This window comes from Salvelinus sp. IW2-2015, linkage group LG4q.2 (genome assembly GCF_002910315.2).
Source record: "Salvelinus sp. IW2-2015 linkage group LG4q.2, ASM291031v2, whole genome shotgun sequence".
Lineage (NCBI taxonomy): Eukaryota > Metazoa > Chordata > Actinopteri > Salmoniformes > Salmonidae > Salvelinus > Salvelinus sp. IW2-2015.
Window position 1 is genome coordinate 5,932,998 of NC_036843.1, and position 72,089 is coordinate 6,005,086.

The 72,089-nt window shown below is 41.9% G+C and overlaps 1 protein-coding gene across 3 annotated transcripts; it reads right to left on the reverse strand.

Moving 5' to 3' along the window:
• Positions 1 to 7,107: 7,107 nt before the first annotated feature.
• LOC111963168 (centrosomal protein kizuna) lies at positions 7,108 to 42,232 on the reverse strand. Of its 3 annotated transcripts, XM_023986433.2 has the most exons (16): positions 42,070 to 42,232; positions 41,262 to 41,324; positions 39,629 to 39,791; positions 38,043 to 38,120; positions 35,643 to 36,252; positions 35,112 to 35,439; positions 31,744 to 31,863; positions 30,918 to 31,082; positions 29,483 to 29,633; positions 25,339 to 25,501; positions 24,760 to 24,822; positions 23,378 to 23,458; positions 23,039 to 23,108; positions 22,469 to 22,508; positions 8,003 to 8,049; positions 7,576 to 7,639 (listed from the first exon to the last, which is right to left on the reverse strand). In XM_023986433.2, the coding sequence occupies exons 1-15, from the start codon at positions 42,132 to 42,134 to the stop codon at positions 8,005 to 8,007; spliced, it is 2,205 nt and encodes a 734-aa protein (XP_023842201.1). In that variant the 5' UTR covers positions 42,135 to 42,232; the 3' UTR covers positions 7,576 to 7,639; positions 8,003 to 8,004. The 3 variants fall into 3 exon arrangements, with proteins under 3 accessions (XP_023842200.1, XP_023842202.1, XP_023842201.1); XM_023986432.2 differs by lacking the exon at positions 22,469 to 22,508 and having other exon boundaries at positions 7,108 to 7,639; XM_023986434.2 differs by lacking the exons at positions 22,469 to 22,508; positions 38,043 to 38,120 and having other exon boundaries at positions 7,108 to 7,639.
• Positions 42,233 to 72,089: the final 29,857 nt, after the last annotated feature.

Below are 72,089 nucleotides of genomic sequence, written 5' to 3' on the forward strand. Positions count from 1 at the left end.
GCTGGCTATGGCTATCCAACACTGGAACTCTTCCAAGTCAAGGTATGATTTAGATTTTATAAATGTATTGCCAGCGGGGCCCACCGGTGTAACTGCTAAACTGCTTTCTGACTGTAGCGGTTTACTAATGCGTTAGTTCTAGTATGTTGACTATGAGAAACAGTGACATAGGCCTACACTCTGAATAATAAAAAATTATGAATCCCGTATTGGGCTTTCACAGTCAGGCAAACCCAAGCTGTACTGTGCAAGTAGGCTAATAGTAGGCCTACCATTGAAACAGATTCACTTTTTAAAAAATGCACAGGTTTTCAGATTGATGCAAATAATCATGATATCATTCTGACAGGTAGGCTTAGGCTACTTTGTAGCTACTATMGTTAACATTTAATTTGGGAAAGCCTTCCCATCGACTAGAAGATGGTTAGGCATATCATTAACATGTCTATATTTTTTAATATTCCTTAATTGTTTGAAACCTAGATGKTTTACYTCATAGTATGATACATGCCTTACCTTACTTGAAAGTAGCCTATAGCCAAAATCCCACCATAGAAATSTGGAGGCAATTGTTTTTTATAAAGACTCACTCATAKGCTTTCTCTTGTTCTATTGGTTTTCTTTCAACTTTCTTTCATTGTCTAGCAGCCAAATCATATTAGCAAACCATGATAGTTGCATATTTAAACCCCCCTCTTTCTAAATTTATAATGGATATTTCCAGTTCTGTCCATGAAACCGCTCACATGTGCGGCGCACATTTTAGAACAGTTTTGYKGTCAGACAAGGCTCCGCTGATAGCCAGGTGTAGCAGTGGTAAGGTGTTGGGACTGCTGTTGGGACTCTGCWGTTGGGACAGCTTTATGTAGGCCCTAACAGTTTGTGGGCACCGTTTGTCACTGTTATAGTCCAATTAATGTATTGTTTAGTGTTGTGTCGTGTAGTGTAGTGAGTTTGCCCCACGATTGACATGCTAAAATCACCACTGCACACATGGTATACACCATCCAACAAAATGCTTACTTGCAGGTTCCTTCACGACAATGCAACAACATCAAGAAATAAAAAAATAAAAGAATACGATCATAAAGTAAATGGCTCAGTAGAATAAAATAAACATTTTAGCATAAGTATACAAGAAGGCAGAATTTATTTAAGTGATAATGCCCGAGAAGCAGGTGTTTGGAGGATATATTGGCATGGGTGTTAAGCCCGAGATGAAGTCAAGAAAATGTGCTCTCTAGTGAGGACACTGTTGTTCAGAGGAGATAGCCAACAACACAGCTAACACAATCACCTTTTTAACCTCTTTCAGCTAGGGGGCAGAATTTTTATGTTTGGAAAAATAACGTTCCCAAGGTAAACAGACTATTTCTCAGGTCCAGATGCTAGAATATGCATATAATTGACAGATTAGGATAGAAAATACTCTAAAGTTTCCAAAACTGTCAAAATATTGTCTGTGAGTATAACAGAACTGATTTTGCAGACAAAAACCTGAGGAAATCCAACCCGGAAGTGCCTTTTAAAGGGGTATCAACCAGATTCCTTTTCCAATGGCTTCCTCAGGCTGTGACCAGGCTTTAGACATAGTTTCAAGCTTTTATTTTGAAAAATGAGCGAGATTTTTCAAAACRMGTCAGGTGTCCTTTGATTAGTTCCTGCGCGCAAGAGATGTAGCTCGACATTTTCTTTCTCTGTAATATTGAATAGGTTACCGTCCGGTTGAAATATTATCGATTATGTATGTTAAAAACAACCTGAGGATTGATTATAAAAAACGTTTGACATGTTTCTGCGAACATTACGGATACTTTTTGGAATTTTCGTCTGCCTTTCAGGACCGGAACGAGCCTGTGGTTTTCTGAACATAACGCGCAAACCAAATGGCGGTTTTTGGTTATAAAACTAATCTTTATCGAACAAAAAKAACATTTATTGTGTAACTGGGAGTCTCGTGAGTGCAAACATCCGAAGATTATCAAAGGTAAGCGATTCATTTTATTGCTTTTCTGACTTTCGTGACCAAGCTAATTTGWGGCTAGCTGTTCTTACTGTTTTGTCTAGTGATTGATAAACTCACAAACGCTTGGATTGCTATCGCGGTAAAGCATATTTTCACAATCTGACACGATAGGTGGATTAACAACAAGCTAAGCTGTGTTTTGGTATATTTCACTTGTGTTTTCATGATTATAAATATTTTTTGTATTTAAAAAAAAAATTGGCGCTCTGCAATTCAGCGGTTGTTTACGAAAATGATCCCGCTAAAGGGATTCGTGCGGCAAGAAGTTTTAACCTGTTTCTCCTCTCTGGGGAGGTTCCCATTGCTTGGAAGGCAGCCACGGTTCGTCCTTTATTTAAAGGGGGAGATCAAGCTGATCCTAACTGTTATAGGCCTATTTCTATTTTGCCCTGTTTATCAAAAGTGTTGGAAAAACTTGTCAATAATCAACTGACTGGCTTTCTTGATGTCTATAGTATTCTCTCGGGTATGCAATCTGGTTTCCGCTCAGGTTATGGATGTGTCACTGCAACCTTAAAGGTCCTAAATGATGTCACCATTGCCCTTGTATCTAAGCAATGTTGTGCTGGTATTTTTATTGACTTGGCCAAAGCTTTTGATACGGTAGACCAGTGGTTCCCAAACRTTTTATAGTTCAGTACCCCTTCAAACATTCAACCTCCAGCTGCGTACCCCCTCTAGCACCAGTGTCAGCGCACTCTCAAATGTTGTTTTTTGCCATCATTGTAAGCCTGCCACACACACACTATACGATACATTTATTAAACATAAGAATGAGTGTGAGTTTTTGTCACAACCTGGCTCGTGGGAAGTGACAAAGAGCTCTTATAGGACCAAGGCACAAATAATAATATAATAATAATAATTTTGCTCTTTATTTAGCCATCTTACATATGAAACCTTATTTGTTCATCAAAAATTGTGAATAACTCACTACAGGTTAATGAGAAGAGTGTGCTTGAAAGGATGCACATAACTCTGCAATGTTGGGTTGTATTGGAGAGTCTCCGTCTTAAATAATTTTCCACACACAGTCTGTGCCTGTATTTAGTTTTCATGCTAGTGAGGGCCGAGAATCCACTCTCACATCGGTACGTGGTTGCAAAGGGCATCAGTGTCTTAACAGCGCGATTTTCCAAGGCAARAAACTCTGAGCGCAGCCCTATCCAGAAATCTGGCAGTGGCTTCTGATTAAATTCAATTTTCACAGAACTGCTTGTTGCAATTTCGATGAGGCTCGTGTTCAGATATCGGTAACTGKACTGTAGGCAGGGCATGAAAGGGATAATGAATCCAGTTGTTTGTGTCATCCATTTCGGGAAAGTACCTGCGTAATTGCGCACCCAGCTCACTCAGGTGCTTTGCTATATCACACATGACATTTTCCGTAGGCTTGAGGTCATTTGCACACAAAAAATCATATGATGGAAAGACCTGTGTGTTGTCCTTGTTAATGCAGACAGAAAAGATCTCCAACTTCTTAATCCTAGCCTCATTTTGTTCCGCACATTGAATATAGTTGCGGAGAGTCCCTGTAATCCTAGATTCAGATCATTCAGGCGAGAAAAAACCCAGATAGGCCAGTCGTGTGTCAGACAAGTGAAAATTATGGTCAGTAAAGAAATCTTTAAGCTCGTCTCTCAATTCAAAAAAATGTGTCAATACTTTGCCCCTTGATAACCATGTAAATGCGTTACATGGTCGCTGCCCATATCATTGCATAATGCAGAAAATACACGAGATTCCAGGGGCCTAGTTTTAACAAAGTTAACCATTTTCACTGTAGTGTCCAAAACGTCTTTGAAGTTGTCAGGCATTCCCTTGGCAGCAAAAGCCTCTCGGTGGATGCTGCAGTGTACCCAAGTGCCGTCGGCAGCGACTGCTTGCACACGCGTTACTACTCCACTATGTCTCCCTGTCATGGCTTTTGCGCCATCAGTACAGATACACATCTTGACCATCAAAGTCCATTTGATATCACAAAGCTGTCCGGTACTTTACAATCATCCTCTCATATTGTCCTGGTTTCCAGTGGTTCGCAGAAGAGGATGTCTTCCTTAATTGACCCCCCATAAACGTAACGGACATATTTACATTTACATTTAAGTCATTTAGCAGACGCTCTTATCCAGAGCGACTTACAAATTGGACATATACCAGGAGCTGTACCAGGTCCCCCACGTCTGTTGACTCATCCAGCTGTAACGCATATATTTCACTGGCTTGTATGCAAAGCAATAATTGTTTCAAAACATCTCCTGCCATTGATGTGTCGTGAAACAGTGTTGTTTGATGAAGGCATTGTCTGTATAGTTTTTTTGGCCTTTTCCCCGAGCATTACCCCAGCCACATCCGCGGCAGCAGATTTAAGTCCTCCACAACTGTATTGGGCTTGCCTGTCCTAGCCACTCGGTAGCTCACCATATAAGACGCTTCTAGCCCCTTCTTACTAATGGTATCTGTTGCTTTTATACATGTCTTACTACTCGAAAGTCATCTTTATTATTGCTCCAAAAACCCAGTTGGCGTATTTTTTTTAAATTGTCAAGTTTAGTTTCTAAATGTCTGCGCAAGAGTGAAGGTTTCCTGCGTGAGAGTAACGGTGTGATTGGTTGGTGATTGGATGTTAATTATTTGACTAGACTACCTGTATTTGACACTGTGTTGTTATTTTGCTCAACACCAGATGGTTTAATTTTCTATTTTTGGCAGTGAAATGAGGCTACTCAAGCGAGACAAAAAAACTCACCCAATGTATAGCCCCGTTGGAAAATATAAATGAGCTGTTTGAAAATGTGAAGAAAAATTGTAATTTAAAAATAAATAAAAATAAATATGTGAATCACATTTTTATTTTGCGTACCCCTGACGGCATTGCGTGTTTGGGAATACCAGCAGTAGACCATTCCATTCTTGTGGGCCAGCTAAGGAGTATTTGTGTCTCTGAGGGGTCTTTGGCCTGGTTTGTTAACTACTGTACCTCTCTCAAAGAGTGCAGTGTATAAAGTCAGAACATCTGCTGTCTCAGTCACTGCCTGTCACCAAGAGAGTACCACAAGGCTCGATCCTAGGCCCCACGCTCTTCTCAATTTACATCAATAACATAGCTCAAGCAGTAGGAAGCTCTCTCATCCATTTATATGCAGATGATAGTCTTATACTCAGCTGGCCCCTCCCTGAATTGTGTGTTAAATGCTCTACAACAAAGCTTTCTTAGTGTCCAACAAGCTTTCCCTACCCTTAACCTTGTTCTAAACACCTCAAAAACAAAGGTAATGTGGTTTGGTAAGAAGAATGCCCCTCTCCCCACAGGTGTGATTACTACCTCAGAGGGTTAAGCTTGAGATAGTCACCTCATACAAGTACTTGGTAGTATGGCTAGATTGCGCATTGTCCAGCTCTCAGCACATATCAAAGTAGGCCTTTTGCCTTTTGATAGGCCGTCATTGTAAATAAGAATTTGTTCTTAACTGACTTGCCTAGTTAAATAAAGGTTAATTAAATAAATAAATAATTATTTGCAGCCTGCTACCACCGTGTTAAAAGCTAAGAGCTAAACGTGGAATACAGGCACTGCCTCTCACCGCAGTGTCAATCAGGAAAAGTTATCTTCCAAGCTATTTATTGTGTTGTTATACACCGAGTATACAAAACATTAAGAACACCTGCTCTTTCCATGACAGACTGACCAGGTGAAAGCYATGATCCCTTATTGATGTCACTTGTTAAATCCACTTCAATCAGTGTAGATGAAGAGGAGACAGGTTAAAGACAGATTTTTAAACCTTGAGGCATGAGATTGTGTATGTGGGCCATTCAGAGGGTGAATGGGCAAGACAAAAGATTGAAGTGCCTTTGAACAGGGTATGGTAGTAGGTGCCAGGCGCACCGGTTTGTAACAAGAACTGCAACACTGCTGGGTTTTTCACGCTCAACAGTTTCCYGTGTGTATTAAGAATGGTCCACAACCCAAAGGACATCCAGCCAACTTGACACAACTGTGGGAAGCATTGGAGTCAACCAGGACCAGCATCCCTGTGGAACGCTTGACACCTTGTAGTCCATCCCCCGACGATTTGAGGCTGTTCTGAGGGCAAAAGGGTGTGTGTGTGTGKGGGGKGYRMMWYWWWAKRRRRRKGTTCCTAATGTTTGGTATACKCCGTGTATTTTGTACAATATACCTCCTCTCACAGAGTTATCTGCCGCACCAAGTATCTGTTGACCTGCTCCTTAACACGGATATTATGTTAGGGAGCCTTTTAGCAAACTCCAAATTATTCCGACACATTCCCTTTCTGCGTGAGGTGCRGGGCTGGCTGAAGCCATTACTGGTAATGAGTGTGGAGTCCTACTTTAGAAGGTTCAGGCATATAAAGTCACCTAAAAGCTGACTAATGGAATCCTACTGATGTACTGAACGTCAGGGGCTTTTACAATATTACAACATAACATGGCTTTGCAAATGTTCAATATTCTATAGACATGATACAGATGAACTTTCATGTACGATTCAGAAAGGCGACCTCTCACAAGATAGGAGTAACAGGTTATTTACAGAACTGGAAAACAGGCKGAGGGCCAGTGGAGATGCTGCATGGTTCAGGTGATTTGATTTCCAAGGCATTTTAACTAATGTWATGAATAGTCATTGTCATTGACATGCACTGCTACTTGAAGGGTGAAAAGGAAATGGGTGGATGGGAGGAGGGAGGTTGATGGGTTTAACAAACTGCATGTTTTTTTCCCACAAAATTAACTATTATGTCTTTGAGTACTGTATGTCTACTYGACACATAATTTGATCACAAAGCATTATACAAAAATAGAACATGAAAACATAATTGTACTTCTTCTGAGCAATAAAAAGTTTGTGAGTTTGAAATGTCATAGCAAATGAAAAGGCACATGGGAAATGAAAAAGGAAAACGAATACAGGTCTGATATAATCTTTGTATAAGTTCAACTTCACTAAACAGTTTCAAAAACATACATTGTGATCATTGTGGATCTGTTAACACGACGGTACATCTTGTCCTGGGCGATAGGCCACTTCAACAGGTCCGCAGGTCGTTTGGTAACATCCAGAGTGGCCATTGTTCTTTGTCATTTCACAGGTGACTAACGTCACTACACTCAAGCATGCTAGATGCACACCACTCGGAGATGCTTGCAGCATTCAAAATGCATGATTTCCAGCCTAGTGCAAACAAATCGCTTCAAAAGACCCGTTTAATCTATTTCAAGCTGTTATTATGAGTTGTAAGAGTCATTCAGATAAAGAGACTGAAGCAGGGTTAACATCGGTGTGTTTGAAAACTCTTCACATACTTTAACCACAGTAAGAGGTATCAGGTTTATCATTATACATTTTTTATGATACAGTATGCATACAATTTACAACGTAGATAGAATTWAGTCGGGTAACGAATGGAAGAAAAATAAACAGTATGCAGATGTTCTCTAAAGCGCTTTCTCTCAGCAGCGTCTGTTAAGAATCCCTTTTCTCAGGTAGTCAGYCCTAAAAATCCTCAGAGTTGTCATTGTTCGTATTGTATTGAGGACGCAGAGCTGCTTCTATCTCGGAGTTGCTGTCGTCTGATTCTCCCCAAAAAGCTACAAAATAAATAACAGACCCAACATTTGACGCCTGAAACTGAATCATGAAATTCATAAAAGCAGAGATGGGGTGTAATTCAAATGCAAATAAGAACCGATAGTCATTGTGAAATGCATACTAATTACACATGTAACATGGCTATTACAGAGAGYAAGATCTTGAATAATTGTCCATGTGCCCTTTTCACACCCATTTGTGATCCATACATAGATGGATGATTCTGACATTAGCATAACTTAACATCTCACGTGGTTCACAATATTGCTAACTTATTGCTAACAACTAGCTAGCCTGCTTGGAGATATGACAAAGATAGACAGCATTATTTAGGATGGCTTTGTAATGCATTCTAAACTCACCTTTAGACTGTACAGCAGAGTAGGTTTTCATTTTTGTCGTTTCTCTCCTGAAAAGACAAAGAAAACAGTCAATAGCCCTGTGTTTTGTTGATAGAGCATMATTTCAAGAAGCAATAGCTAAATGTGACGGTGGTCTTTCACATTGAGAGCACTTAAGATTTCACATGTGTATGGCAGTTGTGTCCAATAAGGAAAACCTCACCAGTTGTGTCAAAAGACACACAAACCTTTTATAATCTCATACAAGAAACATTGGTTCAGAATTCACACAAGTCAAGCACATAACAGRTAAATAGCCTTCAAGGATAAAAAAATTATATCGTTGCCACAGTCAGTGAAATCCTAGAAAAAACAGCAATAAAGCTCAGTACATGTCTCATCAATCAAACGCACAACTCACATCAACAAATACCTCGTTTCTTGTACCAGTGCCCTTACCAAAATGTGTATCTAACACACACGTTACAAGGATGCCTATCCAAACGTCGAGGAGCCAAATTTCCAAGCCTAAGCCCGTTTTAAAGGAAAGGAAAACCAAAGGGAACTTCCTTGACTCCTGTTCTAATCGTGCTGAAGGACTTCCACAAGCCCCCTCTTTATTCAGAAGTGGTCGAAAGACAGGGTTGCTGGGTTCCCATAGCATCAGTGATATCGCTATGTAAATGTAGGACCCCTGAAAAGGCTTTGATGTGCCACGATGCATATGCAGTAGGCCGTTCCACTTTTAAAGGCCTCTTCAATTTACATCATCACAGGGCCTATTCACAACCACACAATACATCCCAATCATCTTTCGGGTTATCGTATATCCATATGGCCAGTTGTTTATATTTTTATGTCTACGGTGAAAGTCTTTTGAGATGGAACAAAAATAGGGCAGAGGTGGTCACACACACACCACACACACCACACACACACACACACACAACACACACACACACACCACACACAACACACACACACACCCACACACAGGTTGTGTTGATTCATCTGCATCCTGTGTCCCTCAATTGAAACGCAATGACCCCTTTGATTGCCATCCTCACAATTACCCCCTTCTCCCCAAGCACAGCCTTGGCAGAGCCAAATGTGACTGCTGTACATCGAGTATATGAACTCAATTATGTTGGCTCTGATCCTATTTAAAGCCACTCCATCTTACAAACTATATGTTTCTGCTTTTGCCACACCACCCAAACAGGTATATATATWTTTTTTTAATCCTCCCAACTCCCCATTTCTAACAGCGAGAAGATTGCTTTCCAATACAATGCATTCAATTATGTAGCCGGCATAACCATTACGGTGCAACCATCACATTCACATATCAATAAGCTTCCTGGCAGATATTTGGATGATGTCTACCTCAAGGCAAGAGAAAAAGAGAATAACTCTGAAAACCTTTGGCACTCCGAGCAGGCAAATCAAAATAGAGCCAGTCAAAAAACCAAGGTCAAGAAAGTAGATGTGTGGGATGAGGCAAGGACGCAATAACAAATGATTAGCCYGTCTGCATCTTAAAAGGGCACCTTATATACAGTATGTCCTTCTGAAAMCCAGAGCAAGGCTTTTGTTGGGGGCCTTAAGCCTTTTAGATTACACCTTTTTTGTTCAAAAAGGTACAGATTCAGATATGATTCAATTAGATATTCTTTATGCAAGAAAATGGCTATATTTAACATTCATTTATACAGACTAGACAAATATACAGTGCCTTCAGAAAGTATTCACACCCCTTGACTTTTTCCACATTTTCTTGTATTACAGCCTGAATTTAAAATGGATTCAATTGAGATTTTGTGTCACTGGCCCACACACCATAATGTCAAAGTGTAATTGTGTTTTTGGACATTTTTACAAATGAATTCAAAATGAAAAGCTGAAATGTCCTGAGTCAATATGTATTCCTCCCCTTTGTTATGGCAAGACTAAATAAGTTCAGGAGTACAAATTTGCTGAACAAGTCACATAATAAGTTGCATGGACTCACTCTGTGTGCAATTTATAGTGTTTAACATGATTTGTGACTCACTACCTTATCTCTGTACCCCACGCACACGATTACAGTTGAAGTCGGAAGTTTACATACACCTTAAACAGAGTTTAAACTTATTTGGCTTTCACAATTCCTGAAATGTAATCCTAGTAAAGATTCCCTGTCTTAGGTCAKTTAGGATCACCACTTTATTTTAAGAATGTGAAATGTCAGAATAATGGTAGAGAATTATTTATTTCAGCTTTTATTTCTTTCATCACATTCCTAGTGGGTCAGAAGTTTACATACACTCAATGAGTATTTGGTAGCATTGCCTTTAAATTGTTTAACGTGGGTCAAATGTTTTGAGTAGCCTTCCACAAGCTTCCCACAATAAGTTGGTTGCATTTTGGCCCATTCCTCCTGACAGAGCTGGTGTAACTGAGTCAGGTTAGTAAGCCTCCTTGCTCRCACACGCTTTTTCAGTTCTGCCCACAAATTGTCTATGGGATTGAGGTCAGGGCTTTGTGATGGCCACTCCAATACCTTGACTTTGTTGTCCTTAAGCCATTTTGCCACAACTTCGGAAGTATGCTTGGGGTCATTGTCCATTTGGAAGACCCATTTGCGACCAATCTTTAACTTCCTGACTGATGTCTTGAAATGTTGCTTCAATATATCCACATAATTTTCCTACCTCATGATGCAATCTATTTTGTGAAGTGCACCAGTCCCTCCACAGCAAAGCACCCCCACAACATGATGCTGCCACCCCCGTGCTTCACGGTTGGGATGGTGTTCTTCGACTTGCAAGCCTCCCCCTTTTACCTCCAAACATAACGATGGTCATTATGGCCAAACAATTTATTTTTGTTTCATCAGACCAGAGGACATTTCTCCAAAAAGTACGATCTTTGTCCCAATGTGCATTTGCTAACCGTAGTCAGGCTTTTTTATGGCGGTTTTGGAGCAGTGGCTTCTTCCTTGCTGAGCGGCCTTTCAGGTTATATCGATATAGGACTTGTTTTACTGTGGATATAGATACTTTTGTACCTGTTTCCTCCAGCATCTTCACAGGATCCTTTGCTGTTGTTCTGGGATTGATTTGCACTTTTCGCACCAAAGTACGTTCATCTCTAGGAGACAGAACGCGTCTCCTTCCTGAGTGGTATGATGGCTACGTGGTCCCATGGTGTTTATACTTGCATACTATTGTTTGTACAGATGAACGTGGTACCTTCAGGCGTTTGGAAATTGCTCCCAAGGATGAACCAGACTTGTTGGAGTCTTACAAATTATTTTTCTGAGGTCTTGGCTGATTTCTTTTGATTTTCCCATGATGTCAAGCAAAGAGGCAATAAAAAGCAAATTAATCACTTAAAAATCATACAATGTGATTTTCTGGATTTTTGTTTTAGATTCCGTCTCTCACAGTTGAAGTGTACCTATGATAAAAATTACAGACCTCTACATGCTTTGTAAGTAGGAAAACCTGCAAAATCGGCAGTGTATCAAATACTTGTTCTCCCCACTGTAGTTACTCCACAATACTAACCTAATGGACATAATGAAAAAGAAGCATTTACTGAATAAAAATATTCCAAAACGTGCATCCTGTTTGCAACAAGGCACTAAAGTAATACTGCAAGAAATGTGGCAAAGCAATTAACTTGGGGAAAATCCAATACAACACATTACCGAGTACCACTCTCTATATTTTCAAGCTTAGTGGTGGCTGCATCATGTTATGGGTAAGCTTATAATCGTTAAGGACTGGGGAGTTTTTCAGGATGAAAAAATAAGCGGAATGGAGCTAAGCACAGGCAAAATCCTAGAGGAAAACCTGGTTCAGTCTGCTTTCCACCAGACACTGGGAGATCAATTCACCTTTTAGCAGGAYAATAAGTAATACTTTCTGAAGGCACTGTAAGTCAACTTTAACGAATTGTACTTACCTACAAAATACAAAAATACCTCAGCTATAAAATTTGACTCACAGCCCTGATCCAATTTGTCAAAGTTACAGAGGAAGCTGTTTGCAACCTTGCAGTGGACATATKAACACATTTTAGACTTCATTCCATGTTCAAAATCACTTTGTAAGATTGTCTTCTTAGCAGCCATTATACCCAGCATAAAAATCTGTATTTTTTATGTCATGTTCAAGTCTCCTTTAAGTAGGAGCAATTCTTACGAGAATGTCAACATCCACAAGTTTAGATTAAGTGTCAGACACTCCTGTAACATTCTTTGCTTTTCATTGAGAGATTGTTTGATTTAGGGAATACCAGACAGATAAATCTGTAATAACACAAAACGCACACACACACATCAATAGTTACATGGTCAAGTCATAATGTTGGGAAGTGCAACCTTATAGTCCTGACTACAGTTTTTCCATAAGAGCATTCATGAAGTCTTAGTGCAAGGTGAGCTTCAAATKAAATGTTTTTAAAAACGGTCTGTACTTTTCAGAAAATTAGCAATTGAAGTGAATGTGGAAYAGCAAAGAGTGTCTCGTCGTGATGTGTGTTTTGTCCTATATTTTTATTTTAATACCAGCCCTCGTCCCTGCAGGAGGCCTTTTGCCTTTTGGTAGGCCGTCATTGTAAATAAGAATTTGTTCTTAACTGACTTGCCTAGTTAAATAAAAAAATAAAAGACAAGGAAGTCTGGTCTGCTACTTCCCATTTAGCCGGCTGCTACACTAACATAGCTTGTCAAACACAGTCCCTCTTATTTTGGATAGGGACGTATTTTACAAAATTATACATCAGCTGTTACGGCATTGCATCCTAGGCTATTACATATGAAAACACAGACATAATCAATATGTATGTATATATATATTCACATTCCTTTTTTAAATCTCAAGCCATTTACAGCAACATGTTACTTCTTCTCCCCGCCACTGTAATGACGGTAATAAATACATGTTTCCGGGGAATAAATTGGACTATTCTTTTATAACTTCCGCAGGCAGCATGGGAATGATCCGTCAGCTGCTCCACTTCAGACAGGGACCGGACTGATTTTCAAGACTGGGCCATTACCATAGAGAGCCCAGTACGCCAATGACCCCTTCAATCTAATATTACATTTCCATAAACATTTATGCCAGTTCATATTGTGCTGAGTTTCCCTTAATTGAGGCAATGATCTGAATATGTAAGACAGACCGGGCTGGCCACTGTTTTGCACTCTGGTAGACAGAGGTGAACGTAATTTGAAAAATGCTGCAAATTATAGCTACCATTGAAATGCCTCCTTTTTGTAGTCTCCTTCCTGGTTTTTGTGATTGTTACATATTACTGTTTACCTTATGTTATATCTACATTACAATAAGTTTTGTGAGCAGGAGGACTGGCATCTTTCATTCACAACTTCATGCTTTTTTCCCTAAAATKTGATTATTGTCTATCATTAGGTTATAGGCCTTGCAGAATTAAGAAATGTTATGATACATTTTGTACAAATGATACAAAGAAAGGAAATATCAATATAACCAATCATGTCATAGCCCTTATAAAACAATTCCACAATTACAAATTCATATTATCCTACTGCATTTCAAAAAGCAGACTTTATTTTCCCCCAATTAGACATACTTATTGCTAGCGTCTAAGTAAAGGAGACCTAGGCCTATGACTACCTCCTTCGCTTCTCATATGCTATCCTTTCAAACCGCACTATATAATGATTGTGAATGTTTTTGTAATGAGTTCATTGGAATGAAGGTAATTTGATGATGTGCTTCCATAATGGAAAAGCTATAGAGGGTGGTGGATTCTGTCTGGAAAAATCATGCTTACCTGGCATTTCATATACTGTCAGCACMGCCTGGTAGAGAATGCTGCCTCTATTTACCCTGTCTTTTTTAAGCTCCTAACACCCACACAGAAATGCTAATAGCACAGGCACTCTAGCACAGCGTTTGTCTAAAGGTAAAGGGAAAAAAGAGGGAGACCCATCACCCCATCACTCCCATCAACTCCTACTCCCTTCCCAGCTATGACCCACAGTTAAATTGTTTAGATGTTGAAAAAAGCAGAGGATTATAGTAGGATGGAGCACTCAGGGGATTCACCRATTCCACTCTGTGCTCTCTAATGTGTGAGTGCTCTCTGCTGGCCATAAAGGAAAACTGCAGCGCTGGAAATAGTGCCACAGATTCACACTCGGGTACATTCATTGATAGTAGGTGGCTCCTTCATTGGAATCACAGCTGCTTGACAGAACAGAACATAATGACTGACAGGAATAAAATGGAATATTTTTATTCAATTAAATTCTAGACCAGTGAAATTAGTCACAAGTTTACAATAAATGATATACTGAACAAAAATATAAAATACAACGTGCAAAAATGTCAAAGATTATACAAAAAAATAAAAAATAAATTAAAAAAATAGGTCAATTTGAATAAAATTCATTTCAAATTGTATTAGTCACATGCGCCGAATACAACAGGTGTAGACCTTACTTACGAGCCCCTAACCAACAATGCAGTTAAAAAAAGAAATAAAAAACTAATAAGAGATAAAAGTAACATGTAATTAATGAGCAGCAGTAAAACAACAATAGCGAGACTATATACAGGGGGGTACCAGTACAGAGTCAATGTGCGGGGGTACCAGTTAGTCGAGGTAATATGTACATGAAGGTAGAGTTATTAAAGTGACTATGCATAGATGATAACAACAGAGAGTAGCAGCAGTGTAAGGGGGGGGGATGCAAATAGTCTGGGTAGCCATTTGATTAGATGTTCGGGAGTTTCATGGCTTGGGGTAGAAGCTGTTTAGAAGCCTCTTGGACCTAGACTTGGCGCTCCAATACCGCTTGCCGTGCAGTAGCAGAGAGAACAGTCTATGACTTGGTTGGTTGGAGTCTTTGACMATTTTTAGGGCCTTCCTCTGGCACCGCCTGTATAGAGGTCCTGGATGACAGGAAGCTTTGCCCCTTGATGTACTGGGCCGTACGCAATACCCTCTGTAGTGCCTTGCGGTCGGAGGCCGAGCAGAGTTGCCATACCAGGCAGTGATGCAACCAGTCAGGATGCTCTCGGTGGTGCAGGTGTAGAACCTTTTGAAGATCTGAGGACCCATGCCAAATCTTTTCAGTCTCCTGAGGGGGAMTAGGTTTTGTCGTGGCCTCTTCACGACTGTCTTGGTGTGCATGGACCGTGGTAGTTTGTTGGTGATGTGGACACCAAGGAACTTGAAGCTCTCAACCTGCTCCACTACAGCCCTGTCGATGAGAATGTGGGCGTGCTCGGTCTTCTTTTTCCTGTAGTCCACAATCATGTCCTTTGTCTTGATCACATTGAGGGAGAGGTTGTTGTCCTGGCACCACACGGTCAGGTCTCTGACCTCCTCCCTATAGGCTGTCTCGTCGTTGTCGGTGATCAGGCCTACCACTGTTGTGTCATCGGCAAACTTCATGGTGTTGGAGTCGTGCCTGGCCGTGCATTCATAAGTGAACAGGGAGTACAGGAGGGGACTGAGCACGCACCCCTGAGGGGCCCCTGTGTTGAGGATCAGCGTGGCGGATGTGTTGTTACCTACCCTTACCACCCGGGGGTGGCCCGTCAGGAAGTCCAGGATCCAGTTGCAGAGGTAGGTGTTTAGTCCCAGGGTCCTTAGCTTATTGATGAGCTTTGAGGGCACTATGGTATTGAACGCTGAGCTGTAGTCAATGTATAGCATTCTCACATAGGTGTTCCTTTTGTCCATGTGGGAAAGGGCAGTGTGAAGTGCAATGGAGATCGCATCATCTGTGGATCTGTTGGGGCGGTATGCAAATTGGAGTGGGTCTAGGGTTTCTGGGATGCTGGTGTTGATGTAAGCCATGACCAGCCTTTCAAAGCACTTCATCGCTACAGACGTGAGTGCTACGGGTYGGTAGTCGTTTAGGCAGGTTACSWTAGTGTYMTTGGGCACAGGGACTATGGTGGTCTGCTTAAAACATGTTGGTATTAGACCCGGACAGGGAGAGGTTGAAAATGTTGGTTGGTCAGCGCATGCTCCAGTACACGTTATGGTAATCCGTCTGGCCCTGCGGCCTTGTGAATGTTGACCTGTTTAAAAAGGTCTTACTCACATCGTCAGTGGAGAGCATGATCACACAGTCWTCCGGAACAGCTGGTGCTTGCATGCATGTTTTAGTGTTATTTGCCTCGAAGCAAGCATAGAAGTAGTTTAGCTCGTCTGGTAGACTCGTGTCATTGAGCAGCTCTCGGCTGTGCTTCCCTTTGTAGTTTGTAATGGTTTGTAGGCCCTGCCACACCTGACGTGCGTCAAAACCGGTGTAGTACGATTCAATCTTAGTCCTGTATTGACATTTTGCCTGTTTGATGGTTTGTCGAAGGGCATAGCAAGATTTCTTATAAGCTTCCGGGTTAGAGTCCCGCTCCTTGAAAGCGGCAGCTCTAGCCTTTAGCTCAGTGCGGATGTTGCTTGTAATTCATGGGTTCTGGTTGGGGAATGTACGCACGGTCACTGTTTGGATGAAGTCATCGATRCACTTATTGATGGAAACCAATGACTGATGTGGTGTACTCCTCAATGCCATCGGAGGRATCCAGGAACATATTCCAGTCTGTGCTAGCAAAACAGTCCTGTAGCTTAGCATCTGCTTCAACTGACCACTTTTTATTGATCTAGTCACTGGTGCTTCCTGCTTTAATTTTTGCTTGTAAGCAGGAATCAGGAGAATAGAATTATGGTCAGATTTGCCAAATGGAGGGCGAGGGAGAGCTTTGTATGCGTCTCTATGTGTGGAGTAAAGGTGGTCCAGAGTTCTTTTCCCTCTGGTTGCACATTTAACATRCTGATAGAAATGTGGTAAGACCRATTTAAGTTTCCCTGCATTAAAGTCCACAGCCACTAGGAGAAAAACCTTGAGACTTCCTTAGATATAGTGCACCAGCTGTTATTTACAAAAATACATAGTCCGCCACCCCTTATCTTATCAGACGCCGCCGTTCTATCCTGCCGATACAGCGTATAWCCAGCCAGCTGTATGTTGATAATGTTGTCGGTCAGCCACGACTCCGTGAAGCATAAGATATTACAGTTTTGAATGTCCCGTTGGTAGGTCAATCTTCCGCGTAGGTCATCGATTTTATTTTCCAAAGATTGCACATTGGGGGTTTATTCGATTGCCTTCGAATTCCCTCCGGACCTTTTTTCTCCGCCTTCTCTTCACACAAATGACGGGGATCTGGGCCTGTTCCCGGGAAAGCAGTACGTCATTCACCTCGGGCTCGTCGGACTAGTTAAAGTAACAAAAGGATTCTGCCAGTTCGTGGTGAGTTAATCACAGTCCTGATGTCCAGAAGTTATTTTCGGTCATAAGAGATGGTAGCAGCAACATTATGTACAAAATATGTTAGAAAATAAAAAAGTTACAAACAACGCAAACAAACAAACAAAAAAAACACGTAAAAATGTCAGCCTTCTTCTCCGGCGCCATTTGGCCCTAATCTATGGATTTCACATGACTGGGCAAGGGCACAGCCATGGGTGAGCCTGGGAGGGCATAGGCCCACCCACTGTGGAGCCAAGCCCAGGCAATCAAAATKAGTTTTTCCACACTAAATGGCTTTATTACAGGCAGCACTCCCCTCAGATGATCCCACAGCTGAAGAAATTCAATGTGGAGGTCCTGGGCTGGCATGGTTACAYGTGGTCTGCGGTTGTGAGGCCAGTTGGACATTAAGCAAAATTCTCTAAAACAACGCTTATGGTAGAGAAATGAACATCCAATTCTCTGGCAACAGCTCTGGTGGACATTCCTGCAGTCAGCACCCCAATTGCACACGCTTTCAAAACTTGAGACATCTGTGGCATTGTGTTGTGTGACAAAACTGATTGGCCTTTTATTGTCCCCAGCACATGTTGCACCTGTGTAATGATTAATCAGCTTCTTGATATGCCACACCTGTCAGGTGGATGGAATATCTTGGCAAATGAGAAATGCACAATAACAGGGATGTAAACAAATTTGTGCAAAACATTTGAGAGAAATACATTTTTTGTGCATATGGAACATTTCTGGGATATTTTATTTCAGCGCATGAAACATGGGACAAATACTTTACATGTAGCATTATATGTTTGTTCAGTGTACAAATTGTTTTAACTACCTAAGTTAGACAACTTACTTATTGGAATGTGACACATTTTCTTATTCCATTTTCTACTTACTTTTGTCATGAATAGAAATGAAAACACTTTACATTGTGTGATTAAAAGCCCAGTGCAGTCAAAAAGTAGATTTTCCTGTGTTGTATATACATTGAGTATACAAAATATTATGCCCTTTCCATGACATAGCTTAGACCGGGATTCACCTTGTTAGTCTATGATCCCTTATTGATGTCAGCTGTTAAATCCACTTCAAATCAGCGTAGATGAAGGGGAGCAGACAGGTTAAAGAAGGATTTTTAAGCCTTGAAACAATTAAGACATGGATTGTGCATGTGYGCCATTCAGAGTGCAATCAGAAAGTATTCAGACCCCTTAACTTTTTCCACATTTTGTTACGTTACAGCCTTATTCTAAAAATCGGTTAGTCCCCCCCCCCCCCTCTCATCAATCTACACACAATACCCCATAATGACAAAGCAAAAACAGGTTTTTAGAAATGTTTGCAAATTTATTTAAAAAACTGAAATATCACATTTATATAAATATTCAGACCCTTTACGCAGTACTTTGTTGAAGCACCTTTGGGAGCGATTGAAGCCTCGAGTCTTCTTGAGTATGACACTACAAGCTTGGCACACCTGTATTGTGAAATTTCTCCCATTCTTYTCTGCAGATCCTCTCAAGCTCTATCAGGTTGGATGGGGAGCGTCACTACACAGCTATTTTCAAGTCTCTCCAGAGATCAGGTTCAAGTCCGGGCTCTGGCTGGGCCACTCAAGGACATTCAGAGACTTGACCCGAAGCCACGCCTGCGTTTTTCTTGGCTGTGTGCTTAGGGTCATTGTCCTGTTGGAAGGTGAACCTACGCACGAGGTCCTGAGCGCTGTGGAGCAGGTTTTCATCAAGGATCTCTCTGTACTTTGCTCGGGTTCATCTTTCCCTCTATCCTGACTAGTCTCCCAGTTCCTGCCAGTGACAAATATCTCCACACCATGATGCTGCCATCACCATGATTCACCGTAGGGATGGTGCCACGTTTCCTCTAGATATGACGCTTCGCATTCAGGCCAAAGAGTTCAATCTTGGTKTCATCASACCAGCGAATCTTGCTTCTCATGGTCTGAGWATCTTTAGGTGCCTTTAGGCWAACTCCAAGTGGGCTGTCATGTGCCTTTTACTGAGAAGTGGCTTCCATCTGGCCACTCTATCATAAAGGCCTGATTGGTGGAGTGCTGCAGAGATGGTTGTCCTTTTGGAAGGTTYGCTCATCTCCACAGAGGAACTCTGGAGCTTTGTCAGAGCAACCAGTGGGTATTTGGTCACCTCCCTGACCAAGGCCCTTCTCCCCCGATTGCTCAGTTTGGCCGGGCTGCCAGCTCTAGGAAGAGTCTTGGTGGTTCCAAACATCTTCCATTTAAGAATGGATGGAGGCCACTGTGTTCTTGGRGACCTTCAATGCTTCAGAAATGTTTTGGTACTCTTCCCCAGATCTGTGCCGCGACACAATCCKGTCTCGGAGCTCTACGAACAATTCTGAGGACAAAAGGGTGGGGTCGGGGGGGCTGTTTGAAAAGACCACCTGAAATTCAGCCTGTTTTTGTGGGAGGGAGTTTTGGCCTTGCATGGTGACATCCCCATGCGGTAAATTAGTCAATAAACAAATATGAGAGTGCTAAACCGCTCTGCCAATAACAGCAAATTTTCAGTTTTCCACTCCCCACTCAAACCACTCCCAGACAGCCCTAGTCTAATTCTTGCTTGAGAAATTGCTATTTGCTAAGAAGTTAATTTTAGTTCTTTTTTTAACCATTTTAATTGAAGACAATCACAGTATGGTACTTAATTGCTACCCGTAAAAACGTCTGCTTTAACCTATTAGACAGATGTATACACTATATGAATACTGTTAGATATGGTGTGATTGACTGTGGGAGGAGGAGAGGACCTCCTCTGACAGTATCACCTCAATGCTGTCTGTTTCTCTTGCCCAGTCCCAAATCAACTCACAGTGGGCTATATGGAGTTACACCCATATTGCTTACACAATTACAATGCTTTCAGATCTACAAATGAAGGGCCATCAAGTGTCTAGGGGTAGGAGCAAGCATTTGTTTTTAGACTGGGCATGTGTCTGCCTTTGCCATGAATTCACAACGGGGAAAAAATTGTCACCATATTATTTCTCTGCCGAAAGTCTCTGAACACATTTCTGTCAGCTGTGTTCTAAATCAGGCTCTGTTAGTTTGTCTGCATGTTCGTTGGTCTCTCTACCTGTTCGTTGGTCTCTCTACCTGGCACCTTCTGGTGCCTGATCTCGGTTTTTCCTCCCTCTCGCTCTCCCTTCCTCTCCCTCCCTCCCAGTGTTCTGTGAGAGATGCCACACACATCGCTTCCTCCTGCCTTTCCTCCAGAGGGCTAACTTCTGATTATGACACTTTGTCTGTCTGAGTGATTGGGGGGGGGGGCGAATGCCTGAGCACATCCTGTTGTCCAAGGGAACGCTCCACACTAATTGTCAAGGTTTTTGTCAAGCAGGAAGAAGGCATTACAAACACATCACTCACTGATTACTGGAGAGGGAGAGATCACCTATGTTTTCTTTTTCAGTGTGAGAATCTTTTCTTAGATCAAGGCCAGGACAACAACAAAAAAAGGGAAAAAAAGCGAAGAAAATATAAAAACAAGAAAGGAAATGGAACATCTGAAATGCCTACAGTAAAACAAAGAAAAACAGCACAATGAATCTTGCACAACAGGAAGCAGTGGCATGCACCCCCAGACAAAGCGGAACAAGTAGTCTTTACATGGAGTGCAGCTGCTTATTAAGTCTCACTCCTTGCATTATTCCTTTCATCCCCACTCAACCACAAAGTGATTTTGCTTTACCACTCACAATGGCAGCAAAAGATTTCTAATGGATGAATCCTTAATAAACTGTTGTTGCAGCTCAGTCTGCTTGGCCGTGACTTATAATACAATAAACAGCACATTCTATACTCTCTGAAAAACACTGTGTGGAGGAGAGAAAAATACTGAATATGAAAGACCTTGATTCTCTCCAATGCCATAATAGTGAAATGAGCACATATAAATGTGTTAAGAGTATTTCTTTGCATCTTGTATCGACTGCGTGTATTTAATCTGTAAAGCTTATTAAAGGCAGAGTCATTGCTATGCAAAGAGGCACCCAGCGCTTTTCCGCTTTTCAGCTGAGTGTAGTGTTTGGCCAATAGGACTGCCCCCCCCGCCTCTCATTCTGCATTCATAACATGCAACATTTGCACAATGCATCTCTCAAAGGCTCCTGAATAGAGGACTGTAATACTCATGTAAACAACTGCAAACCAATTACTTAATGAATTGGGCCCACACATAATGAGGAGCCACACAAAGGCCTATAAATGCATTTTTTTGCACCAAAGCCTCTGCTTTAAACTACAATCCCTCAGCTGTAGTCTAGGCTTAACTGGAAAATCATAATTATTGTCTAAGACAACAGAGAGGAAGCCATTTTTTGAGTCCAGCCACAGAGTCGTTTGATGTCACTCATCAGCTCACTGACAAAATGAAGCAAATCATTTAAAAAAAGGATGAAGTAGAGGGGAAGAGAGGAAAATACATAAGGACAGGGTGAGAGAGAGGAATAGAGAAAGGGGAAGAGAAAGGGGGAAAGAGATGGGGAGAGAGACATTGAGATAGAGAAAGACATGGCAGAGCATGCTGCAGTGTTATGCTTCTGTTCAAGTGCAGGGTTTCCAGACCACTTGTAGAAGCAATAAAGCGCAAGAAGTGACTGTGGTAAGTGGAATGCTTAAAACGGAAGCATCCGGGGGTGGGGAATCACAGAGGAGCAGGAAAGAGGTGCGATGGTGACCGCTCTTAGCTGTCGCTCTACAACAGATCACTCCTCCCCTGACCAGATTAGGTGTCAAGCATGCAAAACTAGTCATTAGTCTCATTTCAATAATTTATGCACAGGACCAACACGGCCACAGTGGCCAATCAGAGTGGTGTGATTCTCTCCATTTCCTCGACATTTACATGCGTTTTATCGCCTTCCCATGCTCCTTAATGACAGTGGAGACAGAGCGATCAGAGGGTCTGGAGTCTGAAATTGGCTCATGTTTATTAAAGAGGTATAGTCATTGGGCTGGCACTGGCAGACAGTAGCGCCTCAATAGAACTGGGCCATTATGCCCTTCCCTCTGCTAATAGGTAGACTGAGAGACCCGCTGGCCTGGCCAGGGAGACACACACTTTGGGCCCTTGTGTCAGCGTGGTGCCCAGTAATCACATGAAATCAGAGAAGATTATTCCTCATAACGTTTACCCAGCCATTACCTTCCCAAATGGGCTCCCGGTGAAGAGYCGCTCTGAGGACCTACAATTGCAGATTTTGATGAAGTCGTGTTGATATTCAAATGTGTGAAAAACATGCAGCTATTCAGACGTTCTTTTCCTACCACTCAACACTTTGATTTGAGCAGCCTAAATGCAATTCAGGACGTGGGGAAGCTCTGGAAATGAAGGGATGTGTCATCTTAAAACTCCTCCTTGTAAGTCTTCTTTTCAAAAACAGTTGTTTCTGATTTTCTATTTGTTGAAACACAGTTTGTACACATAGTACAAACCATTTGGGGTCGGATTGGATTTTCCAAACTAGTTTAGTTGGCAACGGTCTGGTTTTATAGCTAGCCTCCTAAAACAAAAACCCAATAAATAGTGAGAGCAGGCTTTAGGCTTGATAACAGTCTGGCCTTTTGTTATCATGCACAAGTTAATGGGTGGCGCCCCCTTGATCTAATGGAAATTAACAGGGAATTATGAGCGCTACATGCAGATGTACATCATTCACTTTGGTGTCTGGTGGCCTATTTCCATAAAGGGAGTGAAGAAGAACAATGTCCTTACCAAGGGTAAGGGTCTTGATGAGAGGAGCGCTCAACCCTCACAGTATTCTCTTCATGGCCATCATTTATTCCTTAAAGAGCAAACAAGACAGATCAAACATTTTGACGTGCATCTAATTACACGATAATCTATGTTGTGTATTGACATGTAGGTAAATAGACGGAGAGGAAAAGCACAGAAGACTGACAAAATAAAACCTGTACACATGGTGGTATTCTTTATACAACACTTGTGCCAATTCTTTATAGAACAGTGAGACATATGGTCAGTGTTGACTGATGATTAGGCCACGGTGGCTCACTGGAGGGATGGGGTGGTGCAGGCGCTGTTTCCCCTTACCTGACAGATCCTCCTCGTCTCCAGAGCTCTGCTGCCTTGCCTGCGTGGCAGACTGTTTAAGCAGCTGATATGCTTTTGTCTCTGTTCCAAAAACACAAAATGTCGGAGTTAAATATTGACTCAAGGCCCAGGTTTCCAACTTTCAGATGCTGTGTGTTTGATGAGACAACACGCTCCGATGGCTGGCTCTTTGGGCCTTCTGATGAACAGTGTGTCAAAACACAGCGCAGGGCCGACTAAGCTGTGTATTTAAGCAGTGTGCATACACACGCCAAGGGGAGTAACAGTTTCCACGACACCATAACCACCCTCCACCTTATCTTTGCATCAGGTTGGCAGGCACCCCAACTCGGAAGAGAGAGATTTTCTTTCAATAAAACACTAACTACTTCCATATACAGTGGATTAGGTCTGATATTTGAGAACTACACAGGCTTTACAATCTATAGAGCAGCTAGCTGTATGTCATAAATGGCCAATTGTCTCAAGTTGATGACACTAACACACTACGGTAAATCGAAACATAAAAGCGTTATATATGGTCGTTTTAATCCAAGTTCAGGCCAGGGGTCGAGTTTACGCATCCAAGCGTGCTATCCATAGGCAAGAATCCTTTGAACTCTGTGGGCAACAAATGTATGTTTGGCCTTCCAGAAATGATGAAACAATAGAACATTTGTATGCCAAATATATCTAAGTATCTGTCCATTGTAGTTGTCTGTCAAATCGTTTGCTCGGACTAACAAGTGCATGTCACTTTGAGCATGTACAGCCACACTATATTAACTCATTACCTTTGGTTGCCCAGCAGTGCCTCCAGCCATGAAACTGGACTGGAAATGTTTMTTTTCAAAACAATATTTTGCTTTTAATTAGTTGAGAGTTGAAACTGGACTAGTTCTGTGGTCCTGCGTYCTTGGGGGTGTTCCATACATGAAACACCCAGTAGGAAATCCCATAGCCTAGTGTAATAAGAAATCATTTTAAATTTCTGAGATTCTGGCTGTGGACTAGTACACAGGCCGCTTTCAGATCCCGTCTTTTCAAGTCTGCTGCTGCACAGCATTGTTTATAAGATAATGAGAACCAATGACAGATCTTTGGCTACACCCCGGTGTCCTGACAATTAAACAGCTGCATTATGCGGGGCGCAAATTATCAATTTGGCCTCGCCTCTGCTCTGGCCGGCTGAAAACACGCACTGTTTCTCCAATATAATTAGAGGAACTGCACAGCTCTTCAGGTGGGACTTTGACCCCAGATTCACCTTGATCATCCTACCACAGCCATCCATTTAAAAAGAGCCCATTATCGGCTGCTGTGGGAGGAAAACAAACGGCACACAAGAACTCTGAATGCAGGGCTCGGTACTGCCTTTTTACCTTTAATAGGAATACTTTCCACGGGGCTCTCRTCTTGGCTGTCCTCTTCACCACTTTGTAGTCCTGTAAGAAAGGGAGGCCCACACAGAGCTCAGAGACAGGGGGAGGCTAGGCTGGGACTCTGGGTTTCCCTTTGTCTGAATAGAAGGCCCTATGAAGACTGAGGCTGCCAGGGATTCAGAAAGAGGCCTATGGTGAAAGTGTTGTGATTCTTTGTCATATGGGGGAAGTTTCCTTTCAGTGCAGCGATTGCTCATACTTAACAGAAATGGCACCATTCTACAAACGCTCACATCCCAACCTCTCTGTCTCACTGGGCAATTACTGACTTTTCTCAGTTTGAAATGTTGTGTAAMCTTAAGTTGCAGTATGTGCAAATTACTTCTGATTGAAAGAATTATAGTCTAAAAACATTCGCATCATTGGACAGGATCATAATCACAACTTCCCTTGTTAGTTTTAATCTTGAGGCTGGTTATACAGTTCATTATCATAACCGGAGAGTGATGCATCACTACAAAGGAGTAGCACATTAGCTACCAACTGGCCAGACAGAAATGGTGAGAGAGGGATAATGACCTTGCATCCCTGAGGCGCGGTGCTCCTGAGAAGGTCTGGCTGGTTGGACCTCCGCAACGCTGTCGTTGAGGAACGAGRGAAGGCCACAGGATGAAGACTCACTCTCCACCGAAGGGCACTCCTCACTGGACCGGGACAGAAGTGTCCTCAGCAGCACTTTGGCCTGCAACCATGGCAAATTAAAACCACATTCTAACTGCTCCCACATTGTGAAAATAACTAGAAATTCTCTCTGGTTTAAGCAAAAGAGATTATCCTCTCCCTCTCTTTCTACTCTCACACACACACACACACTCCTCTCATCCATGAGATTAGACAAGTGCCTAAAGAACGCAATCATCCTCGCGTTAACGTGAAATGCGTTAAGTTATCTCCACTTGGCGGAGAGGATTGAGACAAACTGCTCTCTTCCTTCCTCTCAATTTATCTCCCGGGAGAAGAGGACACACACAATTAAGAAGAGCTGCTCCATGTGAGGAGGAGGAGGAGGAGGGAGATGGACACGGTGATTCCATTCACCGTATCAAACCAGCCATCATCATCATCATCTGAGCGATAGGCCCTCTCTTGTCTTCAAAGCCTGCCTCTCGGCTCAGACGGCTGTTCACAACTTTTAATGAGCGTTAATATGAAGGGGAAGATCAGGAGGATTTAGAAACAGACAAACCTGTACAATATTAGTTGTGATCGGCAGGTCATCGGGAGACTGATAGCGTGTACAGTCTTTCAAATCCTGAGAGGAGAACAAACACCCAATCTGATCTTTTCTTCCTACTCAACACTCACAATCCAAAATGTCCTGATCCCTCCTCGTGATATTTCTCTTTTTAAATATATTCAAAATGCACCACGTAGTGGAGAGCGCTCTTACAAACCACTGCAATTGAAATATCAATGAATGCAACGGTTGGCCCTTCAATATTCAAAGGGTCTCTGAGTGTGCATGCGAGATGCATGCTCCCGTTGGTCACAGAGTGGTGAAGGCTGTGTGGCAAGACGTGAATGGAAATTCTGTTTGGGCTCGTGTGTGAGAATGAAGGAGAATAAGCTGTTGTGTGGGTTTGTGAGAGGGGGCAAGAGAGAGAGAAGGGGCGAGAGAGAGAGAGGGCGAGAGAGAGGGATAATGAGAGAGAGAGAGAGAGAGAGAGAGAGAGAGAGAGGTTTACACTCAGGCTCTTCCTGATGCGCTTGGACATGGTGATCAGGGTTGCGGAACCTCTCTTCTCTTTGTCAGTTCATATTTTTAAGAGCCTCTACAGCCTCGCAAGAACCAGAGCTAAAATGCTAGCAGCCTTTTCAGGAGATTGGACACAAATAAGATTGAATATAAATCAGTTTCAAAAAAGAACAAAGAAATAAACAAATATTCCCTACTCAATCAAATGTTAAGATATTCTGTACAGACCTACTCATTGATTTGTGATACAGTTACAGTCAGAAGTTTACATAAMCTAGTTTTAATGACTCCAACGTAAGTGTTTCAACCACTCCACAAATTTCTTGTTAACAAACTATAGTTTTGGCAAGTCGGTTAGGACATCTACTTTGTGCATGACACAAGTCATTTGTCCAACACTTGTTTACAGACAGATTATTTCACTGTATCCACCAATTCCAGTGGGTCAGAAGTTTACATACACTAAGTTGACTGTGCATTTAAACAGCTTGGAAAATATGTCATGGCTTTAGAAGCTTCTGATAGGCTAATTGACATCATTTGAGTCAATTGGAGGTGTACCTGTGAATATTTCAAGGCCTACCTTCAAACTCAGTGCCTCTTTGCTTGACATCATGGGAAAATCAAAAGAAATCAGCCAAGACCTCAGAAAAACAATTGTACCGCCACAAGTCTGGTTCATCCTTGGGAGCAATTCCAAACGCCTGAAGGTACCACGTTCATCTGTCCAAACAAAAGTACACAAGTATAACACCATGGGACCACGCAGCCTCATACCGCTCAGGAAGGAGACGCGTTCTGTCTCCTAGAGATGAACGTACGTGTGCGAAAAGTGCAAATCAATCCCAGAACAACAGCAAAGTACTTTGTGAAGATGCTGGAGAAACAGATACAAAAGTATCTATATCCACAGTAAAAACCAGTCCTATAATCGACATAACCTGAAAGGCCTCTCAGCAAGGAAGAAGCCACTGCTCAAAACCGCCATACAAAAGTCAGACTACGGTTAGCAACTGCACATTGGACAAAGATCGTACTTTTTGGAGAAATGTCCTCTGGTCTGATGAACAAAAATAGACCATAATGACCATTGTTATGTTGGAGGAAAAAGGGGGAGGCTTGCAAGCCGAAGAACACCATCCCAACCGTGAACATGGGGGTGGCATCATCCTGTTGTGGGGTGCTTTGCTGTAGGAGGGACTGGTGCACTTCACAAAATAGATGGCATCATGAGGTAGGAAAATTGTGGATATATTGAACAACATCTCAAGACATCAGTCAAGAAGTTAAAGCTTGGCGCAAATGGGTCTTCCAAATGGACAATGACCCCAAGCATACTTCCAAAGTTGTGGCAAAATGCTATAAGGAAAACAAAGTCAAGGTATTGGATGGCCATCACAAAGCCCTGACCTCAATCCTATAGAAAATGTGTGGGCAGAACTGAAAAAGCATGTGCGAGCAAGGAGGCCTACAAACCTGACTCAGGTACACTAGCTCTGTCAGGAGGGATGAGCCAAAATTCACCCAACTTATTGTGGGAAGCGTGTGGAAGGCTACTGAAACATTTGACCCAAGTTAAACAATTTAAAGGCAATGCTACCAAATACTAATTGAGTGTATGTAAACTTCTGACCCACTGGGAATGCGATGAAAGAAATAAAACATTCGCTCTACTAATATTCTGACATTTCACATTTTTAAAATAAAGTGGTGATCCTAACGGACCTAAGACAGGGAATTTTTACGAGGATTAAATGTCAGAAATTGTGAAAAACTGGGTTTAAATGTATTTGGCTAAGGTGTATGTAAACTTCCGACTTCAACTGTACATGTGTCAAATTTACAATGACAACCCTGAGCACACAAACAAAGAAAGCAACAGAGGATTCAGGAAGGAAGATGAGTAGCAATGATGGTACCTTACTCTTATCTCAATCTTTCAGCCTCTGTGGGCCTGGTGAATAGTCTGTGTCATTTCATGGCCGGTTTAATTGGGCATGCTCTGCTGCAAGGTCAATGAGTAGKGAATTTCAAAGACTCCCGCCTCTGTTGTGAAGAAGGTCTAATGGCTGCCTCATTCACGTGGGCCTGGGCCACAGCAATACTTCAGCTAATAACAAATTAAAGGCCTGTGTTTTTCAGGACAATAAGCCACAGGATGAAAGGAGTCTGGGCAGAGCCTGTTATTTGCGATTAGCGGATGGGTCAGAGTTTCCTTTTGGTCAAGGTCACCCTGTGTAGCAATCTGATGAACGGGAAGCACTACATTTCACACACACACACAAAGTGCTATTGCCTTCTTAACATCGAATGTCCACACAATGGCTAGTTACTATCTTTAAAAGACAACTAACTTATGAAATCCCTTGCTATGACATCTTGTTGTCTGAGGTGTAGTACTGTAAGTCTGTACAGATGTTTTATCCGTGTCTCCTGAGTGGCGCAGCAGTCTAAGGCACTCTGCATCGCAGTGCTAGAGTCAGAACTACAGACCCGGGTCACAACCGGACGTGATCGGGTGTCCCATTGGGCAGCGCACAATTGGCCCACCGTTGTCCGGGTTAGGGGAGGGTTTGGCCGGAGGGGCTTTACTTGGCTCATCGCGCTCTAGCAAATCCTTGTGGCGGGCCGGGCGCCTGCAGGCTGACCTTGATCGTCAGGCAAACGGTGTTTCCTCCGACACATTGGTGCAGCTGGCTTCAAGGTGAAGCGGGCGGGTGTTAAGAAGCGCGGTTTGGCGGGTCATGTTTTGGAGAACGTATGACTCAAACTTCGCCTCCCGAGCCCGTTGGGGAGTTTGCAGTGATGACAYAAGATCGAAAATAGAAAAGGGGTTAAAATAATTCTAAATAATAATAAAAAAAATAAGTATATCCTTGTAATGCATGACATGTGCTTCCTGTGCATGACAGAGTTTGTACTGTAGGAAAAGGTACTGTACTTTGAAGTGTATTGTGAGACGCATACCTTGGCACTATAGGAGGCATTGTATGGCAGCAGCAGTGGAGTGAACAGCTGGACGAGGCGCTCGGGGGTGAGGACATGGTGGTCCTTCAGCAGAAGGGCGTGCTTGAACCAGCGATCCCACAGAGGAGCAGCATCAGGGGGGAGACGAGAGCTGCAGCGTGGAGGACACGCAGTACCGTGAGCGAAGATCACAGGCTTGTATCTTACCACAGTAAGATACAACATAAACATACTTCATTACAGTGAGAGAATGCATTTTATACTTATACTGTCCATCTATATAGTGTAAACACTTCAAATATAAATGATTATGGAGTTGGGTCATTCATGCACGTAATGGTGAGAAAAAAAMCTCAACATTTGTAGATGGAAAGAAACACACATGGTACACCTAAAGAAAAGGTAGTGTAGTTTGACATCTTGATATATTGACCAAAGTTGGCTTATTTTATATTTGTGAATTGAAGTTAACCTAATGACACATAAGTTGGCTACATACTGAGAAAAGGTCAAGCGACCACAGTAGGGTATAAAAGATACTGTATCTCAAGACACTTTCTTTTTGCCTGAATACAATAAGGTATTCAGGCATAGCAGAGCTTGGAGCTATAGTTCAAAATGGAGCTCCTCATTATCAAAAGAAACCAGCCACAGATAGGGCATTTCATTTGCTCATGACATTCACACACAGAGTTACTGCTTGAGGTAACACAAATGACCTTTACATTTGTGGAGGATGGAGATGTGTTCACGGACATTCAATTCAATCTCAACCTGTTCTAAATACGTGCTTCCCCTCTCCTCTGAACTCCAATCAAACCTTCAAGAAAAATGCACAGGAACTAATCTGCTCTTTGTCTGAAAAGTGGAATTCATCTTTGAATCGGTTCACTTTTCATTTGGACGGTGAGATTGTCTATTGGACTCGGTCACTTTTAGAGCACTGATATCTCTGCTCAATGACTCCATTATAGCTCACATTTATTACAGGAGCAGAGTTGAAAATGTTCCCGTCTTGACTCACTCAGACTTGATGGAATATTTAGCTAATATAATAGTAAGGGACCCTGAAGCAGCAACACAAGACCAATTGAAGCATTTTTCTACCTGGGTTTCTACAGCACATACATGCCGTCTTAAATAATTACCAAGTAATTATCAAAAAATAATATCAAAAGCAATTAATAATTCTCTAGAAAGAAAAAAAAAGGACGCAAAGGAGAAAATAAACATTCTGTACATGAAGGCTCAATTTCAAAGGGTCATAACATTACTTACCAGCATGAACCTGAAGATCATTTTAACTGCCTCACCTAACACACACTTCTATATACGATTGAAAAGAAATGCATCGAATGATAAATCCCATTTTCAAAACAGTGACATCAACAAACAAAAAAAGACTTATCTGGTGCAGAGTTCAAAGAAGCCTTACCTTATTTTCCTGGCCTCGGTGGTGGACCAGTTGGAGATAACTAGCTCTTCGGGTAACAGGCAACCCATTGASATGGTCCATGACAACCTCTGAAGCTGGTGAAGGACGACTGCTCCACATGCATCAAGGTCCTCTCCATTCAAGCCTGCCCTGGCGTTACAAAGGCTGACGRATATATAGAGCGGAGTGAGCCATCGCCATGGAACCCGGGGCTCAGTCCAGCAGCCCACAGGTCAGGAGTATAGAGCACAGCAGCTGTTCTCAGTACACCCCATGTTAGGGATGAGCCCCAACACACACAAGCCCCAAACACATGGCAAAGGCCACAGCAGGAGAACAACAGACACAATTCACTGTCTGACAACTAGGTGACAGTAGTTCTGATCATTCTGGCAAAAAGGCAAGAAGTTGGGAATGTTATTTCCTTCCCTGCTATTCTATTGCAAACGCTTATTGATAATAAAACATTTGTATCTTTATCCTCTTGTACAAAAATGTAATATATTTAGAAAAAAGTGGTCACTTTCGTTTCAAATGACACATAGCCAGTGAATTTCAATGACTCCCAAATGCCAGGAGGACCATAATTCAGCAGCAAAGTGAGGTTACTATGACAATCCTGTGTCTTTGAAAAACCCTTAGAAACCAAGATGTGCTGCAAGAGCATTGTTGGTGCCAAGTGATGACACTTCATTTAAAGTGAGAGCCCTTGGCGGCAGGCTAATACATTTTCCCCAGATCCATGAACACTGGTTGATAATGAAAATAATTGCAGACAAACTCAAGACAAAGACCAAAATCGTTTCTAAATACGGAAAGAGCTTACCTGATCACTTTATTGCGTTTGCTRTCGCCAAGTGACGAGACACAGTACACACTTCTTTCTCCTCTGTGGAATCGTTCTTCGATGCTCTCCAGTAGATGGAAGAATCCCTCCATGGACAGTCTGAAAGAACATATATATCAAATGAAGACACAGAAACAAAATGTMTGACTGGATTTGAACCATATGTGTGTACAGATTTTTCCTCTCTCTGTGTGGGTTTAAGAGATCAAGGCACTATGGTAGCATTTGTATTGATTGACATGTCAGAGATGGGCCTTCAACCATTCAATTCAATGTCAATTGATGCAGAGTGAATACCAGGCAGGAAAATAAAGTGCCYCAGCACTGGGTACACAGCTAATAAACTGAGGGATTAGGAGCATAGAACAAAACTGTCCTTGTGTCTCATTTCAATATAAACAGGGGCCTGGAAATKATTATAGAAAAACACTYATTTCATCCATWTTCGGACAGCTAACATAGCCCAACCTCCCAACAAGAAAAAACCCAAGATGATTTCTTTTGGTGAGAGATTTACAATTTAATCTGGCCATGTGAGGCTGTAAAATGAGAAATGGGTGCCTAATGCATGTGGATTTGGGGAATCCATCTCTTTCTTGAGCATTAAGCTCTGGGTGGCCCTCATTGAATTCCCCAGAAACCMCAGCCGAGATCCTGAGCCCCCCAACATAAAAGGGGCAAAAAGAATGTATGACAATCTATAATGGGCTCCGGGGTTAGAGGTCAGCAAACAATTGCTCCTTCCCYTTTGCAGGTTGTTTCCTGGTAACATCCTGATTAAGCTGGCAGCTTGAATTATATCCATGACATGTAGTGCACCATCCATCTGCGCTAAGTCCTCTTCAATGCAGCTGAAGTAGCATGGGTAAAAGCTCTGCCTTTTTTCCTCCCGTCAGCGTGGGCCTTGAAATCGTCATCAACTTTCTCTACATTTTATTTGTCAGTGCTCTTCAAAAAGGGACCTTTTTACTAAAAAAAGGGAATTAGTTGTATGCACCAAACCTCTCCGTATTGTTGTGAGGGCTTCATCGCGAGGTCTCATACCACACGTTTGGTGTTGCTGTGTGTGTCTGAGTCTCGACATCATCAGGAGTGTATTATTAGTAGGGATGGAGGGGGGTCAGCCTCTGGCGAGCGATATAACACTGACACTGTGTACAGTGGAGATTTCACCATGATTTCCTAAATGTAATGGTCTCAACATGAGTGATTGGTGTCAGATCACTTTCAGGGCATTTTTTTCACACACAAAGAAAAGGKAAAATGCTGGAAAAGACTAATAGTTGTAAAACAAATAACACTGTACAATAATTCTCACTATTAAACGGTTGTATGTGAGAGTACACAATAACCAGTCAATTCAGACTAACCAGTACAATCCAGACAGCCTTTGTCCGTTTGGAACCCTTTCTAAGTAATGCCCTTGATTAAGGGGGTTCGTACTCAGACACTTCATATAGCTACAGACTCTCCACATGATTTTAGAAAAAAAACATCTCACAGCTGACATAGCCATGACGTTGTTGTCTTAACAACAACATAATACAAGTAATTCCCAGTCACCACAAGAGACATTACACAGTATCTTCTAATTATGTACATATTTCCATCACCACAACAACAAAAAAGTAACTACTTTTTATTACTTATTTGTTAATATTAAGATAATTTTACTGCACTAAAGAGAGCTTACGGATAAGCATTTCACTATCACTGTATCAGTGTTTTTTTTTTATTTTGTTTTTTTTACTTGTCATGTTTTGTGTGGACCCAAGAAAGAATAGTTGCTAATTCTGCAAAAGCTAATGGGGATCCTAAATAAATAAACACTGCATCCCTGTGAAAGACTCCAGCCATTACGATGAGCACTAAAGAAAACCCAAGAGGGTTTCTGTTCTCTACTCCCTCACCCAGGTCACACCAGGGGGAAATATAATGGAATAATGGAATGAATTGCCAACGCTTGTTTTCCTGCCTGGGAGCTGAATGGGAAAAGCGATATAAACTCTAACCTTGACGTTGAGTGAGGCCACGTGGCACTGGAGACAGGCTGCTCTGAGCTTCACATCAAAGCTTTGTTTTTCCCCGCCTCATACACAGGGCTCCATGTTAACAATGGAGAGCTCAGATTCTCCCCTCCCCATCACCGCCACAACCAACCACTCTACAGCTTCTCTAAAGGGCACAGTGGAACATTTAAATAGAGTACACAACATCTAAACAAAAACATTCATTGTTCAGGTTCTAAGTACAATAATTTGTCTGTTTTATTTTCATTCCATGTCAAACTTCAACCCTGATACCAAGCAAACAATTTAAAAAAAAAAATTGTATCAGATCAAATGTTAAAATAGTTTGGACTGTAAAAGAAAATGCTGTATTATTGTGGCCTTGGAAAACATTTGTACAATACACATGCACAACTGGAAGATGAGGCCTATGCATTGAGGAATATACACCCATGCATTGCAACATCTAAATCACAGACAAGCTACAGTTATTTATAAGAAATACCTTTGAGTTTCACCCCCAAACAGTTACTTGTCTACCAACACATATACTGAGAATTATCATAACACATAGAGGAAAGATGCGTATTACAGCTATGTCTATAGCCTGCAATCTGACGTTTTTCAGAGGACAGTAAAGATCTGGATTGATGGACAGAAATTGTCTCTCCCTTCACTGTGCAAGCCATCACAAGCAATCCTTAAAATCAGAGGACACCAAGCGCTGGATTTCTTAGTGTGAGTGCCTGTCCACATGCCCACCCTCCAGAACACTCTATGGAGCCACAAATGTCCTCCTCCACTGACACTTCCTGAGGTCTCCCAAGCAGAAAATTGCTCTGTTACAGCATTATCTTGGATTATGGCAATAATGTTTGTCACGGGTCRTAAACCCTCCCTATAAGGTGCACTGAGGCTAAAGCGGCTGCTGCTGAGAAGCAGTGAGTGCGGTGGGTCGTGTGGAGCGGGACTCCCACCATCCTCTCTGACGGCTACAGATGTGGCGCAAGTCAACTGTCTTGAGCAGAATCTCCAGTGCAGCCTAGTTATCCTGCAGCCCAGTTCAGCTTGGCCACTMTGGAACATGCTCATGTAGAGCTGTAGCTTTGCTGCTTTAGCATGCCCCTCTGTTTAATTTACTCAACAATAAAACTGAATTAAACAGATAGTCTGGGAGGAAAATGTAGGAAAATGTTTACAAAATTAAAAAGAACTGTGTTTGTTATGATGGCTGACATAAGGGTTTAATTGAATGTCATCAAATGAATAGACAGCTCTTTCCAGTGCAGTGCAACACTTCACTGAGACCGAAATGTAAAGTACATAACGAACTCCTACCTTTTCAATGGGATTTCTGGAGACGTGGATTCGCTACGTGATTCTGGTCTGTTCCTAGGCTCTGGAGTGTCCAGTGATTGACTGTGAACACTGGCGCTGCGGAGCTCCCTCTCGCTGGGTGGAATAGCACTCCTCTGTGGTGGGCTGTCTGTCCTCCTGGTGTGGCTGGCTGTCCTCCTGGTGTGGCTGGCTACATGGACTACACCCTCTGGCACCTTTGGTAGCTCAGCCAGGTCAGACTCAGTCAGGGAGATGGACAGGTCACTACCACTGCTGGTCACTGACAGCTCCATACTGGAACTGGATCTACTAAGGGTTTCACTCTTCTCTGAAAACACACAAACAGGCTATTTGAATCAGTGTGAATATGTAGCATTATAAGTAAAAATATATGCATTTCAGCAGTTCCTTAAAAGGAACACGTTTCAATCAAATTGCTAAGGAATAGAATACTAGCTAGTACAGTGAAACAACATACAGAGTCTGGATATCTTCTGGCATGTAATATCTTTCAGTAATAAGATCACCAACCTGGCACATCTTGAGATTCTTTTCCCAAGTCAGTTTGAGGAGGTGATCTTTGCAGAACTCTCTCCACATCTTCTTTTATGCTCTCCTGATGACCAGAGCCTCTACCCCGAGTGTATTCTGCAGGTGAATTCCTGTCCCACATATGGCTGATAGTGTCGGGCGATGGGCTATTCTTCTCAGGCCTCGTCAAGGTCACTCGAGGTGAAGTCAGTTGTTCATCACCTCCAAAAGGCACGCCGGCGCTCGCTGTTAAGGTACGAACAGATGGAACCACTGCCGCCGTCCTTTCATGTTTGTCACACAAATTACAGCCGTCGGGGGAATCTTTTGAGCCTGAAATGTCAACTGATAAAGATGCTCCGCTGTCGGCAACGACCTCTCTGGAAACTTTGGAGTCATTCAAAAGGCCACTTTGCAGGCATTCCGAGGCATGCGAGAGATGATTTGGCGAATGACGCTCCGCTTGTCGTAAGTGTATACTTGTGGTGGCATCTTCAGTCGCGTAACTTCTGGAGGTCTGGCGACCCATGAAGATTACAGATGGTTGGCGTAAAGCCCTGGCCTGTGGTGAGGGGGACTCACCCTGAGGGTGGCAATTCAACAAATCTCCCTGAAAAACAGGAAACAATAAAAAAAGGTAACCCATTCACGGTTACTCAATGTCAAATAGCAAAATGTTTATCAAAAGCAATGCATTTTGGAGATCAGATCTAGGGTTGCAGGTGTATTGTGTAACTCCAGTTAAATTGACTGCTAATTCATATCATTATGCTCAAATAATATCCCCAAGAGCAACATTTTTTCTTGTCACAGTCCACATTCCAATTTGAGCAATGAACATTCGAAATAAAATGGTACTTCAATTAATATATAATCATAATAACACGACGTACCATAGACAAGATTGGCAAAATAGCATGAAATGGTCAAGGATACCCTTCAGCCACAAGCAGCAAAGACATCTTAAGTTGGTGTTGGTATAATATTGCTCCTACAATTTTCTGCTTCTATAATTCTGTTTATTCTCCTAAAAATGCAACACTTGCAAATTAGGTTAGAAGGGCTTTTTCTTCAAAATCAAACAGTGGAGTGTTTTAAAAGTATCACTTTTTCTGTTAAAAACGCTGTTTATTTGGGTCAAGGTCATATTTATTTCCAAACCCTTTCAGAAGAATGTTACACGATCAATGTTTCTAACTTCTAATCGTATAAGCAATCCTCTGTACAAGTTGTGATTCATGTCTGCTATGGCACCAAGGGGGTCGGAGAGAAAGCTAAAAAACCTTCCTCCAAACATAATAACAAAAAGTATGGCTTCTGTTTCTTTTCTGATAAGAGTCTTAAATACCAAACAGTTAGCTGCTTAATAACATTCACTGTAAACCATGCAGCTCTGCCCAGCAGATCCACAAAGYAGGTAAAAAAKARGAAAAGTTMATTTCTTGGCTGAGTGATTCCATCGGTAGCTGCAGGGCAAAGTAGAAAGTGTTTCACTAAAGTAGCAATTGATTCTTCTATCAATCTGCGGCACGCGCGTGCTCTTCCAAGGAATGTATTAAATATGAAAATCATATCCCGTTATCATCTGTCTCCAGCTTTCAGCCCGGTAAGCTTCCCTTAATGAATGCTGTAGCCTGAGGGACATGCACACTGCCAGCAATGGCTTGTATGCATAATGGAGTGACGGTACCATTTTGCTCATTACAATATCGCCAAGCTGAGGGGGGGTTGTGCACACAGTCACAAGTGACTGCTCTAGACAGCATGCTCCAAGTTATTATGAGATGTCTTAGACATTTCATCTAAAAGAGCTTTAACTGCGTTAAGTGAAGGAAGAAGCAGCTATAGGCTTGAACTACATCGCTTGTACAGATGCACCAGCCAGGATTAGACACCTGCATTATTACAGACACAGTTAAAATGTATACTGCTCTACAGATTTGCTCTGCATAATGTCTACTTTTCTTTGTTGTTCCAAAGCTGAAAACACAGTTTGATAGAGCTAAGATTTGCATTATCCTTACAAAAAAAAGAGATTTGCCATAAGAAGAGAATACTGTGTAAGTCAAATATTTTTGGCCAAATCTTCTGGAATTCTAAAATATATGAATTGCATAATACATGGTACACATTTCCCAAAGACTATTTTAGACTGTATAACTTTTTAATCATATAAATGACCCTTATATAAAATGAATTGTACAAAACATAGGGCACCCTGCATTAACAAACAGCAGACTACTACTACAGCCAGAATGAAACATACCGGTAGCTTAGTTGCAAGTCATGTATGTTCTTTGAAAAATGTGTTAATTTATTCTAATCAAAGGTTAGGCTTACATCTATCTTCTAATTTACTTTTTTTTGTAATTTCAAGAGACTCTTAATTATTATTATTACCTTGTCTATTTTAAGATTTGGCTCTTCTTTCTTCTGCCTTGCTGCCATAAATCTGGAAATTCTATTCAAGCATTCAACCTGAGAAATTCAGGAAAAATAGTCAAGTAGAGCACAATTCATTTAGCAAATGTCCCTTTTCAAAGTGATCAATAATTCTATATCTATTGTACCGTTTTTCAATGCGGCTAAAAAAAAGGGATACATCGTTGGACATTGTCCTTATCAGAGAAATCTACATAATGAACATGWCATTATCTCGGTAATTGTATACATAGGATGTTTCTTCAGTGTGATAAAACCGTGTTAAACATGTTCTGCAAACACATTTAAAAACATAGACAAGAGGAGCTGGTGAAATCCAAAGTGTACAAACATGAGAGTTAGTCACCTCGGGTATTCCCCAGTGAGTGTCCTCCATGGTGCCTGCAACACGCTTAATCATCTGAGTAGCCAGACTGACTGCCCTAATCCCAACTCCAATTAAACAGTCTAATGGTGCAGTTAAGGGCACTGGGATTAACTCCAACATCCCAGGCCTTTTCTTCAAAACAATACCAATTGCACACAAAAAAAGCGACTTCTGTTTATCAAAATTACTAAATACACTTGTTATCTATTTGCACTGATTCTACAGCGACTGATATCAACAATGAAGTCACAAATGATTATGATTACGGTCAGCATCATTTGTATGTATGTGTGTGGTCGTACTGTATTGTACTGGAGAAATAGGCTGAAATATCTAAACAAAAAAACRAATAGTGACTTAGTCCACAAAATATCTACACCTGAATGTTAAAGGTACATTTTCACAGTTGTTTGACTGCTTGACAATTAAGTCATAGCACACTTGTAACAGGAAGATGAATGAAACAATGTGACAACAGAAAATTATTAATAAAAATCAACTACAAACATTTATGAATCATAAAGCATAAAAAATAAACAAAGCAACTGCTTGAGGGGGGAAAAATAAACCTCTGGAGCACTTCACTGTCTCAATATTGGGCAATTAATTTAGCGAGTCATAATTAACCAATTTTGTTAATTTGATATTAAGCTGTAGAGCACTGTTGTTGAGTTAAGCGATAATCTGACTCCTTCATTGTTTTCTCTTGCTCATTTGCCTGCAGTGATAAACTGCAGTATTCGAGTGTTTACTATTGTTACATCAAGCAAATGAGTGTAAATATCCCTACAGTGTACGGCAATTAGAGCATGATACTAAGGCAATTGACAATAAGAACGTCATTGAAGTGCATGCATCATATTTTTGAAATTCCAAAACATTTTTGTGKTGTGAAATGGCCTTGTAAATCATGATCCCACACTCACATGAACTATTCTTCAGTACATAAGGGACAATAGAGCATGAGCGTCAACCATAGGTTTACTGTACAATGATCTTTACTGAATCATGTAAAAAGAGTTCAATAAAGTGTGCTCTCCATCTCAATCATGTAAAATGTGGTACAGTTTGTAGAGAATCATAAACCTTTTAAATTCACAATGCCTAATATCAACTCTGCAGCTGTGCCTACACACTGAACAGATGAGACACTGGCACTGCAGTGTCCCAGTCTTACCTTGTGTTTATCCAGAGGGTTACGGTCAAGACAGTGCTCCTTCATGCTCATTTCAATGCACTCCACATCTCTCAGGAGCTCTAGGTTTCGAATTTTCGCCTGTTTTTCTCTCTCACAGATTTCCTTGAGATACCCACAGAGTGTGGCACACTTTATCTGAGAACTTAAGGCAAAAAAGAGATGTATTTATTTAAGGACACTCTTGCAAATAAAAGCCAGATGTGCAGTACTATTCCTCCACACATTATTCTAAAGAAATGGTTACTACGGCAGTGTTTCCCCTATATTAATTTAGCTGCGGCATCCTGCCACTCTCCCCCCGATTATAATATTATTATTTTTAAGATGGAATGTGCAGTAGAGGAAAAAGTGCCACTATCTGCCACCGCCGCTATTGTTTTAGTTTTTTCTTACAATGCAGACGCCGCCCGGCGTGACAAAAACATTTTCAGTATGTTGTTCTGCTGTTCTATCGAGCATACAATGATGTCTTAGGGAAAAAACAGTGTTCATTGTTTGCAGTAACTTCTTTGTTGTTGTAATTTCGCAAACGGACGTGGCAGTTTCACCACTAAGGACTCCAACTTTAAATATTTCTGCCAAGACATGCCTTTAAGATCAGAGTGACAAGTTACAATGTACAGTATATTTGTAGCATTTGATGCATTCAGAGTATTTTGGGGGTTTTCAATTAGGTAAATGCAGATGGGCAACCCCATACTTCAGCCCATTTATTTAAATTTGCACTCTAGTCTCCTTTTCCCCTCTTTTATCACCTAGCACCACAATTTTTTAATTTATTTTACCTTTATTTAACTAGGCAAGTCAGTTAAGAACAAGTTCTTATTTTCAATGATGGCCTAGGAACAGTGGGTTAACTGCCTTTTTCAGGGGCAGAAYGACAGATTTTTATCTTGTCAGCTCTGGGATTCGATCTTGCAACCTTCCGGTTACTAGTCCAACGCTATAACCACTAGGCTACCTGMCGCCYCGATGCTGCATCAATTGGACTACAGGTTATAATGCTTTTAAAAGGGAAAATGTAATTTCAGATTATGTCAACATACTTAAATTTTCATTCATTTTGGAGTAGAATGTCCTTTTAAAAAGTCACCAGAAGTGACCTTCCCACAGTCGTTCCACCCCCCAAAAATATTCCCCAGCTACCTTTGACACTGCTACTGAAAAATATCCTAGGGGAAACACTGTACTATGGAGTAGGCCTATCTCTATGTTTTGTTTTCACTGGCATTCCTCATTAGTATCGGAACAGTTTAGAACTTCAGTGTACAGTTAAAAAAAACGTTACATTGTATAATTCATACCTGAGTGACTMCCAGTGAAATAACTAGCATACTAGTATAGCCTAATAACACTGGTACTATGTAGTCTAACTGTCTGTACTTACATAACCACTACAATGTCATGCCTACACAGGTTATTGCTCATCGTTACCCTGGAATAAACCGTGTGCTGTGCCCACATAAAGGAAATACAACAATTTGGGATGAAAAGTAACAACTGGATAGCTAATGAGTGAACTGTTATTATGATTAAGGGTTTGATAAACAATGCACATAAAGCTAAACTGCTAGCTAACGAGCTACATTGTTAATTGTTGGGACCCACTTACCCTCTCTTGTCAGATCTGCAGTAAGCAAACAACTCCCTCTCCAACTCAAGTCTCCTCTTTTCCCTACAGGAATAGATGAAACAGATGTTGGCTACATCGYTTTTTCTATCTTTGCATCGTACGAATAAAAACTGTTATAGGCAACAAACAAAGACGTGTCTCCATAACATACTAGCTTCAGCAGCCCCATGCACGCCCACAATAGTGGTGTTCTGTGAGTAAAAAGGTCCAGATGGTCGTGCACGGAGCTAAACGTACAGTAACCGTCAACATTATCATAGTTGGCTAGCTACAGTAACGTTACAGTAGCTAGCTAATTATTAAACTACTGATTAGTCGCCTTGTCTAACGTTGYTGCAGTTCTGGTAAGAATGACATGTTTTACCAGTTCGTATGAAACCGGTATTGCATACACAGTGACATGAGTAACAGTAGCTATTTAACGCTAAGCTAGCCCTATCTAGCTAGCTAACGTCGTTAGTTTGCTGTTGKTGTAAACCCCCTACTAAATTGGTTAGCTAAAGTTAGCTAGCGTAACGAAAATATGCAATAGTTATTGTTAAAATAATACATTGAGGTTACTTACACGTCYTTTTCAAGACATAGGTGCTTGCTAGCGTGTCAATCCGCTGACCGGTAAAATAGACCCACAGCTAGCTAGTTAGCCGTTGCTAATGGTTAGTTAGCTAGCCACTTTATCCAGTGACACATGGCGTGAAAGGCAGCAGCAGTGTCGGGAGAGTGCACAACTCAAACTCGTGGTGTCAAAGGGGCCTGGCGCCAAAAGGAAAACGGGTTAAAATCTTACCTTTCGTGCATGCTTTGTTGAATGGATCCAATTCTTTCATAGTATTGGTCCTCACAGAACGCCATGATAACAACGTTCCTTGCCCTTTGCGCACCGTTTTGTACAAGCAGCAAAAACGTAGCTACTGAGAAGTGTTTATGCTAGTTGCCATGAGCACCACTTCCCAGAGATCCCCTCTTGTAAACAACAGGAGCGGGAAAGTAGAGAAGTGATGTGATTTGCGCCTAGTGCTGGTCTAGGATCAGCTTTCAGACTGTACCAATGACTGTATATGAACGGTACACTCATGCATTTTTTTGAAACTGCATTTGGAATCAAAATAATTATTGCATACATACAGGGAGAACGGGCATTATTTCCCTATAATCAAATCAAATTGTATTAGTCACATGCGCCGAATACAACAGGTGTAGACCACAGTGAAATGCTTACTTACGAGCCCCTAACCAACAATGCAGTTTCAAAAAAAATACGGATAAGAAGAGATAAAAGTAACAAGTAGTTAAAGAGCAGCAGTGAAATAACAATAGTGAGACTATATACAGGGGGGTACTGATACAGAGTCAATGTGTGGGGGCACCGGTTATTTGAGGTAGTATGTACATTTAAAGTTTACATACACCTTAGACAAATACATTTAAACTCAGTTTTTCACAATTCCTGACATTTAATCCTAGTAAAACATCCCTGTCTTAGGTCAGTTAGGATCACCACTTTATTTTAAGAATGTGAAATGTCAGAATAATAGTAGACAGAATTTATTTCAGCTTTTATTTCTTTCATCACATTCCCAGTGGGTCAGAAGTTTACATACACTCAATTAGTATTTGGTAGCATTGCCTTTAAATTGTTTAACTTGGGTCAAACGTTTTGAGTAGCCTACCACAAGCTTCCCACAATAAGTTGGGTGAATTTTGGCCCATTCCTCCTGACAGAGCTGGTGTAACTGAGTCAGGTTTGTAGGTCACCTTAATCGCATACACTTTTTCAGTTATGCCCACAAATTTTCTATAGGATTGAGGTCAGGGCTTTGTGATGGCCACTCCAATACCTTGACTTTGTTGTCCTTAAGCCACTTTGCCACAACTTTGGAAGTATGCTTGGGGTCATTGTCCATTTGAAAGACCCATTTGCGASCAAGCTTTAACTTCCTGACTGAAGTCTTGAGATGCTGTTTCAATATATCCACATAATTTTCCTTCCTGATGCTGCCACCCCCGTGCTTTACGGTTAGGATGGTGTTCTTCGACTTGCAAGCCTCCCCCTTTTCCTCAAAACATAACAATGGTCATTATGGCCAAACAGTTCTATTTTTGTTTCATCAGACCGGAGGACATTTCTCCAAAAAGTATGATCTTTGTCCCCATGTGCAGTTGCAAACCATAGTCTGGCTTTTTTGTGGCGGTTTTGGAGCAGTGGCTTCTTCCTTGCTGAGCGGCCTTTCATGTTATGTTGATATAGGACTTGTTTTACTGTGAATATAGATACTTTTGCACCTGTTTCCTCCAGCATCTTCACAAGGTCCTTTGCTGTTGTTCTGGGATTGATTTGCACTTTTCGCACCAAAGTACGTTAATCTCTAGGAGACAGAACGCGTCTCCTTTCTGAGCGGTATGACGGCTGCATGGTCCCATGGTGTTTATACTTGCGTACTATTGTTTGTACAGATGAACGTGGTACCTTCATGCATTTGGAAATTGCTCCAAGGATGAACCAGACTTGTGGAGGTCTACAATTGTTTTTTGAGGTCTTGGCTGATTTCTTTTGATTTTCCCATGATGTCAAGCAAAGAGGCACTGGGTTTGAAGGTAGGCCTTGAAATACATCCACAGGTACACCTCCAATTGACTCAAATAATGTCAATTAGCCTATCAGAAGCTTCTAAAGCCATGAATCCTTTTCTGGAATTTTCCAAGCTGTTTAAAGGCACAGTCAACTTAGTGTATGTAAACTTCTGACCCACTGGATTTGTGATACAGTGAATTATAAGTGAAATAATCTGTCTGTAAACAATTGTTGGAAACATTACTTGTGTCATGCACAAAGTAGATGTCCTAACCGACTTGCCAAAACTATAGTTTGTTAACGAGAAATTTGTGGAGTGGTTGAAAAACGAGTTTTAATGACTCAAACATAAGTGTATGTAAACTTCTGATTACTTGTGTCATCCACAACACGGCCAGGTCTCTGACTTCCTCCCTATAGGCTGTCTCATCGTTGTCGGTGATTAGGCCTACCACTGTTGTGTCATCAGCAAATTKAATGAKGGTGTTGGAGTTGTGCTTGGCCGTGCAGTCGTGAGTGAACAGGGAGTACAGGAGGCGACTGAGCATGCACCCCTGAGGGGCCCCTGTGTTGAGGATCAGCGTGGCGGATGTATTGTTACCTACTCTTTCCACCTGGGKGCGGCCCGTCAGGAAGTCCAGGATCCAGTTGCAGAGGGAGGTGTTTTGTCCCAGGGTCCTTAGCTTTTTGATGAGCTTTGAGGGCACTATGGTATTGAACGCTGAGCTGTAGTCAATGAACAGCATTCTCACATAGGTGTTCCTTTTGTCCAGGTGGGAAAGGGCAGTGTGAAGTGCAATGGAGATCGCATCATCTGTGGATCTGTTGGGGCGGTATGCAAATTGGAGTGGGTCTAGGGTTTCTGGGATGATGGTTTTGATGTGACCATGACCAGCCTTTCAAAGCACTTCATGGCTACAGACGTGAGTACTACGGGTTGGTAGTCGTTTAGGCAGGTTACGATAGTGTTATTGGGCACAGGGACTGTGGTGGTCTGCTTAAAACATGTTGGTATTACAGACTCGGACASGGAGAGGTTGAAAATGTCAGTGAAGACACTTGCCAGTTGGTCAGCACATTATCACAGTACACGTCCTGGTAATTCATTTGGCCCTGCGGCCTTGTGAATGTTGACCTGTTTAAAGGTYTTACTCACATCGTCTGTGGAAAGCGTGATCACACAGTCTTCCKTAACAGTTGGTGCTCCCATGCATGTTTCAGTGTTATTTGCCTCGAAGCGAGCATAGAAGTAGTTTAGCTCGTCTGGTAGGCTCGTGTCACTGGGCAGCTCTCAGCTCTCGGCTTCCCTTTGTAGTCTGTAATGGTTTTGTAGGCCCTGCCACATCCGACGAGCATCAGAGCCGGTGTAGTATATTTGCACGGTAAAATKTAATTACTATAGTTCATTTTTACATATTTTGTTTGAGTTGCTTTTGAACGCAAAAGACGAATTAAAAACAGTATTGGTATTGTTGAATTCGATTTTCATAATAGCAAGCWAGGACTGATGGTTTGGTTAGCTAAACTAGCAAGTCTGTTTGTTTGGTTACCACGGCAACTACTGTATATAGTAAACTTGCTAGCTACTTGTTTAGTGGATATTGAATATATTTCTACCGGCAAATGAACACATTTGTAGTGGCAAATGTGTTAAATTATAGCCATAGTATAAAATGAATAATCAACTCTATGTGTTCTCTGGAAAATAATGCAACTCCGTGGAAGGTAAATTCCAATCCACTAGCGCGTCGTGGAACACACCTTCCACGTCGTTCATTRTTTTCCATAGAACACATAGCCTCTCGTTGATGATCTCTGACCTAATCTACTGTCATCGTGACTCGTGGAAAATAATAAATGAGGGAGAGATCGAGGCATTTTTACACGKTTTTTTTGTACTGCTGATGTAGTGATTTGCATTGGTCAGCAACGATTGGATATTTGGATTGACACATTATGCAAGCCAAGATTTTCTACAATGCAATATTCTACTCATGTTCTTTACTATCATTTCAGTAATTTTCTGTGATAATTTCCCCTTTTAAATACGAAGTGATGTACAGTGTAGCCTGGCTTGACATAGCAGGCCTTGAGTGGACAGAAGATTCGGCTGTAGACAGAAGATGCGGACAGAGTGGACACAAAAAAAGTGGACAGAAGATGCGTGGACAGAAGTGGTCAGAAGATGCGGCTGCTTCAKCAAGCATGGTAAGCCCCATACATCTCTTATCCCTGATCGCAATCAATATCAGGGAGACTCAAAGAAACTAAAATGACTAGGGAAAGCTTTCTTAGCCGTGGGCTCTTCGGCCTACAGAACGTGCCTCCAAAATTACCAACAGCTTGTTGTAGGTTTTTGTTAAAGGTCTGTGTGCTGCTAAATAGCTAAAGAGAAGCCTAAACGAATGCATGAGTGATGCACATGTAAACCATTATTACTGAACAGATAAACTGGCTCTGTTCTCTGTCCATGGTCCTGATGCAGCAGGCTTCCTTTTTTCTCCAGTATCCCCACGGATCATGCTTTGCATTTCAGAAGTTCATTGTTGACAGCTCTCTAATGTCATGCCACGTTCTGACTGATGCCACAATAGCGGCACATCGGTTTTGTGTCTCGCTACGGACGCGTCACCCACAGCCGAGGTGCTGTTATTGTCAGCCCCTCCAAATGCAGCCCCTAATCAAGCAATTTCCCCAATTCCAGCCACATCAAATTGCTATTTAGCTGTTGAACTGGGGAGTTTTGCTGTCCTTTTCATATGTTAATCGCCCCTATTCAACATCTCTCCGTGAGGCTATTTGTTGTGGAATAAATCCCCTTGTTTGCCTCCTGCATGTATAATTGATATTGTTGCGGGGCTCTTTGTTTGTGCTGCACAGAGCTGAAAACCATTACTTTGGAGGTGATGAAGTGAGTGAGACTCGCAATCACTCTTCTTTCTACTGGGGCCCAGCCGAGGTTGGTGAAAGTGATCAGTCCTCCTATTAGATTTGAATGTTACAACACTGTATCATATGATGGGATGCATTAGATGTTTCTGTTCATTTACAGTCATCTGCATATGAGCAACCTTGAAACACAATCTGTAGTAGAAGCCCTAATTTTGACAATTACAGTCAGTTAGCATGTACTTGTGGAATACCAACAACAACCTGCCTATGGGTTATCCATCATAGCAAATACATTCAAATGTTTATTTTTTTCTTGACTTATCCCTTCCACTGACACACACATTCAGTCTCCACTTTACGTAGGTTAACTTTCTTATCTGACTCTTGAACCTTGAGTTACATGGCAGTCTCAAGAGATAAGTAAGCCTACATATTCCACTTTTACGGCCCCAGACCCATACCATACATCAAAACATACACTGCCTTCAATCCCATTTCAGTTTTACTGAGAAATGATTCAACATAAAACCATAAATGTCTGTTTTCCCTGGGAGAGTATGTATGGAATATAAACAGCACAATAGGCTAATCCACCAACAGCAGTAGTCATATACATATTGGGGAAAAGCCAGCATGCTATGTTTTATCAGTTGATGCTTAATGGTAAAATGGGGCTTTATTATTTGAATTATAATATATGCATGGGAAAATAGAAATGTGTCCTTTTCCAATTGTATTCCCATATAGAATTATTGGCCCTTTTCTTCCTGCGCCTCGTCTTGTARAATAGATACAGTATGTAGGGTAATTGATATGCCTTAACAGAGGTCTTGATTTGCATGAGAATTAACGGCAGTAAATTAAATTGATATTCTGTGCACATCTCAAATTATTCCTTCAGACCTTTGTTTCCCTGCTTGGCAGAGCCCGGGTTCAGCTGCTAACCAGACAGAAACATCTGGACGGTTAATAATTTGATAAACAGCTTACAGAAACGCCCCCCAAATGATCTTCTCTGAAGACTCCGATTTTTTCTTGTGTCAAACTTGGAACAGTTGGCTAAGGCTGTGCTTTCTGTAATGCACATGTTGGGTGTATCTGTTTTGTGGCTATTCTTCCATATCCTAGGTCTTCATGGCTTTTGCTCACTCTTTTCACTATCATTTAGATTTTGGATCAGTGTTTGGGGTTAATTCAAACCCCCAGTCAATCTGACGGTGAGAGTTAAGTCAAATATTTTACAGGTTGGCTATTGTGGCCGACATATAAAGGATCTACAACTGCATTTAATATTCATTCAAAACATTGAAGACATTGTGATGTACAATAAATACAAGAAAAAGCTACATATTCTCCTGGTAATAATAGCCATGGAAGAAATAGCATTTAGTACTCAATAGGAATAAACCTCCCATTTCTAATGTGTCTAAGGGTAGGCCATTGTTTGACTGGAGCTCAGATGAGTCCCACTGAAATTGCAAATAAGGTGATTTTTCCCCCCCCACAGAATTTCTTCTAGATCAGAATATGAAAGCTGTCAAGTTCTAGGTATGRGCTAATTCAATGGTCACTTGTTTCTATAATTGGCTTATGCCATCAGAAAATGAGATTTGACAAGCTTTTATCATTGTTTCAACAATTGGGCACTTGATGTTGGCATAGCTATATTTAGATTTTCACAGAGTCATATTAAAGCTGAAATGTGGCTAGCTAATGATATGAGTTATGTCTGTGAGAAACTGTCCACCTTCAACAAATAATAAAACAGAAAATAGGTTTGTTTATTATTGCCAATCGTCACATGGGCGTCAAATTCGGTCTATTTGATACAACATTTCATTGTGGATCCAAACAAAGCAGCAACATGTTGATGTGTGTGTGGTATGTACATTTATGTGTGTTTGTTAATGTTCATGTGTGAGACAGTCAATTATGAGTTAAGTGCTGTCAAGTGGATAAAAAGGTGCAAAAATTCCCAATTTTTAATTGTATGGCCAGCAAAGTTAATAAAGTATGGAGTGGGGATCGATGAGACAGAGTTTCTCTGAAAGCTTTTCTTCACGGGTGAAGATTAAGAGGCAATTGGACACAGAGAGTTTCAGAAACGAACGTCAAGATGCTGTATCATTGCTGCCAGTGACTATAATTGTCCTACTAATCCAGAAGACGTCTCCAGTAAGTAGTAGTCCTCCCACACATACTCTGAATGGGTGTGGTTTGAAGCTAATTTGAAAACAAAGCATTCTGTAGGATGGCCATCTCATCAGGCTAACTAGGAAGGACAGTGCATGCTAACTAGGAAGGACAGTGCATGCTAACTAGGAAGGACAGGTGCATGCTAACTAGGAAGGACAGTGCATGCTAACTAGGAAGGACAGTGCATGCTAACTAGGAAGGACAGTGCATGCTCCAGTGAATATAAAGCAGTTTAATTGTGCCAAATTGATCTGAATTGAAAGTACTCTGTTAAAACCAAGAGATGTCACCAGAGATGTAACCTACCTTTGAAAAGAGTGTGAAAGGTGTCCATTATTAATGCAATAGCGTAAATCATTATTAAAGGTAGGCCATTTACAGATTACTATACACATTTTTATCTCATTGTTCAATGGACAACTTGAGGTATTACATTGACCATGATGTTGCATTTGTTGGTGATTTGAATAAGCATCAGCAAAGTCTAGAGTGCTGTCTGAGAGTACAATGGATACAGTTTTGGTAAAACAAAGCCTTGTGGATGAGGACGGTACTCTYCTGTTTGTTTGTTGCTCGGTTATGTAGATCTTGTGATGTCACAGGTTGGTGAGTGGATTCATTCTCCATTCTCTTTCTCTGGAGCCTTGGCACCGGCTCTGAGAGAGAGGAAGCAGAGTATCGTCATGCACTCAGACATGAGGCAGTAAGTCGGGTGTTTGAGTGACAGACAGCAGTATCAGTGTCAGTGTGGAGGGCAGTGGATGAGGCCAGCAGTGTGTGTGGCAGGCTGGCTGGCTGGCTGGTTGATGAGAACCATGTTGTCAGGGTCGTGTGTGACATCCAGGGCCTGTCTGGGCCCTCACATGAGGTTAGAAGTCTATGTCAACTCGTTTAAGCTGCAGCATGTGGAAATGCACCTCCATGTTTACCAGCTCTCTGTCTGTAGCTGACAGGTAAACCATCTGTCATGTGGTGGGTCAGAGATCTGGAGTGATCCCTTTACAGATGCTGTGCTGGTGCTGGGCTCACTGCAGTTTCCTTACTCTGTCTCTCTGGCATCGCCGTGGGAAGATGTTTTGGGGTGGGGGTGCTGAAATGTTCTCTCGACCGGGGAGGTATGACAATAGCAAATAATGATACGATATTAGTAATACAGTGATGGTGATATAACCATGGCGATAATACGGTTTTGTCAATACTGAAATAAAGCATCATATCCCTTGACGTTSACTGCTCATTATCTGGAAACCTCTACTCACATTGAAAGAGATGTTTGGCCCCCTCTAGCAGAGAGGCCCAGGTTACATGTCACATCCACGTCAGAGCATTAGTGAGCGTTTATTTGTTGTGTGAGGGAGCCCTCGCTCGAATCCACTTTCAAGGTCACACTCGATTGACACTGCCACTGGATGTTGTGCTTATGTGGGTTTTGTCTCAGAGGTCAAATTATCCTTTAAGTTGGAATGAAATTGGGAATAGTGGAGGCAAGGATCAGCCCTGAGCCCAGGCCCTGGCTCTCCTCAGTATTAAGCTATCACAGTGATATAAGCTCATATAATGAACCCTTTCACCGCTACCACTGCACCAATATCCCTACAACACAGCATGCATATTGATTGCAGATTGTGAGTGTGTGAACGTATTAGCGTGTGTGATTGTCTGCGTGAAAGTGTGCGTGAAAGTGTGTGTGTGTGGGTGAATGTGTGTGTGTGTGGTTTGTCTTTTTCCTGTGAGGAGCAGGGGAATCGTGTTACTCTCCGACTGATTAGAAAGCTCATGCATAGGAAATCACGACCGAGACGCTGGTCCCCATCTGCCCACAGTGCAGGTGAAAACAATTTACACATCGGCGGGCTAATGGATACATTCATAGGGAGCAGAGAGAGAGAGAGAGTAGAGGGTAGAGGGAGAGAGGGGCGCGGTAATGGGCCTGGGCCAATGCAGGTCAGTGGCCCTGGTCAGACAGCCAAGTCAGATAGCAGCGTATCAGATGACACATAATCGCCGGGTCATGGACTAATGAGTGTGGTCGCGCCCTGGCCACCGTTGTAAATACACTTGTAAACAATTCTGTGGGTGAAACATGGCAATAATATGTTGATTCAGCAGGTAATGAGGTGCTCCCAGAATCAATACCCCCGTCACCCTCTCCCAGGAGGGCCAGTGGAGAGCAGCTAGCCAGGTTGCTGTGTGCCTCTGCGGATGACCTTTCCGCTGCAGTAAGGACACGGCGCGGTCTGAAGAGGACTATTCTCATATTGCAGGAGGTGCTGAGTGCCAGAACTTTCATTCGCAGCAAGCAAATGAACAGGCAGCCCCTGCATGCTAATGAGCGGCAGGCTATTTTCCACCTTTTTTATCTGCACATTATGCTCTTGACTTTGGAGAAGGTGGGAATTAGGTTGGACCTCAGTGTCAGACTGCCTGATGGTTCTGCTCAGGAAAACTGGTAATTGAAGCCGATGGCTGCCGCGGAGGAGGTCTGAATTTGGAAATAAACAGTTTCAAGCACTGCGCGTCATTTCTAGAGAGATGACAGGGGGAATAGAAATGAGCTGTCTGGATCTAATRTGGTTTCACAGCAGGGGAAATAGGGTCCATCTTTTAGATAACAATTCCACTCATTAGGACTTCAATGCAGCCATAATGACAGCAGCCCCGAGTTGTTAAATTCAGAGAGGGCAATTAGGAAAAGTCCGCACCCAAAGAACCCAAATAAATGCAGATGTGTCGCACRGAATTCTGTATGTTGTTGTTATTTGACATTGTGAGATACATCTAATTGCTTTGAAGGGGAAGTAAAAAAAGAATAATGAAATGGCCTCCTACTGAGTAGTTCTTATCGGCGTGGCAACTTTGTCATTATTGCTTCTTTATTAGCATAATGGGAAGTAGACCAATTATTTCTCCTCTCATTGGCAAAGTGACTAATTTGTGTTTGTTTCTCAGCTTATTAAGTGTGAGGCTTTAAACATCTTCATCTCAGTGTGKATGKTTGTGTGTGTTGATGCCTGCCAGCATGATACTATACTTACTGTTTACACCTGTTATGAAACATTGCACAGATTTCAGGATCATAATTAATGTTTTTAATTGGTGCAATTATCAAAGTATAGCCATAATTACTGGAGCCGAAGCGACAACTGACTGCCTTTGCAGCATATGGCAGTTCTGCTGAAATTAACAGAGGCTATGAGAAGGGGGACTTTTGAAAGGACATTTTTCTGCTGTATATTCCACCGCAATTTCTGGAGATGTGGCCTCTTCACCTTGTTCCCACTTGGCTACAATCTTCAGAACCCCCCGTGGTGATCACCAAACTTCTCTGTCATTCAGACGCTGGAGCCTGGCGGTAAGCTGTGTGTGTCCACTGCATCGCCCTCCCCTTAGGAGACGCTGCATCGCCCTCTTTCAATTTTCAAAGGATTATCAACAACAATGCATTTCCTCAGCAGATGTGCAAACTTTCTCTCTCCCCTTCTCCCACCCTCCTTTCTCCCCCTCTCTCCCCCCCAAACCCCCCAAATTTTACTTGGCTGACATTTTGAGAAGCATTCCATGAGCTGAATGATGYTTCTCTATTTATAACTAGTTGCAACATGGCGGCCATGGTCACTTCCTCTGTGTCTTACAGTATAATAAACAACTTGTTTATACATCCACAAATGACTTGGTCGGTTAATCCCTGTTGCTTTTTAATGTGCCATTATTGTTGCATGTCAAAAACACAACCTTCCCGAATGTGGAATTGATGCGGCGCAGCAACCTTGATGTGGCGAGAGAGACCGCGGGGGTTTCTTAGCTCAGATAGACTTCATGCTCATGAATAAAACAGAGGGTTTAGGGCTTCCTGTGTGGCTAATTCACAGCTCTGAGGTTTCAATCTGTTTTTATGGTGCTTGGGTGGAACAATTTCGCTTCCCAGCTCCAGGGCTACAGCAGGTAGAGGATTCTCGGCTGCTCATACAAGCTAGTAATTTGTCATAATCAATCATTGTGCTTTTGTGAAGTCGACACAAGCTGCAGAGACATGATACTTTCTGCTTTGTTTGCGATTGTATGGAAGAAAATAGTTTATAACGTCATCGAAATATGGCTTGTATAAATATTGTGGGCCGACGTTGTTTTGTCACTCATTTTCAGTGGTGACATTACATTTTAGGGCCTGCTATTGTTTGTTTACAAAAACTTGTTTAAATGCATCCCGGTTAAGGAGATCAATCAATTGGAGACTTATTACATAATTATTGCTGATTAGCAAGACCCTGTCTTGCACGTTATACCTACACCGAGCTCTAACCAGGAGACATAAGATTAAGAGAACTGTTTCAAGCACCATCCTTCAACTTGGTCAAGTAGAGCCCTATAGCTAAAACTCCAGATACTCTCAGACCTTAGTTTCTCTGTTTCTGTCACTCAGGGCAATTAGTCATGAGCAACGCGGTTCTTTTCCTTGTAAGTCTTGTTTGCAGACTCATTACTGGGCCCTGCTGGTGTCTCCTGCACTGAGAGGAAGTCAAACAAAGCGCCACTCACACCCGGCGGCTCTGCAACAGAAGCAGGGCCCGGAACCACCACCAAACGCTGAGAAGTGAAGGGCTGGGAAAACAAACTGCTACGGAACACCCTTCACTTCTACTCCCGTCGCAGTCACAACCCGCCACCTCCTCTCTCTCACCACCACTCTGAAGTGCTGGGAAAACACACCAAGGTGGTCCCCTGTACGACTCACCATTTTACAGACCAGCCCCYAGATACAGCACCTCCCCACCTGGTCCATCCTCTACTTACCTTCTCTACTCAGTTTAACCTGCCAAACCCTTTAATAGAAGGGTAGGACACATARACCTAGATTACTGTACACCTGTGTCTTCCCAATCTCCCTCTCTTCCCTCTCCATCTCTGACACAGACAGACAGAGGGAACCAGCTAATTAAAAGCAGACAGTGTTGCTGTGGCCAGGCATAGCGTACAGTGGAGCTGAGCTGGGGGCCACAACACCACAGCAGCTCGAGCTCCGGTTCATCTCAACCAATTAGAGTGAGCATCAAAGCCGGGGCGGCCATGAAAGGGTGGGTTCAGAGGAGACATWGTTGTGTGCGTGGTCAGCAATCRGCATGGCCCCCACTGTGAGACGGGTTCTGTTTACGCCGTTTAAACATCGTACACAGTCACGTGACGTGGCTCGCTACAGTGGAGGCCTCGTTTCTGATGTCCTTCTCATAACCCAGGACTGAACTGAATCGTGGATGTCCAGAAGGAAAACAACGAATTATGATGTGCTCTATGTTTTCTGGGACAGTTTGGGGGTAATTTGCTTTACAACTTCCATGGTTTGACTCAGAGAATATTGCAGTGTGAAATTCAAATGWGGTGGAAGAATTTCATATATGAAATGGTAGCCTATATGGCATTGGGAAGAGTATATGGTTTTTGATATTGTTCATTCCCACCTGACTGATAAATTACCACTGCAATATGCTGAATAATATGGTGTAGGCAAGCTGCCTGCAGAGAAACATACTGCATAGAACACATTGTGTTCATGCTGTATGTGTACCGTATACTGCGTGTGTCACAGTTTATTTTCAGTGAAGATATTGTTTCTSACTTCAACTGGTTCTCCAATCCTCTCCTCTTACAAAATTAACCAATTTCCCCTCTCCTCCAATGACTCGCCTGCTATCCATATCCTCATAAGTCAGTTTCGAGTGTCTGAGAGAGAAAGAAAGAGAGAGAAAGAGATAGTGAGACAGAGAGAGGCAAATAAATAGTAAGTAAGAGAGAGAGAGCAAAAGAGAGAGAGATAGAGAGAGAGACGTGCTTGACCTGCTGAATGGGCAGGTGCCTGYCGTCTCTGTGGGTCAGTGGGAGGAGCAGTGATAGGATCTGAGGGGAGCTAGAGGAGCCGGGATGGCCCCTGTGTTTCTCCCTAAAGCCTTGAATAAGCCTGCAGTCAGCAGAGACTGGATCCCCAGGATTAGGACGAGGGCAGGGCTGGAGTGCTGCCACTCTCCCTCTCAGCGGCTGAGCAGGAACTCCTCATTATACCTGAGGTGCAAACCATCACTCATGGTGCTTGGCCCCCTCAAAMTGACTGTCCCATCACTGTCTGCCACCAGGACTGGAAGGACTGCAATCTGTTATGGTTGATATATGATAAATTGGAGGTGTTGTGGTCTACATTCCTTGATCCGAAGTAAATTGGATTGACAGACCAATCTCTCCAAAACTGAAGTCAATAGCAAAAGTAAAATTATACAGGGCATCAGGTAGCCTAGCGGTCAGAGCGTTGGGCCAGTAACCGAAAGGKCGCTGGTTTGAATACCCGAGCCRACAAGATGAAAGATCAGTCGATGTGCCCTTGAGCAAGGCACTTAACCCTAATTTTCTCCAGGGGTGCCGTACTACTATGGCTGACACTGTAAAACAACACATTTTACTGCACCTATCCCGTTTAAGTGACACTAAAACATCTATTTCTTTAATCTATTCTATAGCGATTCCTTCAGGTCTTGAATTTGACGGACTAATGACACCCTCTGGGATGTGTGTGAGTGGAGGCTACATGCGTGTACGTCTGCATATGTTAGCATGTCCATGTCTGAGAGGAATTTATATTCTACTGCAGCTAACGCATCCCTCACAGCACACTGACCAAGCTAATAGCCAATCATATTGATGGGCCTTTGCTAATTTATACATTTATTTATATATTTCCTTAGCTAAACATAATTAGTGATTACTGTCCAGTGTTTGAAAAGCAATAGTTCTTAGTGAATTAGAGAATGATTATTGCATGGCAAATCTACTTCATTCTAAATATGGTAATTAATGGTCTATGCAGTGGGAGCATTGGTTAAAAGCACTAGTAACCTCACGCAAGCTTCAAATGTACCACACTCTAAATTGCTTGACATGGGTTTCTTTTGAAGGCTATATTTAATTGAATGCCATACAGTAGCCAGTTTTGAGGCTAATGGAATTTACATTATATGTAAGGGATCTGGCGAGGAGTCACTTAACCATCCATTATGCTGTGTTTTTGAGCCACACTATTTTCTTACTCACCACATTTAAATGGCCACGATTAAATCAGGCTTGTAATGTAATTAGTAACGGATAAAAGTAAAATGTAGCCTAGACATGATCATATAGGAAATTGGGGGGGTGGAGGGTTGAACATTGACGGAGTGATTATGAAGTTGCTGATACACTGAGGATAAAAACACATGGACCACAATGGGTTATTTCATTTACTGGGGTGGTTTAAAATAAAATAAAATAACAGACAACCYCGTCACACAATATTGCTCACTATTAGTTTTGATAGAATAAAGCATGAAAAGATATGTTGTATGAAAATAATAGAAACGCTTGAAGGGTGAGCATCATCATCTCCGAGCAAGGCATCCCTGCAGAGCCACCTAGTGTCAGTAGCTACTGGAAGTTACTGCACTGCACACTGTGTGCAACATCACCAATCATCACCTCCACACTGAACACTGAACACTGAGGGGACACAAACAGACGGATGCACTCTAAGTGTCTGGATTAACGAAGATTCCCTCTTTATACATGTAATTACAACCTTTTACAAACAAACCAGGCAGTGTTGCAGCTATTGGTATATTACCCACTCGCATCACTGTTCTACAAGCACCAAGCATGTTTAACGACAGTGATGGTATTTGATTGTCTATTGAATATAGCTCAGTGCTGTTTGTTATAACAATGATACTCCAAGACAAAAACAATACTTGTCATATGTCACTGTGACCACTGACCAATAACTTAATGCTGTGGACCAGTGTTTCAAAACTTGGGTAAGGGTGCCCCCACATGGCCACTAGTATATTGAGTCCCTGACGTTCTCAGAGGCAGGCAGCATTTCTGTCTGGGAGGCTGCAGTCATACCCATTGTGTTCTCGAAACACTCTTAACATCCAACTACTATCAGGATTATGATGAAGAATGAACTGTAATTTTAGGTTTGAATTATATTATTTTCAGAGTAATATTACATATTTTTGGGAATTATAATAATTTAATCAGTGGCAKGTAGTCTAGTGGTTAGAGTGTTGGCCCAGTAACCGAAAGGTTGCTAGATTGAAWCCCCGAGCTGACAAGGTAAAAATCTGTTGTTCTGCCACTGAACAAGGCAGTTAACCCACTGTTCCTAGGCCGTCATTGGAAATAAGAATTTGTTCTTAACTGACTTGCCTAGCTAAATATAAGTTAAATCAGAACATGATCATTGGTCTATTTCTCAGGTCTTGAAGAATGTCACTGACTTCTCATATTGACCTCTAAACGTTAATTATATAGTTTAATCTGTGGTATTAGAACTCAGATGATACAATATGTAAGTATGTCTATGTAAATTATCACAATGTTTATGTATTTTCTAATATATTTCTAATATACACTCCCATCTCAGACACACACCCACATACAAGACAACCCAGAGATAGTGCCTAAACACTCATAGACGGCAGCAACAGTTGTTTTAGTCAGACTCTGTAGCTTTAGGAGAAAGACCCAGGCTGAGGCTCTGTAATTTGCAGTCTGGTCTGAGCCTATTTCATTGTGTGTCGTTAGGCGCTGCTGTTCAACAGTATGGAAGTCTATTAGGTGAGGCAGAAATTGTAATGATGGACACTGAATTCTGGGAATCAGCTGCTCAATATAGGCCCCTAATTGCTTAGCAACAGTGTTTCAGGCCTCTCATTTGAGATCAGGGGTTTACTGGACTGGAGACTCCGCTTTGGAGAAATAGAGCTTGTGCCAATAGATAAGACACGCTAGAAATGGGCTCTATATCTGCTTCCTCTGTGCCCTCCTCTTTCTCCCCCCCCCCCCCCCCCCCGTCTCTATCTCTCTCCCTCATGCTCTCTCTCCAGACCCACTGAACCACCCCTCCCCGAACCCTTCCCCACCAGGATGATTATGTTACCTTTCACATGGCTGATGTATTCAGTTCACTAGATTATTTTCTGTCATCTCAGTTAATTGAATTCTGTCCATCACATTTAGATGTGTTGCATTTGCATAAAGGCTAGAGTGGTGAAGAGTGTCAAACTTCAATTTAGACAATGTCACTCAAAATAAGTATACCGGGCTCTCTCTGGAGGTTGGTATTTCCCGGATTTTGCCAGATTTTAAATATATGTATTCTTGGGATGTGGGGCTCTCATATACATGTAAATATAAATATGAAAATAACCGTATGGTTCTCTGATATTGGGTCCATGACTGTGTGTGTGTGTGTGTGTGTGTGTGTGTGTGGTGTGTGTGTGTGTGTGTGTGTGTGTGTGTGTGTTGTGTGGTGTGTGTGTGTGTGGTGTGTGTTGTGTGTGTGTGTGTGTGTGTGCGCGTGCGTGCGTGCGCATGCATGAGCGTACATGAATTGCGTGCGTGTATGTGTATGTAGAGTGTGCGTGCGTGGGTTGTTAATGTGGATGTGGTCATGGGTCTGTTTTGGTTGCCTCATGGCCGGTGGTGACACAGACAGTGTGTGGGCTTCACTACTCCCTATTGAAGCTGATGTCTCTCAATAGTGCTTCCTCCTACTCCCATACTCACTGTCAAGTACTTCTAACCTCCAAACTACAAGTGCCGTATAAAACAGTGCACAGGGCCATGGTGGGAGGGGAAGTCGAAGGACCTACCACAATCCCATGTGTTTAAACGCACACGCACGCACGCCACACACACACACACACACACACAACACACACACACACACACACACCACACACACACACACACACACACACACACACACAACACACACACACACACACACACACACACACACACACACAACACACACACTCCTCCATTGAGTTTTAAAGCAGTCTCTCCTCGGTGGGCAATCTGGAAATCGCTGCGACTGACAGAGGGAGACGAGGCATAATAACATGTCACACAATGAAACATAGGAGAGAAAGGGGGCAACTGTTCCTCCCTGTCAGCCAAGAAGACCTGGGCCAATTCAGATTTAATAAGTGTACCGGAATATCCAATTATGTTTGCTTTTGAAAATTGATTCATATGTCTTTAGTGGCAATTTTCATATTAGCCTCTTTCAAATAAACATCTATTAGGTTTATGTATCCCATCCTGTTTGGCACTGCAGCACAGCCCCAGCTAAAATAAGTCTGTGTCAGTTAGTCAATAAAGAGGAGCCCGAGACGACGGACAGATTAGAGTGCTTATCTCTTTTCATCAACTCTGAATGCGGACTGAATTGAAGGTCAATATCTGACGATTCTCCAGAGCTGAGCAGGTGTCTGAGAGTATGGATTTGCGGCGCTCACAGCGCCACTGGCCCTCTTTGTGGGCTCGCCAAGGCCATACTTTACATGGTGTTCCAGTCTCTTTCTCAACCCTCCTCTCCTCCATCCTTCCCTTTCTTTCTCCTCCTCCACCCCCTTGTTCTCTCCATTCTGAGACTACAGACATGTCATCCCTCCAGACAGTAGCCTCATGGTGTGAGTTATCTGTGGAGGCTTAGGAAATGATGTTGTCTTTTGAGAGGCCCAGAAAGGTATTCTGTTTGTATTACTCACAATAAAATGAAAGACAACAGCAAGCTGGTATCGACTGAAAGCCTGCCATCATTTCACGTGAGTGCTCTGAGGCTCTGAGACGAGATGGGAGAAAAATTCCTAGTCTGGTTCTAAATTAAAGAGAACAAATATGAGGACATAAGTACAGAAGCCAAGAATCCCTCTTTCAATGGGCCATCTGTTTACAGACATTCTCAAGGTTGTTTATTATTGATTATATCTCTTTCTCCAAAACCCACACCTCAGATAAAGAGCTGCAACAGAATTTCAAACTTATCAGGCTGAATATGTGTGTGTGTTTGTTTCTTTATCCAATTTCTTATTTTAATAGAACCAAATGTAAAGGTTGTGTCTGTGGAATGGGAGTGGACCAGAGGCAGCAGCTAATGGCCTGCAGAAGACAAACGGGCTGGGGACAGGGCAGCTGTCTTCTCCTCCAGGCAGACTGACACACTGTTTGTGTTTCAGCTTAGAGCCCAGTTCAAACTCCAAAACCACACCAAACAGTGGATAAAACAACATTCCCTCTCGAGTGGTGCCACACGCGAGCCAGACGAGTGTGGCCAGGGTGTGTGTGTGTAGGGCAGAGGCTGGGTGTGGATAGCCATGGGCTGAAGGCAGCGAGGTGCTCGTATGGAGGGCCTTGTCCAGTCTGTCAGAGGGCCCTCTCGGCTACTCTCCTCTCACACAATGCCTGTGTGAAGGGGCTCACTCAAACAGGAGTCTGGATGCTGCTAAGCTGTTAGGCTGGAGCAGCAGTCTGCTGCGGCCCTTCCAGGTGTAGAGCTATCTCAGACCACTCCTCAGGCCAGCTGGGCCTTACTCCTACCCCCAGGGAAGGCCACAACCGACTTTATCTGATCACACAGGCCGGTGTCCATCAATATGTATCGATGTAGCTACAGAAACAGGCTCTCGTAGGAAGTTAAAAAAGGTCACAAAATCTATAAAGTGTTTATATATGCTGGCTAACAGAATGATGTTCAAATTAAATGAAATATTTAGTAGTATTTAGTCATTTTTGGTAGTATTTACTAATGAAGATGAAGTGATCTTGACCGCTGTCACAATAAACTGATTGAAACAGTCACACAGCTTCTTTCATGAATTTCGAAATCTACAACCGGCTGGATGAAAAATGTTGATATATTTTCGCTGAGCTGAATAAATAAAAAAGATATTGCCCGCTGAGTATATCTTTGAATGGAGCACTTTATTTGTGTACGCATCTGTAACGTTATTGTGTCCATTTTTATTCATGCCCGCGAAGTTGTGAGCTCACCCTAAGCTTTTAYTTACATGGTAGTCTTTCTCCTGCGCTACAGGAGTGCCTGGCGAGCTGCAGATAGGTCCTTTCAGAACCTTACAATGGCCTGCTTCAGCAGCTTCTTGTTGCCGTAACGACCTCTTTCTTCTTCACATTCCAAATGGCTTTGGTTCAAACCTGGAGGCCTTGATGGACAAGGTTCTATGGAATCAATCAACTGCTTCCCGCAGAAGATTTGAACATACTTTAATGTTGGGCTTGTCTAGTTGTCCTTTTGATATATAAACCTCACGCGACAAACGTCTAAGATCCAAGTTTCCATTCTATTTTCTCTCTTTGTGCAAAGTGGATTTTAGAGAGGCCTCAATGTGGGTGAAAATATAGCAGAGACRCAGGGGCTAGGCTGAAAGCTATTGTCATCTGTGGTCATCTTGTTGGGGGCAGTATGTACGTATTTATAATTCTTGAAATAATTGAAATATACCCATATTAATATTTTGTATATTACTTATGCTAGTCAAGACAWGTAATTCCTGAAAATAAAAATATATTGTATTTCCTCAAGGGATTATATAAGCAAGGCAAACATTTCATTCTTATGTTAGTGGTTTTGAAAAATAATCAAAGGACTGAGATCTGCACTGAAGAAATGAGATGCAACAATGATGCCAAAATATTTGTTCATGAATATTGAATTGTTTATTAACTAATGTATGAAAAGATGACAAATACACCTGTGATTTATTTTGTCCCATTTGTGGCAGTGACTGCTGTAAGAGAAACAAGACAGCTACTCCACAATACTGCATGCTAGATGTGCAAAGCATCGAAAGCATCTCTACGACCTCTCCCTCCTTTAGAAATACAGCAACATCTGCTTGGAGTTTTTATAGCCGACAACATATGTCCCGTCTTTAGTGACAAAGCTGACCACAGCTCTCACGCTGTTCCCTTTCCCTAGTCCAAACATACAACTTTAGATACCTGTCAGCCTTTATTATACTGTCTTCTGTCACCGYAGATAAGGCAAGTTAAAGTTTAATGAAATGAGGCCCGCCTTTCATAATTTGTCACAGGCTGTGAGGTAGAAGCCCCCTGCTATGTAAACATGGAGTCCAGTGTTAACAGTCATTAGTTCTAAATGACGGCACATGGACGATGTAGCAGAAATGTCATGCTGCAGCCATTTTTCTGTTGCTCCCACAGGACCCACAGACACTGTACTGTAGACACCAAGCGAGATGGGGGTGGACATTAACAAAATCTAAAAGCACATAATGTTCTTTAACAGTTTTGTGGCAAATCACAATTATTGTACAGCTAGATAAAATGAATCAAAATTCAGGGCGCCCTCTCACTTTACTTCCTTTACTTCCTTATATTAGTATGCAGTATTCAGGATTAGCTTGCCTGCTAAGATTTGGTGGTAAAGAAATAGACCATCCATCACTGAATGAGGTGTGATGATAACTGTGAGAGCTGGGTTCTGCAGCCAATGACCCACCTGTCCCTTTGGGGAGGGTAGAGGTTGGGTGTAGGGTGCAGCAGCCTATACTGCTGCAGCCCGAGGGGAGAGGATGACATTCACACTCTCTCAGTCACAAGGGCCACAGCACTACTTATACACACAGTGTTATAACCAGCCTGTCATCGGGTTGGGCTATGACTGGCTATAGTGCCTGCAGCTGCAGTGGTCAAGAAGCTCCACTAAACATCTACTGAACCCTCCATACTGTTTGACTGACGGGTCCTACCACCACCTCCCCTCGGCTCAGTGTAGTAGGGGATAAGAGGAGATCGTTATCTCTGACCATCCTTACTGGAGCAGTGTCTCAAGTAAGAACAACACAGTAGCCTGCTAGGAACTATTGGCTTCGTGTGTGAGTGAGTAGCATCCTGTATTGTTTTGGTGCAACCCTCGCCATGGTTTTGATAGGGGATTCCATCAAGAGCAACTCACCATGCTATCAGGAATTCAAGTAGACCGAGATTGTGATGAATCAGATGTGTTCTATAGATCACTTAACAAAAGCACAACGCTGCATATGGTTTCATGACAAGATATTAGGGAAGGGTCCATCTCTCTTCAGTGGTTTGTTCTGCGCTAGTCTAAACTCTGGAAAGCAGCTTATTCTAGCACTTCAATTTGTAGCTTCATTTTAGCACAGTCTGCAGTCTAGCTGAGAACACCAGTCTGCACACCCAGCAGATACACACACATTGCAGCCATTGATGTCTTAATACTGAGAGGATCTAATTTTGCTGATCCTCTGACACTTATCCTTTAGGTAAACTCAAGCCCTCCCGTCTCTGTGTCTCTATGGCCCCCTTGCCAACAAACACAACACTGGCAGCTTTTTGAACACCCGCTTCACTGCCAGTGAAGGTCTGAGCTAACGTCCTACAATTCTACACATTTTGCCATGGGGCAAAGAGAAAAATATGCAGTTTTATAGCTAATCTCATGCTATTATACACATTTTGCCATGAGGATGAGAGAAAATGTTGCTGTTTTAAAGCTAATTTCCCGCAATTCTACACATATTGATATGGAACAGAGAGAAAATGTTGTTTTATTGCTAATATCATGCTATTCTACACATTTTGCCATTAGGCTGAGAGAAAATTGGGCCCCCACGCCTCGCGGGGGCTGCAGGCTTGTGTGGCATGCCAGTGTTCAACGCTGAAAAGACACTCAGAGATGCTTGATGCCTCTGTCTTTTCACTGTGGTAGAACAGATTGATATTGTGAATAATAGCCATTTTCAGCTATACAGAAACAGAAAACAGAACTCACAGACAGACACTGTAGACACACACAAGCACATACACACGCACTGTCCAAAAACAGACACACTGACAAAGACACGCACATACACCCTGCCTATGTGTGGTGTGTGTGTGTTTGCGTGTGGCTGCGGCTGTCTGGACTGGCCCTGGCTKGCTGTAATCAGTAGCTCTGTGACAGGAGGGGAGGGAGGCTGGCGGGAGGGACAGAGGGACAAGAGTGATAACAGATTGGCGACTCTGATAAACTCTCCTCTAATGGCTCTGCCTGTCCCTCTCCCTTTTTTTCACCAGCACCTATTTAGTGGAGTCTTTCACCAGCGGGGGATTAGCAACCTGGATAAGGGGAGGTAAACACTAGCAGCTTCTCTGAGCAGGAAACGGAGAGAGAGGCACAGTAAGATAGAGAGAAGGAGAGGAGAGGGAGGGGGGAGAGAGATGAGGAGAAAAGAGGAGAGAAAGGAAGGGAGACTGAGAGAAAATTCAAGGAGTGGCACTTACAATACCCATCCATCCTTTTTTAGTCTATTCCCCTTCTCTTCAAATGTTCATTTTGCTTTCCGGCCCCTCACCAGTGCAATAACTGCTATGTTCCTATGACTCTCTCTTACTACAGGTAGTGATGATGGGTCCATACTCTCTTTGACTACACGGTAGTGATGATGGGTTCCATACTCTCTACTACACGTAGTGATATGGTTCTATACTCTCTTTACTACAACGTGTATGATGATGGTTCCTATACTCTCTTGACTACATGGTAGAGTGATGGGTTCCTATACTCTCTTTACTACATGGTAGTGATGGGTTCCATACTCTCTTTACTACATGTAGTTGATGATGGGTCCTATACTCCCTTTACTACATGGTAGTGATGATGGGTTCTATACTCTCTTTACTACACGGTAGTGATTGGTTCCTATTCTCTCTTTACTACATGTAGTGATGATGGTTCCATTACTCTCTTTACTACATGGTAGTGATGATGGGTTCCATACTCCTTACTACATGTAGTGATGATGGGTTCCCATACTCTCTTTACTACACCGTATATGATGGGTTCCTATACTCTCTTTACTACACGTAGTGATGATGGTTCCTATACTCTCTTTACTACACGGTAGTGATGATGGGTTCCTATACTCTCTTACTACGGTAGTGATGATGGGTTCCTATACTCTCTTACTATACGTAGTGATGATAGTTCCTATACTCTCTTTACTACATGTAGTAGATGGTTCCTAACTCTCTTTACTACACGTAGTGATGATGGGTTCCTATACTCTCTTTCTATACCGTGGTGATGATGGTTTCCTATACTCTCTTTACTACACGTAGTGATGAGGGTTCCTATACTCTCTACTACATGGTAGTGATGATGGGTTCCTATACTTCTTTACTACATGGTATTGATGATGGGTTCTATACCTCTTTACTACATGTGATGATGGGTTCCTATACTCTCTTTACTACATGGTATGGATGATGGTTCCTATACTCTCCTTTACTACACGGTAGTGATGATGGGTTCCTATACTCTCTTTACTCATGGTATTGATGATGGGTCCTATTACTCTCTTTACTACATGGTAGATGATGGGTCCTATACTCTCTTACTCATGGTAGTGATGATGTTCCTATACTCTCTTTACTACATGGTAGTGATGATGGGTCCTATACTCTTTACTACATGGTAGTGATGTGGTTCCTATACTCTCTTTACTACAGGTAGTGATGAGGGTTCCTATACTCCTACTACATGGTAGTGATGATGGTTCCTATACTCTCTTTACTACATGGTATTGATATGGTTCTATACTCTCTTTACTACATGGTAGTGATGATGGGTTCCTATACTCTCTTACTACATCTGGTAGTGATGATGGGTCCTCATACTCTCTTTACTACTGGTAGTGATGATGGGTTCCTATACTCTCTTTACTACATGGTAGTGATGATGGTTCCTATACTCTCTTTACTACATGGTATGATGGGGTTCCTATACTCTCTTTACTACACGTAGTGATGTGGTTCCTATACTCTTTACTACATGGTATGATGATGGGTTCCTATTACTCTCCTTTACTACATGGTAGTGATGATGGGTTCCTATACCTCTTTACTACATGTAGTGATGATGGGTTCCTATACTCTCTTTACTACATGGTGATGATGATGGGTCCATCTCTCTTTACACATTGTCGGTGATATGGGTTCCTATATTTCTCTTTACTACACGGTAGTGATGGGTTCAAGTGCTGGGTTGCAGTTGGTGTCAAACACGGTCTAATTCTGTGTGGTTAGCGGCGAGCCGGGTGAGGGTTGACACATGACACACAGGACAGTGTAAACATGGATTAGGTAGATGTGTCAATCACAGCATGGCAGGCTGACTGACAGACAGACACGCAGGCAGGCAGGCAGCTCTCTCTGACGCTGTCAACTTCATGGGGAACAGAGGCTAYGGTTTTCTTTGCACTATTTCAGCTTGGTACAATGCCCCTGTGTGAAAATAAATATACAATATGCATAAATATTGGATTACGCACATCTTAATGGGTTGTAATTGACTTACTCACAGATAATTAGCCTAATTAATTTAAAGTTAAGTATCTTAACATACTGCAAAAATTATCCAGTGTATAGTCAGTTTCATTGCAGTATTTCCCCTGCTGTGTAACGGCAGCCTTCCTCCTCTTCACGAGAAGAGAGGGTGTAACAGGGATCGGACCAACACGCTGCGTAGCCAGTGTTCAACATGTTTAATAAAACGATAAACAGTGAACACTTAACACGATACAAAATAACAAATGTGGCAAACCGATACAGCCCTATCTGGTGCAGAGAAAACACRAAGACAGGAAACAACCACCCACAAAATCCCAACACAAAACAAGCCACCTATATATGATTCCCAATCAGAGACAACACAAAACACCTGCCTCTGATTGAGAACCATATTAGGCCAAACATAGAAACAGACAAACTAGACACACAACATAGAATGCCCACCCAGCTCACGTCYTGACCAACACTAAAACAAGCAAAACACACAAGAACTATGGTCAGAACGTGACACGCTGCTAAATCTTTGCTTCAAATCCCCAAATTTAAAGATTGGGAGGGTAAAATGTTTTTAGTGTGAACTTAAATTACTCAAACCAGATATAAATGATGTAGAAAGGATAATGGAGCTATACATGTTCTAATAAGATCATCTTTGAGAACTAACAATCACCAAAATAAAAACTGACAGGGAGGATCTAAAAATTCTCCCTGGGGCCCTGATTGATTGTGTTATAATGTTTGTGTCACTTAAATAGCATAAGAAGATGGTATAAGCCATGGTAAAATGTGTAGAATTGCAGGAAATGTGCTTTAAAACGGCAACTCTTCGCTCAGCCCAATTGCAAAATGTGTAGAATTGCAGAAAATGTGCTTTAAAACTGCTATTTTTTCTCTCAGCCCCATGACAAAATGTGTAGAATTGCCGGAAACTAGCTTTGGTACTGTAAAATGTTCTCTCCGTCCCATAGCAAAACATGTAGAATTGCAGGAAATTAGCTTCAAAACAACTACATTTTCTCTGCGGCCAACAGGAGGGGTTACATTGTTGGGGTCGGAGACAGCGCCTTTGGCCATGGCCACAGCCACTACCCCCCCCCCATGCTAACTTTGCCACCGCTGCTGAATAAATTATAGGGAAAAGGAAAACACTGCATCATAGTTGCACTGTGGATTATGTGGGTTACTGTAAACAATAATGGGAAGCCAGCAATGCTACAGTCAGATATCTAAACATTGTATGAAATAACAGGGGTTGTGAAGGGGCACTTATTTTCAGGGGCATCTTTGTCAATAAGGTTGCTTGACTACATGTGAGACCAAGACAATTTAAGTGTGCTGAGGGCCGGAGAGCAGCATCACTCAGCCTACSCTACAGTGTCAAGTGCTGCAAACAATATGCACTCACTGGAAGCACAGCTCGACTCATGAGATGACATGTTCCAATGATCGTGGCAGTGCCATTTTACAATAGCCATGTTACAGACCTATACACAGTGTACCTCAGTTCCTTCATCTTAGTATCTCAAAACAACTTGTTTTCGATAGCGAACAAGTTAGTGGTAAATAATTCTCTCCTCCGATCCCTTCACATTATTCTTCTGTCAAGCGTACAGAAATGKACGGCCACGATCAAGGTTGAACTAATCCAACAAATGCMGCAAAAAGCCCAATCTGAGAGAAATCTGTCTCAAGATCCACCTCAAAGCAATGGAGGAAGACTGGAGACACACCAACGTAATCACTGCAGAGCAGCCATGAACTGTGAAATCCTACSCTTTCAATCAAACAGCTGAGCCTGGTGGGAAGGATGGGGCTAAAGTACTGTGGCATGGTTGTGCTGATAGAAAGTAGACTTCCCCAATGAGAAAGACAGACAAGACAGAAACGTGAGTTTGTCTACAAATACAGTAAAACAAGTCTTTGTGAACTAAACAATAGTAAAAGAGATACATCTGTAAAGTATTATCAATAAAGTATTCCACAGCATATCATACCCGTAACACACTAAACAAAGAGTTAAAGTCCAGTGAAAATCTMTTTTTCATATTCCGTTACCTCATACCCAAATAATGTTGTTGACTCCTATACTCGGATTTGTGTTCAAAGCATAAATCAGAGAAAAAACACAMAAAAATCCCATATCAAACTTGTATCTCAAAGAAGACCATTTCAAAAATGCTTGCTATTTCCTCTTAGAGGATGATGTCATGAGCTGGCCAATCAGCAGTCTACTTGCATGAATATTTTTAATGACCGGTATACGCCCACAACATTCTGTTGTTGGGGTACGCCCACACCATTCCAACAGAAATTTGCTTTTTAATATACTTAATTAAAACATTTGCGAAGGAAAACAATTTAACTCATATTGCAATTAATTATAGGTCATATTTCATAGAAATCGGGAAACACTGGACAGTTACTTTAAAGAGCAATTAGCTATGAAAGATCCCACCAAACTAGTAAGCAAGCTAAACATGTTATACTGGCCAAATTCCCAATCTGTCTCATTTAATTAAGCCATTTAATCATGCACCAGGCTAATTGCATAATTAAATCACTGCCTCCTGGGTGCTGCTGATGTGTTCTGGGCAATCTGGCGCTACAATACCACTCATCAACACTGTGCTTGGCTGATAATGGTAATGGAATGGCTAAGGCCAATGGAACTTACCATGGACAACTTTCCTGGTAAACACATATTATTGTCAACATGTATATCATAATTAGCTGTGATGCTGTAGTTGTAGTCGAGATATCCTACTGTAAATGCCATCATGTATTAATTGACTTTAATTACCTCATGTGAACCCCAAAAAATATTGTGCATGTTAATCAATACACTGTTAGCTATGACAATCAACCGAAATGGACAGATCAGAAAATGCATGTTCCTTGTTATTCAGTATAACCTTGTTAAATACAGTGTACATTGGTTATGGGGACATAAATTATATTGTGCCCTCACAAATACAATATACTGTACACAGTGGTGCATTGGAGGGTATAAGCAGGTACTGAATATGCCGTATACCCACTTATTTTTCCATGGGCATTGCATATATTCACTTTTTAATCTCCACTAATACGTACCAAAGTAGTGCAGTGGAGGTATACTCAGTTTCAATGAATGAGGCTGATGGAACAGATGAGAATGTTTAGCTTAAAATTTTGATAAACTATTATTTATTCACATTTTAGGCGCATCAGTGTACAGATGGCGGTAGGCCTTTGCGTGAATGTCCCAAAATGCAATTTGCGCRAAAACACCATTCTAAAATCAACAGAGAAGGAAATATCCGTTAGCAATTTTGAAAGACAGGCGATTTAAATATGCAACAACTATYATGGGTTGCTAATATGATTTGGATGTTAGACAATGAAAGAAAGTTGAAAGAAAACCAATAGAACAAGAGAAAGCCTATGAGTGAGTCTTTATAAAAAACAATTGCCTCCACATTTCTATGGTGGGATTTTGGCTATTGTAAAGGTTTTCTTCCAGGGGTGAAGGAGAGGACCAAAATGCAGCGCAGTTAGTGTTAAACATGTTTAATTAAAGAACAGTGAACACTACAAACAACTACCAAAATAACAAACGTGACAAAAACCGATACAGACCTATCTGGTGCAGACCACAAACACAGAGACAGGTAACAACCACCCACAACGAACACAGTGAAACAACCTACCTAAATATGACTCTTAATTAGAGGAACGCAAAACACCTGCCTCTAATTAAGAGCCATACCAGGCAACCCTAAACCAACATAGAAACACACAACATAGAATGCCCACCCAAAACTCACGCCCTGACCATCACACACATACAAAACAGGTCAGGAACGTGACAGCTATAGGCTACTTTCAAGTAAGGTAAGGCATGTATCATACTATGAAGTAAAACATCTAGGTTTCAAACAATTAAGGAATATTAAAAAATATAGACATGCTAATGATAGGCCTAACCATCTTCTAGTCGATGGGAAGGCTTTCCCAAATTAAATGTTAACTATAGTAGCTACAAAGTAGCCTAAGCCTACCTGTCAGAATGATATCATGATTATTTGCATCAATCCAGTAGCCTAGACGTTTTTTTTTGCAAACTCCAACTCATGTGCTACAGAAACACTGCTAACCAAACAACAGTGCTAGGTGCTTGCACAGTTGAATTAAAGGGTAAGTACAGTCAAAAATCTCAATTTCTTGTCTTTTTCCCAGACCTCAAAAGTGATCTCCTGATGTGGTTTAAGCATTGTTATGGACTTAGAACATACAATTTTGTTGTTTTTCTGCAACAAAAAAAAGTGTGACTTTGAGAGTGAAAACCAGAAACATTAGGAAAAATCTGAAACCTGTGAATTGTTTACATGTATCTGTTTCAATGGTAGGCCTACTATTAGCCTACTTGCACAGGACAGCTTGGGTTGGCTTGACTGTGAAAGAACAATATGGGATTCATAATTTTAGGTAATTCAGAGAATTATTCACACAGGGCGCTTTTCCTTCGCAGGGTGGGGCGTTTGGCCATTTTTCGGTGAAAACTATAGTATACCCACTTTTAAAGGCACTACTGATTGTACAGTTCACAGACAGACAATAAAAAATGTCCTACTTCATAAGTAAGATTAAATGTTTGTTCTTTATAATGTTCAAGTGGACTGGGCCTGGCCGGCAAGTGTGCTGCATCCTAGTCAACTTGGAGTTTGGGATATGTGGGTGTTACTGAATATATTCTTCAGACTGACAATGCAGACAATCAATTTGAAGTTTAGACCACAGTAGTGAGTGGGTTACAATATGCAGGAAGGACGGATGTACTGTATACTGTAGTGGTTTACAGATTGCTCGCTCAATTGCACTCTATCAAGCTAAAGTTTATACAAGACATATATTTGATTATTTCACTCAATCAAAAGCCCTTCAAAATAACCACTTGAATTACTGTACACAACAAAAAATGATGTCTCACTCCTACACTACAAAAAAATGACAGTTGATTCAAGAAACACACATTGCATAGAAACAAACTGAATGTAAAATAAATAAAAAATACTATTGAACAATGGTGGACGTGGAAGTTCCACAATAACAAAGTCTATACCTCAGATCCAGACGTAGCAACAAGCTGTAACCAACCCCTTCCATTTAGCACAATTGTGGTCATCTGGCTTGAGTATGCCCAGCACAAACACCTTGTGTGTTGGCATTGTGGTCCTATGCATCTCAGCACGAGGCAGGGCCGCTCCAGCCAAGTGTTTCAATTCCTGAAGAGCCTCCTGAAGAAATTAGTATGTAATGACCACACTCCGCAAGAAGAAAGGCCCATTATGGCTTCCACACACTGTACTTGGCTTTCATTTGCAAGCTAAATGGATGCGAAAGAAGGTCAGAGTTCACTAGCCATTCAAGTATTTGGCTTTAACAGGCTCCAGCACTCTTTAATTCAAGCAGAATGACAAGTATGGATAATCGCACTAGATAATACTCATCAAAACCAGCAGTGCTGCCATTCGTTGGTACCCCCTCCACACACACACACACACACACACACACACACACACACACACACACACACACACACACACACACACACACACACACACACACTGTCTCCCCCTTCCACAAAATGGCTGGTGAGGCTTAATGACAAAATACAAAATACATTATGCCTTTTAATTTGTAATTTTCTGGCTTTTGTGGCTGCAATCTGGTTTTGGTGTATTATTGCAATCTGGTTTTGGTGTATTATTGCACACTGTGTTATTTTGATGCAAATTCTCCCCAGCTATACTCAACTAGTTCTAATTTCACATTGGTTTATCAGGGTACAGAAAACAGCGACAGAGAGGAAAACTGCAGCTCTAATGAATTTAAAATGGAACATTAAATATGCAATGGTTACAAATGCATGAAGACTAGTAATGCTCACAGGTTTGGATGTGCGAGGAAAT